The 54,431-nt window shown below is 41.6% G+C and overlaps 1 protein-coding gene across 1 annotated transcript; it reads right to left on the reverse strand.

The window, feature by feature from the left end:
* Positions 1–23,152: 23,152 nt before the first annotated feature.
* Positions 23,153–51,377, reverse strand: TMEM65 (transmembrane protein 65). The gene is made up of 7 exons (XM_009881006.1): positions 51,311–51,377; positions 31,342–31,386; positions 29,392–29,459; positions 28,031–28,085; positions 26,775–26,817; positions 25,629–25,734; positions 23,153–24,100 (listed from the first exon to the last, which is right to left on the reverse strand). The coding sequence occupies exons 1-7, from the start codon at positions 51,372–51,374 to the stop codon at positions 24,005–24,007; spliced, it is 477 nt and encodes a 158-aa protein (XP_009879308.1). The 5' UTR covers positions 51,375–51,377; the 3' UTR covers positions 23,153–24,004.
* Positions 51,378–54,431: the final 3,054 nt, after the last annotated feature.

Here is a 54,431-nt window from a genome sequence, read left to right on the forward strand (position 1 = left end):
GTCCCGTCTGCTTGCAGCACCCACCAGGCTCACTCTTTGCCCAGGTTGCAAAGACCAAGGAGCGCTGTGTGTGTGAGCAGGGAGATGGTCTTGGTGTCCTAGTCTTCTCAGAAGGAGAGGATTGAGACACTTCCCCTTCATAAACACACAGAGCAGACAGAGCTGGATGATCCTGCTGCCATCTCAGCCACCAGCACCTGCCACGCGACTTACAGACAACCCCTCCTGAGCTGCTGGGAATGGGGAAACAAGCTGCAACACGCTATCATGCAGTTATTTAACAAGAAAAGCCATTGATGTCTCAGTATATATAAATATTTTTATGCATCAAATATGTGTTTTCCCCTACCAAACCTGTAGAGAAAGAGCTGCAACAGCTAGAGCGTCCTGGCTTTGCTGGCTGTGGTATATGAAAAAAAAAAAAAGTTAAGTTAGTGTGGTGGTTTGGTGCAATCGGCTTTTCAACACTTGTTCAGCAAGCTCTGAATAATTCAGCGGTAGCTTTGCTTCCTGTGAATAACGTGCTTAGTCTTGAACTTGTGCCAGCAAAAACTTACACTGCATCATTGTGAATTTTCTGCTGCAAACAACTCTACCAGTGATGCTTACAGGTAAACGTCTAATGGGTTTTGGGTATGAATTTGCTCTACATGTGCTCCAATATAGACATATCCTTAAGAATAACACCTACTAACCATTATTTAAATGCTCACATGACACATTTGACTATAGTTTTCCATACCCCGAGTTGGTTATCTTGATTGCCTGAGATGGCTCAGGAGTCCCAGAATTTGCTGCGCCATCCTCTTCCTACTAACTCCAAGGCACCTCAATTTGGTTTTTTGACCACTGTTGAGCAACTGAGACAATGTCTTCATAACACTAGGAACACTATAAGCTATCATAGCCCAGGTACATCATTACTCCTGACTGCTAACGGTCAGCTCAGAGCCAACCACTTTATACATGAAGTTAGGATTGGTTTTCACCACATATATCCCTCTACATTTATCCATATTGACCAACGTATTTTTCTGCCCAGTCACTATGCTTCTAAAGATCCTTCTGGAATTCTTCACATTTGGTCTCATTTTTTACTGCCCACAAAAGTTTAGTGCCATTATTATTCATTCCCCTTTTCAGTCTGTTATGAATATATTGAACAATGCATTCAGCTGCCTTAGCCATGCAATTGTTCACTCCTTCCACAGGTTATTCATTCCTCCTTTCCACACAAGCTGAAAGAACTGAATTTCAGAGTATAATGAAAGACAGAAAATGCAAAGTCAAGGGGTAAAAAATATGAGTAGAAAGATTACATGAAAATGCGTACAGCTGGGAAAGTAGCCAGCTCTCCTCCCAGCCTTGTATTGTCTTCCTGGGACACAAATGGGGCTGGATCCATCCCATGTGCACCTCTGCCCATGCTGTGGTGGGACAGCACAGGGCCACCTCCCCATGAGATGGCTCTACACACACGCTCTCGTGTGTCTGCAAAGGGGACAGCAGCATTTTGGTGTCCCCCTGAAGAAGGGGCTGTGTTTGCCTTAGCGCTGAGTGGTGGCACCACAGTTGGTGCCTGCAGCAGCGCCCAGAAAGGGGATTATCTTGCTTGCCAGTAAGTGAATTATTTTGAATAAATCAATCCACATCCTAAACCCATCCAGAGCCTGGCGTCCTTACAAAATGACAGCATCTCTTCAAAACTAATTGCTCGAGGCTGATTGCTGAACACTGCCCCTTTGGCACGTCAGGTCCCAAGCATCCAGCCTGTGACTGCGTCCCGGCCGACCAGAGAGACTCTGCGTGTGCCTGTGGGAGGGCAGCCATCAGCAGCGGCACTTCTGCACCACATCCTCATGGCAGGAGGCCTGGGGCCCTCCAGCCATCCCCTCCAGGCTATGGAGGTAGATGAAGCTCTTCAACATGTGTTGTATTCCTCCTCCATGCCTTAGAAAAGCACCAGCCTCCAAACGCCTCACCTTTCCCACCTCTTGCAATCATTCATACCTCTCCCTCCCCTGTGCCCACAGTTTACCTGCTGTCACAGTTCGTCTCAATTTATTCAAGCTCCAGCACCCAAGCAGTGCATCAAGTGTCACTTTAAGTGAATGAAGTAGAGGATTTAGAAGGGAATAATAAAAAAAAAAAATAATCCAGGAGTCCAGGAGATCAGACTATGTAATTTCATGGCTGCTCCAAATCCTTAATAATAAAGCCCCAAAATACACCACATCTTAAGATCAAACATCATCATAGCCAAGGTACACTGTATTTGTAACAAATTCTCCTCAAAAATGTATTATTAATCAGCACAAATATTGCCGGTAGTGCATCTGACAAGAAACTTCAACATTTTAACTTTTCTTTTAAATGTGCATTTCTTACAGAGCAAACTCTGTCTCTGCTCCTTCTGGCACTTTTCATTTGCATCTTTTCCACTCACTCAGGTTAGAATATTGTATTACACTGATGGGATTACAATAATCTCTTTGCAGACCTAAGTCTAAATGAAACACTTCGGCATTTAAGTGGAAGAAAAGAGGTCTTCCAGTTAGAGACCCATAAAAATCAGCAGGTATCAGGCAAACGTTTCCATTTCAATGAAACTCCACTCTTCACTGGAAAACTATTCCACCTGCAGATTGGGTTAGTTCTAGTTAATAGGTAGAGATATCTGTGAACTGCTGCAAAATACAAAACCACTAAAAATGCCCACATGCAAGTGATGACTACCGTTTGGTTCTGGTTATTCGCTTGTGTGGGACAGCTGGTTTGCAGTATAACAGTAGGAAACAGCTGGGTCATACCAACAAAACCAGCCCATCGTTCTCAAAAGCATGGAAGGGACTCTCCACACTTTATTTTCAGGAGCGCTGCAGTGTCGGTTGGGTCTGTCCCCAGGGCTCGGCTGCAAAGCAGCCCTGGTGCAAATAGCGTTGTACTCCAGGAGAACCTGCTAGCCAGACCCAGGAGACCGCTCTCTCTTCCAAAGATATAACTAAAGGTTCATGTATTTTCATTTTGCCCTCCTGTTTGCTATTCATTTATTCAGATTTATAGCAAAACCTCAAAACTGATACCCAAGATTTTACAGCAGCCCTTCCTGAGGTTACAAAAATTACAAATAAAATTTAACAGCTCATCAAGCTGAAAATTCCTCATTCTTCCTTCAAATCAAATTTGTTCTTAAATCCACCCTGTCTGACAGGCAACAAACTTCATGTGCATCTCTGCCAGGTTCAACTGAGCAACATGTCTGCGTTTGGTCTTACAGTGGATGAAAAAACATTCTCTCTGCCACAGACCTCACGCTCTGAAACGATCTCTGAAAGTCTCCCTTCATCTGACTTCTTTTCCTTCTCCCAGCTGTAACCAAGTCACTGACAGAAAGGCAACAGCACACTTGCCGCATGGCTTGCTGGACACCTGGGCACAAGCTTGAACATAGGAAGTTCCATCTTAACAAGAGGAGGAACTTCTTTACTTTGAGGGTAGTGGAGCACTGGCACAGGCTGCCCAGAGAGGTTGTGGAGTACCCCACTCTGGAGATATTCAAAACCCCCCTGGATGCTGTCCTGTGCAGCCTGTTGTAGGCGACCCTGCTCTGGCAGGGGGGTTGGACTAGATGATCTCCAGAGGTCCCTTCCAACCCTGACCATTCTGTGATTCTGTGATTCTGTCTGCCTTTGCCATGAGTGCTGTGAAAGCCAGGGAGCAAAGGGTAAAAAAAAAAAAGAGTCTATCTCCCTCTTGTCTATGCAAGAGGCAGCAGGATTTCTTTCTTGATGGAGTAATCCAATCCTGCATCCCCATGGGTAGGGATCAGCATAAAGTTTCTACCACTTACCTGGAAAATCCTGCAGAACAAGCATCATTTTAAAAATTCCCAAGGTACAGGTTTACTGCAGAATCTCTGATATAGAGAATTCACACAACTTCCAGAGGGGCCCAAAAATCTTGACTGTAAAAGAAACCTGCGATCTAGGAGCCTAATGCAGCATTTGAAAAAAAAAAAAAAAAAAAAGTGTTTTCATTGTGTCATGCTCCTGTGTTGCCCAAGGTCACTCCGCAGCTCTGGGTACGACAGTTTAAGCAGAACTTGTCAGCGCAGCTGTCTGATGGCCTCCCCCACATTGCACAGGCATCATAAAGCAGCAAAAGAGTGAAAAGCAGAATTAGTCGGAAAATCAGGGATGATTTGCAATTAAATAACAGCCTTTATGTTTTCCAATAGTTTTATTCCAGCAGCTTTAACATCTCATTGTGCGCAAGATGCATTTCTTATCTAATATTTGCATAAAGCTGGTGATGTGCAACAGTTTTTATTTAAATAAAACCAAGAACACCTCCCCTCCTTTTTTTTTATTTACAATGATAAATATATTTAGAAGAAAACTCTCTTCTCCAGCTGCAGTCCCCCAGCCCACTCACACATTAATTACTCTGGTGGAGTGCCCGGAACCCAGTATTATTATTTAGCAGGTGGTATTTCAGAAGCTCCTGTTGTGACCATCTATTTCACCTACATTACAACCAGTCTTTTCCTTATGCCCACCACTAGTCAACTGCAGATCACATCCCCACTCCAGCCACTCTTTAAACTATAAATTAATACTGAAGATGGTTTAGAATAAAATTTTTCCATTTTCTTCTCTCTCCCCTCCAGATAAGAAATGCCCGTGCCCACTGCTGCCACCTCCAGATTAGACACAGCCCTGAAAATCTGACAAGTTTTTCTCTTCCAGTGGTCAATATTCTCCAGTGTTGATTAGAAAATAACCGCTTCCAGAAGGAGAATGGCCCAGAGGGCAGGGATAATGTTAAATGACTGCAATGAGATAAACTTGGCCCATAGGAAAGGAGCTATTTCATGCCAAGCCCTGCAAGCTACAGAAGGATTAGGTTGCATTTCTCACGTGCGCTCCAAGTAGCTCATTCCAGAGAGATCAGACCCTGCAGCTGTTGTAACCCCAGCCTGCTCAGAGCCAGCTGACCTGGAAAGCCAACATCTTTTGGGATACACACACACGAAAGGGGAAAATAGACAGAAATAAGCAGCAAATCAGAATCATAGAATGGTTTAGGGTGGAAGGGACCTTAAAGATCACCTAGTTCCAACCCCCCACCATGGGCAGGGACACCTCCCACTAGACCAGGTTGCTCCAAGCCCCATCCAGCCTGGCCTTGAACACCTCCAGAGATGGGGCCTCCACAACCTCTCTGAGCAGCCTGTTCCAGTGTCTCACCTCCCTCAGAGTGAAAAATTTCTTCCTGTTATCTAATCTACCTCTTCCTCTCTTCCAGTTTGAAGCCATTCCCCCTCGTCCTATCACTACATGTTCTTGTAAAAAGTACCCATCTTTCCTGTAGGCCCCCTTTAGGTACCGGAAGGACATTGTAAGGTCTCCCTGGTGCCTTCTCTTCTCCAGGTTGAACAGCCCCAACTCTTTCAGCCTGTCCTCATACGAGACGTGCTCCAGCCCTCTGATCATCTTTGTGGCCCTCCTCTGGACCTGCTCCAACAGGTCCATGTCTTTAAAAAGTAAAAGCATTTAAAAAGTAAAAAATGTCCTGCCTACTGTCAGAAGGGAGGCACAGAAGCAGACAAGCTCTCCGAGGAATCCCCCCTGGCTGTGGTACATTGCACACAAAGGTAACACCGTGCACATGGTACGCTATTTGCAGGAGCTTCTTCCCGCTTGGAAACTCAAAGGCACTTTTTCCAAATCAGGCGTCAACCACCCAAAATCCTCGCAGTGTAATTCAAAACATGTATCCGTTCTCCTCTGACAAGAACTGAGAATCCTGTAAGAGGTAAAATGTGGACTTGACCATAGCGATTTTTCCAAGCTCTAACTACCAATTTTAGTTATATACTGCTTGTTTTCTCTTATTTTTCACCAAAACCCTCTGAAAAATTGCAGTTTCATTCCAGTGAATATTTTTTTTCACAGGATTACAAAAATATATCCTACCCACAGAATGGCATCATGGCTGAGGTGGTAAGGGTCCCCTAGAGATGGCCTAGTCCAACCCCTTGCTCAAAGCAGCATCACCTACAACATGTTGCTCAGGGCTGCATCCAGGCAGGTTTTCAGTATCTCCAAGGATGGGGACTCCACAACCTCTCTGGGCAATCTGCTCCAGTGTTTGAGCACTCTCAGAATAAAATGTTAGGGTGTTTTTATGTTGGAATTTCCTGTCCTGACACTGGGAATCACTGAAAGGTGTCTGGCTCTATCTTCTTTACTCTCTCCCCGTCAAGTATTCACACATGGGTAAGGTCCCCCGAGCCTTCCCTTCTCCAGACTGAAGAATCCCAGCTCCTCTCAAGCCTTTTCTCATATGACAGATATTCCAGTTCCTGAACCATCTTTGTGGCTCTTTACTGGATTTGCTCCAGTATGTCCATGTCTCTCCTGTACTCGGGACCCCAGGTCTGGACACAGCACCCAGTTGTGTCTCAGCAGGGCTGAGCAGAGGGGAAGGATCACCTCCTTTGCCCTGCTGGAAATGCCCATCCTAATACAGCCCAGGAGGCTGGTGGCCACGTTTGCCACATGGGCACATTGCTGGCTCACGATCAAGCTGGTGTCCACCAGGACCCCAAGGGCCTTTTCTGGGATCAGCCCCATCCTGTAGCGGTGCATGGGGCTACTCCTGCCCAGGGGCAACACTTGACATACCCCTTTATTAGACTCCACGGGCGCCTGTCAGCACATTTCTCCAGCCTGTCCACGTCCCTCTGGATGGTAGCACAACCATCTGCTGTACCAGCCACTCCTCCCGGTTTCATATCATCTGCAAATGTGCTGACAGTGCACTCTGCCCAGTCATCCAGGTTCATTAATGATGAGGTTAAACAGTACTGGCCCCAGTATCGACCCCTGGGCCACCACTAGTGACTGGCCTCCAGCTCTGGGCCCAACCATTCAGGCAGTTTTCAACCCACCTCACTGTGCACTCACTCGCTAAAGGCAGGATAAACAACACCCATCACCCTTCGCATGTCTGCTGAGCCTATCACCTCTGTAGAAGGCTATCCAAATTCAGTTAGAACTATTGAGAAATTACATACATGTACCACAGGATAAATTATGTTTATTTTAAAGGTCAAGTAAAGCTGATCCTTGAATTGTGATTCAGTTTACAGCATGTACCACAGGATAAATTATGTTTTTAAAGGTCAAGTAAAGATGATCCTTGAATTGTGATTCAGTTTACATGCTCATCTAAAACAGCACACGTTCATGCTTTGCTTAAGAAGAACTAATATAACATCAGAGTGAGGTTTGTTCTATGAACAGTCAGGTGAGTAGCTATTCCTCCCCACATCTCCCTTGGAAAAGTACATTTGCTGGAGCTCCAACAGAGATGTCATCAAGATAAATGCGGTCTTCAGTGAAAGGAATATACCACAGCCATTCATATGTTGACTTAACCTTGTTGCCTCTTGACTTAAATCCATCACCTATGTTAAGATTAACGATGAAGATTAAGTACATGCTTTGAAATACGCATGTTAATGAAGGTGGCTTCATTTAAAGCCAGCTGAAAGGGAAATTTATTGACTTCTATCTGCTACTGAGCTATACAGGTATTTTTTTCCCCCGGTTCACTCAATTTCCATTTTGAAATGCAAAAAAACTGCACCTCTCTGCCAAATAAGTCATACAGTGTTTGCAAAAAAAAAAAAAAAAGCCTGAGATCGTAAGAAAAAACATGCAAAATCCAAACCTTTCAAGTAGGTTAGTCAAAGCAACAAAATACAGTCTCTCAAGCTCATCCACTAAAGCATCTCTGATTTTCACAGCAACACCCACCATCAGATCTCAAAGAGTACTGGGAAGGTGCATCCCTGTACTCCTGCTGCCTGCCTTAAGGACCACATGCCCCCACAAGGTTTTAGTATAGTTGGTCCATTTGATAAGATTCTGAGGCACCTTTTCTTCTCTTTCTTTCTTTCTTTTTCTTTCCTTCAATTTCTAAGAAGTTAGTTCTCAGTCCTCCTTTATTGCCCTACCCTCTCTCCTGCTGACTCATCACTTCTCACCCCTCCCCATCAGGCCAGTTTTTAACACCCAAATACCGTTTCTCTCACACTGCCCTGTTTGACCCATCCATCCTTTTCACTCGAAGCAAAGCCCCACAGCAGCAGGCATATCTCACGTATACCTAACATCCCTGTTCAAAAAATCTTACATCCCATTTCAACCACCGTGACTTTTCATCCTGCCTCCCCTTCCCCGCTGGCTCCACTTCCCTTTCTCTTTTTGCCAGATGTGGACTTCTGACAATTTTTTTGGCCTCCCTCCCACGACACTGAGTGTTCAGTATGAGTAGCTGGGCTTCGCACTGTGCTGCAATGACAGCTATTTTTGTGTTCAGTGCCAAGTGGATTTTGAAAAGCATCGCAGCTCCCTATTGCTGGTGTGAACCCAAAACTCTCCTGGTGCCAGACGCAGCTGGTATCAACCCTTTGCCATCACTGATTGCTGTCTGCCAGCAGCTCCCTCAATGAATAAGTTCCTCCAGCAGACTTCTTCACCCACCTGACTAGAGGCTAAACATCAGGTCAGCAAGGGGGTCTGCAGCCATGACAGGACAAGTGAGCATATCAGACAGGCAGAGGACACACCAAGACAACAAGGGTGGAAACTTCCCATGGTCTCAATGTCATGCCAGAATCTCTTATGTTCGTGACAGAAAACAACAGGTTTTCTGTGTCTTAAGGAGAAACCTTTATTATCATTTGGTCAAAATGATCCTGTGCCCACAAAATGTCCTCATCTTCTAGGTTAAAGGAACGTTCACACCTTATTCAGTGTTGTGCTGTACCTCACATACCATGAACCCTCTATCCAGAAATTCCTGCAAGGAGACACGGAACAGTATCTTCCCACACCTGAGTGATTCCAGCTTCAACAGACTGGACCCTTAGTACTTACACGTGTACTTTGATGTTAAAACCCCAAGTGAAGTGACCAATGATAAGCCTACAGCATTGCAAAGGGCTGGAATCTATGGTTAGATGCTCTTTACCTAAGTGCAGATCTTATAGGCCCTGTCAACCATGAGCTAAAGGGCTGATCTCAAGAAATCAATTGGTGTGGCCTCAGCACGGGTGTCAGCACAGCACAGGGTTGCCCCAGGTAGACATGTCTTGTGCACACAATGGGTGCTCATCCCGTGGCAGCTGCATCTTACTCTAAAGTTTAACTGAGGTTTATGCTGCAGGAAAAGGGAACTCCCCACTTCCCCAGACACCCATCATGCATCCTATACAAATACTGCCCATTACCGATAAAACGTACGCATCTCGTATGGTGGAGAACCAGACCAGCAGCCACTGGACTGAGACTCTGTCATCTTTTCAATGAATTTTACTGAAGCCTTTTCCATTTACTGGGGTGTTCTGGATACAGCCCTGCCAAATCTGCTTCAAACTGCCTAGAAGACCTGATACACCATTACCAGTATCTGTTCTCACCCAGTTTCCCAAGCTGTACAGAGAACTAGAGAGTGTAAAAGCAGCTTAGCAACAAGTCTGAGCTGCTTTTCCAAAAGTCACTTGATTTAAGACATTGAGGCAAGTCTCCAATACGGATGAGGCACTGTATTTCTTTCAGACCAAGAACATAACATCCTCCCTCTTTTTCCAGTGAAGGGCAGCAGCTTTTTTGTTGCCTGCCAACAGGAATGTCAGTCTGCCAACCCTGCACCACAACCAGAAATAATGCCTTTATTTTCAATTTAGTAGTGCCTAGTCCTGAAGGTGATAGACTTTATTATAGCTTTGAGTTTGCCCCAAATTTGGAGCATGGTCATGTTAAAATAAATTGTCCCTTCCACCACTATTATTCTTCTCTTCACGTACACCAACTGCAGAAGCCACCCATCTTCCAGACCTTATAGGCCATATATCAAAATCATCATACAGCCAAGAGTCGCCAGAGTCGGGGAAATGGATGTGGGACAGCCCTAGGAGTTATCCAAGAGACCTGCAAATGCAGATTTCACTGGGCTGGCTCACCCGAGTAATTCCACTGTACAACGGTCTCTGCTGGCTCATCTTCTGCCAGGATTCAGATGACTGGGCAGCAAACCTTCAAACCCAGCCCCACAGCCCACCGCATGATGTACCGTGAGCACAGGACCCAGTCCTGAGGAGCCAGAAAGCTGCATGCAGTTCGAGAGCCGTAAGGTGCCAACATTGGGTTTACCTCACCTCCATCCACAAGCCTAAAGTTTGGGGCATCATTTCAGCTAAGCTCCCTCTTTGGAAGCAGAGAGATACAAGCATCCTCTGGAGATGTCTGTCTGACTCTCGGAGTGGCTCGGAGGTATCTATAACTTCTAGAGAGCCACAGTTAAGTGAGACAAATCCTACCCTCCACACAGGATGACAAGCTGATGTGCCGTAGGTTCCTCCAGCAATGTTATTAAGTGACAAAACTGCCAGTTTCTATAAATTGATTCCCTGTTTCTAAGATCAGCAAAAACAGAGAGTTTCCTCTTGTGGGTTGAACATTTAATAGTTCTTTAAAATGATGCCAAAAAAAAAAATGCTAGAAAAGAAAAAGAGGCAAAGATTGTGGAGAAAACCAGCAAAAAATATTGATGGTGTCCTTTGCATGGGTGGTCAGTAACACCAAGAATAAGGACAGTTTGTCATAATTGGCATTTAGAAGACAGAAAGCAAAATATTAATGTTAATAAATAAATAAATACACTTTCCCCTCAACTACTGCTCACACTTCTGCTAGTGACAGGATCCTGTTAGAAGGATTCCAAGAGGTTAGGAGGAAATGCAAACATTTTTAATAGAAAATAAAATCTAATTGCACATGTAGAGAAAAAAAAATATTGGGAACAACCATTTAGCATTAGGAGTCGGTAGGGTCAGACATTGGGAGGTGAGAGAACATGAAGAACATTTGCTTTGTGCAGTAATGAAGTCTGAGACAGTTTTCACTGCACAGAAAGCAGTATCAGGAGGAAGGAAAAGTAATGGCAGTAAAATTTTCCTGTTCACTGTAGCTATCTTGTGGCAATCCCTGAAATACTCCATCCTGTGTTTAGAAGCACAGGAAAATGAAGCTTATTTCCTTGCAGAGAGGATAGCATTATATGGGATTAAGGGGCTGGCAGAACTGACATAGAGAAAAGAGCAGTAGGTTTCAACAGTGACTAAGAGCAGTTAAAAGAAGGGATATCTTTTCAAGCTAGGAGTATTTTTCAGCGTGCATACACACCAAACAAGAGGAGCAATTACATAGTATGACATACTGCGGAGAACTAATTTGAAGCAGCAAATTGAAAAACAGTTAAAAATGAAGGTTAGGGGAAAAAAAAAACCAAACAAACCAGTATTGAAAGCAAAATTCATCAGAAGCTGTAGACCACAGTTTGCAAAAGAACTACGGCATCACCATGCCTGCAACAGCCCAGGCACGGCACTGCCAAGTGGAGTGAGCCATTCATGGACAGCAGCATCAACAGCTAAGGGTGTTTTATTTTTTCCAGCATTTACACATGCAAAGAGAAAAAGCATGTTGAGAAAATGCAGAAACTCTCCTGCCTTTTGTCCTAATGCTCTGTGCCACCACTGTTCTCTCTGCATTTTCTTACAACCTGGAGGAAATAAGAGCAACCACCCCATCACGAACATACCAAAAGGAAGTTACCAGCAAACTTTACCCAGAATAAGATTGGATGAGGATGTGAGATAAAATATGCCAAAACCACAACGTCTACTGAGTCAAAGATTGTTCCAAACGTAGGCAAGATCAGAGGACAGAAACCCTGGTACATCAGCTGTCCCTTGTCCCGCAGCAGACTGTTTCTCTCTTAAACAGACGGTTCCTGGCAGCAGGAGCCTTCCACGCTCCGAGTCTCTGCGCTTGCCCTCTGGTTCTGCTTTCACAAGCGCGAAGAGTGGGCGCTGCCCCACGAGGAACTCTGCTCACCACGGGAATTACTGTCGACCTCACCTGAGTTCATCAGAGGTGTCAGTGTGGCAAAACTCGTGGCACTGGTGCAACATGGACACCACGTCTCCTGCATAGCCGTGCCCAGGCTTACGGACCGCACGCAGGTGTCAGAGTCCCCATCACCCCACTCACAGAGCTGGGTCAGATGATTTCCTAAATCCTTCCTAAAAGAACTACAGGAACTGAAACAGAGATTCATGACTCGACTAGACCAGATCACAAGTGTGTGTGAGTCACAGTGTATTTTGGAGACTTGTGTTTAAAGGGCTTTCACCAGAACATTTTTAACCTGATTTCCATGAACGGATGGCACAAGCCAGATTATTCTGGTGGTAGATTATATGAAAATGTCCCTTCCACAACATTCAGGGCCACCTCACCACGACATATACAAGATTACTGCCATAACAGAAAGCAACAGAAGGCTGCATGCTTAGTTCAAAGAGTAAGAAGCGAACAAAACCTATGAAACCAGTACGGTTAACCACACAGTGAACAAGTACCTAACATTGTATCTTCCATTGTGGCTGGAAGGGTCTTTTAAAGGAAGTAGCCAAACCGTAAATAAATAAAGTGCACTGATTATTGCCATCACCTAATCAAAGTGAAACACAGACTACAAATAATTACCCATTATTGCTCTTCCACGTGGCTGGCGATGAAGCCGCAACACGTAGTCCAAGGGAAATCAAAAGAGACTTCAGGGCTTTGGGCTGGTTGGTAAGGGAATCTGGCACACAAGTTATTTTTTCCTCTATCCTTCCAGTAGTGGGTAGAGACATTGGAAGAAACAGACAGAGTCTGTTAACACCTGGCCTCGTGGCTGGTGTCACTGCCACAATTTTGGGTTTTACAATAACGGGATGGTCTACACAGCACCAGACTTGCTGGAGTCAGATGGGATTCACCAGTCTCCAAGGGGGAAGAGGGTCTTTGCTCACAAGCCAGTGGGACTCATTGTCAGAGCTTTAAACTAGGCTTGAAGGGGGAAGGGGATAACATCAGGCTTGCCCGGGACAAGTTGTGGGATGACATGCCAGGTTAGAGGGATGGGGTGCTAGCGAGGGCCCTCAGCCTGCTGCTCTGAGACATGCTGGCTACACTGCAGCACACTTGAAATCTTACGGAGATGAGCCAGGGACAAGGTAATAGGAGCCAAGAGGGAAACACCTGTGAAATGCCTCAAAGGAATTAAGAGGTATTCTTCTAAGAAGGTGACATGGCCAACAGCCCAGCTGAAGTGCCTCTACACCGATGCACACATCTTGGGCAACAAGCAGGAGGGGTTGGAAGCCACTGTGCTGCTAGAAAGCTACAACCTGGTTGCCATTACTCAAACCTGGTGGGATGAATCCCACGACTGGAGTGCAGCTGTCAATGGCTACAGGCTGTTCAGAAGGTACAAGAAAAGGAGGGGATAGAGTGCAATGAGATGTTTCTGAAGAATGGCCACAAGCCGATTGAAAGCTTATAGGTAAGAATAAGAGACAGAGGCAACAAAAGGAATTTTGTGGTTGGAGTCTACTACAGGCTGCCCGATCAAGGGGAGCCAATTGACAAAGCCTTCTTACTCCAGTCACAGGAGGCATCACGCTTGAAGGCTCTCATCCTGCTGGGGGACTTCAACCACCCTGACATCTGCTGGAATAGTAGCTCAGCAAGCTGTAGACAATCCAGGAGACTCCTGGAGCGCATTGAGGACAACTTCTCAAGCCAGGTAATAGCCCTACCAGAGGGGATGCGATGCTGGACCTGTTGGTCAGCAGTGCAAGTGAGCTAATTGGTGACATCAAGACTGGAGGCAGCCTGGGCTGCGCTGAACACACACTGGTGGAGCTCACAGTCCTGAGGGATATGGGTCAGGTAAAGAGTAAAGTCAGGACCCTGAATTTTAGGAAAGCAAAACTCCAGCTGTTCAAGGAGTTAGTCAATAGGATCCCCCTGGGAAACTGCCTTCAGGGACAAGGGAGCAGAACAGAGCTGGCAGATCTTTCAGGACAATTTCCACAGAGAGCAAGAGCTCTCGATCCACAAGTATAAGAAATGAGGAAAGGAGGGCAAGAGACCAGCATGGCTGAGTTAAGACCTGCTAGTCAAACTAAAGGGCAAGAAAGTAATGCACAGGCAGTGGAAGCAGGGATGGGTATCCTGGGAAGAGTATAGGGACGCTGCCCAGTTGTGTAGGGATGGGGTCGGGAAGGCCAAGGTGCAGCAGGAGCTGAACTTGGCAAGGGGCACAAAGAATAATAAGAAGGTCTTCTACAGGTACGTCAGCCAGAAAAGGAAGGCCAAAGAAAGCACAACCCCCCTTGATGTGCAAGACTGGCAAATTGCTAACAACAGACGAGGTAAAGGCTGAGGTACTCAACAACTTTTTTGCCTCAGTCTTCACTGGCAACCTCTCTCCCCACACTTCTCAAGTGGATGGACTGCAAGGCAGGGACTGGGGGAGCCGTGTTCCTCCCACTGTAAGAGAAGATCAAGTTCGTGACCATCTGAGGAACCCGAACATACAGAACTCCTGATGAGATGCACCCCAGAGTCCTGAGAGAATTGGCCACCAAGCCACTCTCCATGATATGTGAAAAGTCCTGGCAGCCAGGTGAAGTCCCCGGTGACTTGAAAAAGGGAAACACTGCACCCATTTTTAAAAAGTGTAGAAAGGAGGACCCTGGGAACTACCAACCTGTCAGCCTCACCTCGGTGCCTGGGAAGATCATGGAACAGATCCTTAGCTATGCTAAGGCACAGGGAGGTGATTCGAGACAGCAGGCATGGCTTCACCAAAGGCAAGTCCAGACTGACCAACCTAGTGGCCTTCTATGACGGAGTGACTACATCAGCAGAAATGGGAAGAGCTATGGATGTCATCTATCTGGACTTCTTTAAGGCCTTTGACACGGTACCCCACAACATCCTTCTCTCTAAATTGGAGAGGTATAGATCCAATGGGTGGAATGTTTGGTGGACGAGGAACTGGCTGGGTCATCACATCCAGAGGATAGTGGTAAACAGCTCAACGTCCAGATGAAGATCAGCAATGAGTGGGGTCCCTCAGGGGTCCAGACTGGGACCAGTATTCTTTAATATCTTCATCAATGACATAGACAGCGGGATTGAGTGCTCCCTCATAAAGTTTGCAGATGACACCAAGCTGAGTGGTGCAGTTGACATGCCTGAGGGACAGGTCATTCAGAGAGACCTGAACAAACTTGAGAAGTGGGCCCATGCCAGCCTCATGAGGTTCAACGTGGTCAAGTGCAGGGTTCTGCATGTGGGCCGGGGCAACCCCTCGTATCAAGACAGGCTGGGGGATGAAGGGATTGACAGCAGCCCTGCCAAGAAGGGCGTGGGTGTGTTGGTTGATGAGAAGCTCAAGATGAGCCAGCAATGTGTGCTTGCGGCCCAGAAAGTCAACCACATCCTGGATTGCATAAGAAGCATGGATAGCAGGTCAAGTGTCGTAGAGACAGACACAACACTGAATATCAAGTTGCAGCAATCGTATATATTATTTTACAAGCAGTGCTCTTTTATATCCTTTTACCTGGATGCTTATCTGTGCATATACTCTACTGTTCTACTTTTGCCCAATCCGCTCTCACATCACACACCATCCAGCCAATACAACTGATGATCACGCGCTGTTCATGCTCTGGTCAAAGCCAGGATGTTTGCCAACCCTTATCTTGTTTGCTCAGATCTTCTCAGGATTATCCAGTCTCTTCAAGGGTACATGGGTATCTGCTCAGGGTCAATGTTAAACTTGTATTCTGATCCCTCGGACCAGCGGAGGTCTCCCACAGTCTACTACTGTTTATGTTACTAAGCTAACAATGCGAGGGCTATGGGTTTTTAAACTACAATATTTTAGAGAAACATAAGAAGGACATGGACCTGTTGGAGTGGGTCCAGAGGAAGGCCATGAAGATGATCAGAGCGGGGGAGCACCTCTCCTATGAAGACAGGCTGAGAGAGTTGGGGTGGTTCAGCCTGGAGAAGAGAAGGTTTCAGGAAGACCGTATTGTGGCCTTTCAGTACTTAAAGGAGGCCTACAGGAAACACGGGGACAAACTTTTTAGCAGGTCCTATTGTGATAGGGCTAGGGGTAATGGTTTTAAACTAAAAGAGGGAAGACTTAGACTAGATAGAAGGAAGAAATTTTTTACAATGAGGATGGTGAAACACTGGCACAGGTCACCCAGTGAGGTGGTAGATGCCCCATTTCTGGAAACATTCAAGGTCAGGTTGGACAGGGCTCTGAGCAACTTGATCGAGCTGAAGATGTCCCTGCTCATTGCAGGGAGGGGTGGGCTAGATGACCTTTTTTAAAGGTCCCTTCTGACTCAAACCATTCTATGATTAAGGGGGGAAAAGAAAGTGCATCCTAACAACTTTTCCCATTTTAGATTCAGAGTGAGAAAATTGACTACTTGTAAGTGTGACACCATCTTAGCAGCATTTATCCAGCTAGGAACCATATGATAATAGTTCTAAAATACGCTGAATGTTATATTATCATATAGGAAAAACCCCACACTATTGTTCTCAATAATCATTTACAATGACAAGCACAAAACAGAAACAGCAACTCTTGCTCTTTCACAGGCTGATTGCACATATGGGGAGCATCCCAATTTACTAAACTGGAAAATAAAAAGATTAAGAAATAAAACATGCAAAATCCATCATGCCTGTTCCCTATGATTCGTCTTAAATTAGAATCAAGTCAATACAGGACCTGCGCCAAAGTAGTTTTCATCAGATGGAACTCAGAAACCTTCTAGCTTTGTAACCATCAGCGAGACTTCCAGAATAAAAGATACTGGTTTGAAATTAAACACTGCTGTTGTTGGGTTTTCCAGATATTTTAATGAAATTAATGATCTGTTTGTGTTTCTTTGAAAGGAGGGTTTATTTCCTTTCTGTGTTCTCCTCTCTTGCAATTATATTCCTCAATATTTTCTTATATGCCCCCCGACGCTGGCATCAGAACCACAAGTGACCCAAGGAGACACAAGCAAACCCAGTACCGAGAGGGGACAGCTGCAGAACATTCACGAGAAATCATCATTTTTTTTGTAGGCCACAATTCTCTTAGTGATTCGTCAGTAACAGTTTGCTACATCACACCATTGGCCTTTACTTGGCCTACCTTGTATTACATCAACTTTCAGCAACATCAAACTGACAGCATTTAGCAGCACATTAGTTATAAGCATGCTATTAAGTTCCTTTTTGTTGGCCAATCTTTATTTTAACAGATTGCATTTTTCAAGGAAAGTAATTTACAACAGAGCCCTGCTGCTGCACGACACATAACATCCGCATCATTTGTCAGGGCAGCTGAAATGAAAACAAAAAAGTCATAATTTGCTACCCACACGGAGTGTCACAGAGAACGGCCATCCAGAAAGGAGGAGCTCTTTCATGCTGAAAAGTTTCTAAAGGAGTCATTTGTTTCCCTGGCACCCCTCTTCGCTACCAAACTGCTCCACTTGCTATCTAAGTAGGTTTGCTTTACAACAGTACACAGTTTCCATCCAACAAGCAGCCAGTTATTTCATGTTGAGATAAACTCTGCCATTTCACATACAAGCCATCTTGTGCAATTAGTAATTGCACTGATTAAAAGCAACAAGGTGCACGCCAAGTGGATCAAAATCTGTGCAAACTCTGGGCAAAGGATAGGGCTGAAACTCCCAAGAGGCTCCAAATACCATGGCTTGGAGAATAATAGAAGACCATAAGGGTTAACATAAACATTGTATTTTCAGTGCAGAGGCTGTATGGCCGTAACCTCCTGCCTGCAGAGCATGATCAATCCCATCCTGAACTGGACTCCAACAATGCATCAGACAAAATACATTCTCCAGTGCTGGTTGAAGTTGCCCAGCTGCAATACGGAAAGTCTACATTTAAGCACTGAAATCCCATCTCAGGAATCCCCCTAACATATATGAAAATTGAGCCTTGAGTCCTGCAAGGTATCTCCAACTGACTGAGTTCAGGAGTACCCAAACCATTCACCCGTCATCTGGGTGACCCATGGAAACATGACATGCAACTGTTTTGGCTTTCCCAGGACTTTCTAATCTGTTAAAACATAGAGCCAAGCCATTAATCTACTACAGAGATAAGGAGATGGTTATCCTAAGAGATGTTAAGGTTCCCAATGTAGGTAGACTCTTTTTTAATATCTGGATGAGGGACTGCCCTGTTCCTCAGCGTGTCAGTACAATAACCCTTGGCATAAACTAACACAATCCAACAAAATGATTTCTTTTCCCAGAGGAATCATCCCACTGTTGGCCTGCCTTTACAAGGCAACTGAGGAGGACTACAAATGAAGATGAGAGTGGCTCTCCCAGCATGACCTTTTCTTGGGATGTTTTCCTGCAAGCGATAGCTCTGGTCGCAGCTTCTCTCCCAGTCCTGCCATCCCTTAGAGGTCTTAGTGCTCTCATAGAGGAAAGCGGGTAAAAGAAAAACAATGCCTTTCAGTGTCCTAGACAAAAAGGGGCAAGAAACTAATCAGGGGAAACCATGCAGAGAAAAGCTCACTTGCAGATCCACGCCAAAGCCCATCTGAACTTTCACCAAAAGGGGGTGTTTCCCTTTTAAGACCTAACTGGCCTTTGATGTGGTCTTTGCTAACAGACAGTTGTATTGCAAAGGTAAACCACATGTAATCATTCTCCTCTTCCTATTCAAGGACTCCTGTGTTCAAAAGGGGGTATTTTACTATCATTTTTCCTTTGACAGTTACTTCTATGCAGGGATTATTGGCAGCTCAATAGCTGAGATGCGCAGAAAAGCCACGCTGGGGGATGGAACTCTCATCAGCCTCTTTCTTCCAATCTCCCAGCACGTTAAAAGCACTCTGAGGCCCAGAGAACAGCAGGGAAGGAGCATGAATGCAAATCATAGGTTTTTTTTCCTCTTTTAATAGATCCTCTATGCATCCCCATGTAGAGAAAAATGACCCGGGAGAATCCCATTCTCCTCCCTTTCCTCCTTGTTCCTACCTGGAAGTAACAGCTAAGCCATTTTCAGCAAAAACAGATAGCATCACCGCAGTGCAATCAGATCACCCTGCCAGACCCAAGCAGCAGTGCTTTGCAAAGACAAGAAGGCACTTCATATTATTGCACTACTATCCTGCTCAGCGGCAGCCTCTCCCCAACAGGAACAGCAGCTGTAGGTCCAATGCAGGAAATCTTACTCTTGGGATGCATGTTTTCTAAACAGTGAACGGTCTCATTCAGTACACTTCATAATCCGTTGCAAAATAATCTATTTACTGATAGATAATGTCAATACTTACAGGTTTGGAAGGGCTTACACCCTCTAAGCAAAAGCATAAGGCCCTTTTCATAATCAAAGATATATAAATAAGACACTCTCATAAGCACAGTATCAAGAACAGAACACAAAATCAACAAAAAATGCATCAGGTTTAAAGTTTCAAATAATTTTGGTATTTCACAGCAACTTAGTTTTTGCACACACACACAGAAGGAGCAACTCATGAGACTGTGGAGTAGCACTGATAGCTGCATCATTACTGAAGCCAGTTGCTTAGATACCTACTAAGCTGAACTCTGTTAAACCAAAACTGTTTCCTGCCTGTTCTCTCCATGCTGCTGCACGAAGCCTTATCTTGGCATCATCTACATACAGGAGAGATATTACATCAGCACTCCACTCTCCCTGTTGCTACGCAAGGTCACTGTTCTGAATTACACACCTGAGGCTCAAAGACAGCCCTGCTCAAATCTTAGTGACCACAATCTCTTGGGGGAGCAGAAGGGGGCAGCTCAGAGGTCTCTCTTGAAGGTGGGGTTTGTTTTGATGGGGGGAGGTAGTCTTCCAAAACAAAATAAAAAAAAATCCTTCCGCGTGTATCTTGGCTGGCTTTTAAATTCCAAGTTTGCCCAAAACCCTCCATCCCCCCTCACCCCAATACTATTTTGAAGCAACACTCAGGATGCCAAGGGTCCTGACGCTGAGACACAGGTAAAAGCCTTTACAGACGTTAAATAAAGACTTTAAAACAGGAGCCTGATTTTGTGTTGTGAGAGCATTAACTGCAACCTGGAGTAGCTCCAGCTATTTTCTTAATATTTTAGGTTAAAAAATTCCAGAGGCATAAGACTTAGAGCAGCATGATAATTCTTCAATACTTTATTAAGGTCTTCAGCTTATATACTGCTGCTCTGTCAGGTTGTCACTAGACCAGGTAAAACGTCAGACAGAAGAGGGAAACGTGTCAGCTAGAAGCATGATAGACTCTCTGAACAACATTAACAAAGACTTCTACTACACAATGCAATCGGAATAAAGTAACAGCCAACCCATGCAGGTTGTCAAAATAAGATGAGACCATCCTTCCATGGCAGATGTTTTACTCACAGCACCTCTTTATGCACCGACATCCACAAAAGGGACTGACCAAGGACTGAAAAAAGGGAAAAGCTCCAAAGTCCAGGAACGTTCAAAAGGCAGTTCGTGTACAAAAACTCAGATAATTCCAGCAGTTCAAGTGCAAGTGGACTTCTGACTAATATTAACCACAAACACCACCAATTTACCATGCAAACATTTTAATTGTTTAAATTGCACTCTTCCAAGCATGAAGAGACAGAAGTACCACTCCACAGTGGTGCCTCCTATGACAGTGACAAAGGACCACCTGCTTATAACTTAAATAATAAATTCCTGTTTTGTATAACTGAGGCTGAATACCCACAGGATATTATTAGCATTTCCCCTCCAGCATCTGGTCTAATAAAGAAACACAGAACAGCTTTGCTGTAGTACAAAAGTTTACAGAAAGTTCGACAATTTAATTAAAGACAATACAAAATATGTTGTCTGAATTTAAATAATTTATGTAAAAGTACATGAATGAGAAAATATTGGCGAGAAGATTTGGGTAACCATATTATCAGATGCATATTCTTTGTCCCTAGAGATAACATACAGTCAAAAATACATTTGTTACAATAAAAGACAGCATTTTAAAATAAACATAATTTCAGGTCTACCAGCCCTTTAACGCGAAAAATTCCTGTTAACACAGGACGACCTGACAGAATAAAAAAGTGGAGCAATACTGAAGTCTCTGAATAAGCCTGTAGTGTTTGTTTTTCCTTTTATCAAGGAGGGAGAAGACAACAGAAAACAGAGGACTGTTTTGTTAATGCTCCATCTTCTCGGTTAAGTGTTTTAATAAGTGTGATCAGAGCATCAGGAATTACTTTCATCCATATACCCCAGAAAAACCCACCTCCTTGTGAGGAGACAGGGTACAGATCAGGCACAGATCTTCCCTTCCCTACAAAGCAGTACCACATCCACACAAGAGTGGATCCCACAGGCAAAGCAAGCTACCCCTCCTGTACTCAGGGTGGCAGCTTGGCCCCAACAAGCACTTTCTCTCAGCCTCCAGCAGAGACACTACTCCTCTCAAATCACGAGTTATTTCTTTATGTTTGTCAAATATTGAAACCTCAGAAGTCACCTTCTCGATTACAGTATCGGACAACAGCCTGAAACACCCAAGATTTCTTACCATGTGTCACTTGCCCTCCACATTTTTGTGGTCAGTTAATTAGCTTAACAAGACGACACATGATTAATTTCTTTAAAGATATTTTAGTTCATTGATTCTCGATAAAAGCATTGGTTGCAGTACAATAGTTTGACATACAGCAACAAAATGTACTCAGTTTACATGCACAAGCTATTTAACAATAGTACACAGTCTTTCCTATTGCCATTAGAAAATGAACACTATTATGACAGCTGACACAGCCTTCCGATTGTTCTCATGAGCTCTATAAAAAGTGATGAAAACAGTGTTCCAGTTTGTACAATGGCAAAAAACAGAGGTTTGGCCACTGCTGGAAGATTCCAGTGAAGATGCCAGTATCGTAATGGGAAACAGCGTTGGAATTACTGTAAAAACAGCTACAAAAAAAGCTACGCAAAATTATTTTGATGTGTACTTCAGTTTAAAAAAAAGAACACGTGGGAAATACTTAACAGCTTTGTATAGAAACATACCAGAAACAAAAGTAAATGCAGAGGAAGAAAAGTTAAGAATTTAAGGCAAGACAAACGTGTGGATGACTACAAAATACTGATCACTGAAGTACTGTAAGCTACCAGCAATCTGTTGAGGAAAGCGCATAATTTTCTGTGTAGGATTGGGTTTTGTGGGGGGGGTTGAGGTTTTTTTTGTAATTCGAGGGGGTTTTGTTGGAGTTTTTTTTTAAAAAAAGCTTCCAACTTTGAAAATGCAAGCCAAAACTCCTCTGCATTTGTGTTCTATGCTTGACTGACATTTCTTTCAGTTTACAGTTTGGTCCAGATTCTCATGGTTTAATGTGCAAAGTGTGCTTTTCAAAAAACAGATACAACACTGTCCCCTTCATTAAAGGTTGATGTCAAAGTTTCAGTACTGCTGTTAAAGGGCTTCTAGAAACAAGAGCACAGAAGTCAGATTTATGACCAAGAGATAAGCAATGAACTCTGTAGAACATACACGTGTTACAATAAGACTTTTCCTATAGCAAATAAAAGTAATCAAGGGACTTTTTTTTAAAAAAAAACATGTCTTTCTAGGTTTCAGAAGTGCTAACAATTCCAGCAATAAAACTTTCAAAGTGCCCTGGCTGTGCCTCTCTTTTTAGTGTCTTTTCCAAATGGTATTCAACCGGGTAAGAAACCTTCTCCTCTAATCAACAGTTATCAGTTTAGTATTATGCTATTGGCAAGTCAGATCCTGAAATATTATGAATATTCAATAGTTGTAATCAATTTATTCATGATCGTATAAAAAAAGCACATTTGCATGTGACTGCACTGTCAGATCTATAATACACCAAATAAGACTGCAAAAATAAAAGGCAAAAACGGAAAAAGGCCTCACATCTCCTTTTTTGTTGTTCGGGTGTTGGTTTTTTTACTAATTGTCTCACAGCAAAAAAAAAAAAAAAAAGTAGCAAAGGCTTAGTCTTAAATACAACATTATAATCTGCAAATCAGGTCCTCTAATCCAGACGGGTGGTACACTCTGTTTCAACTGAACCACCCATTCTAAACTTGCAACGCCAGCACTCATTCCTACCCTGAAGCATTGCCTGGCCTCACCCACCCAATCAACTATTCACACCTTATTTTAAGTAGAACAATCAAAAAAAAGTTATTTGTTGTTGGTCTGAATTCTTTAATACCACACTCAAAACTCAGGAAGACAAATTTAAGGATATCTCAACTCAATTCTCAAAGTATTTTTTACAAAGGAGAAAAGAAGGCGTGAATATGGAAGTACAGAAGGTGCTAAAACACTACTAAAAAAATGGACTTGGTGAAAAGCCTACACTGCAAAAACTTATCTTGTCAAAGCATTAAAATTATCATCTCAGAAGACAATTCAGACACTTAGTCAGAATTGTGAAAAAACGCAACCTAGACTGTCGTAGATCACTGAAATACCTAATCTAAAGGCAGTGCAAAATGATGGCTGGTGAGGGGCAACCAGTCATCTTGCAGTGAGGGTCTTCAAATTACTCATCACTGATCTCCTTAATAATCTGCATTGAAGGACCTGATGAACAGCTGTGAAATTTTTGTCATGCAATTATAACTGTTAAGCAACTAATATGAAACTCAAGAGTGATACTGTCATCCATGGTGGATTATTAAAGTAATAATCTATTCAAGAACAAAGTCAAAGGGGAAAGTGGTAAACATCAGTTGCCATAAGTGAAAACACTTCAAAAATTTACAATTAAATAAAAAGTTAGATGATATCTTATAAAAAGAAGTACTGAACACAACAAAGCCACAATAAATTAGTGTTTCCATAAAACGACATGCTGAAGGTTTTGTTCCCAAGTCTATACATTTTTTTTACTGTCTGTAATTCCTAAATATTGACAGCGTAATTGAATAATTGAGGTACAGTAGTTTACATTTGTATATGTCTTGTAAAAAGGTTAATTTTTTTCTTCCAGTTTTTCTTCCTCATCACCAAAGAACAACAAAGGAAACATTCCTAAAATGCAGCCAATGGTCACTCCAATAGCTTTACCCTGGAGAAAGGGGGGAAAAAAATTAAGTTTCTCACTGATCAAGGCGTTGTTACTCATTCGCTGTGTAGTACCAACACAACCTGGAAAACAGACCTTTTGTTCTGGTTTTCAGTTGGGAGCCACATTTTTCTTAGCATGCAGACTAGAAACACAATCCATGACAGAGAGACAGATATGACAAAGTTAGAAACATGAGCTGTGATAAAAGACAATCCTGAATAAGGAGGGGAATGACCCATGAGGAGCTGCACAGGTGGTGAGGGAGGAGACAGAGATTCAAAGGATTAGTAGGATGGCCAGGAAGACAGGGAAGGAAAAACAAAACCACACACATTTTAGGTGCAATTATAAATGTATCTGGTAACGCAAATTATCAAAGTCATGAATGAGGCATTCCTTGCAAACATAATGGCTTGCAAAAGCAGAAGGGGAAGACAAAAAAAAAAAAAAAAGACTGGAAAACAATTCACAATTAACCTGGATGTAAAAGTCAAGAGGAGAGGAAAGAAGACAGGCAACATCCAAACCACATCACCAGCAGTAGGTGGATAATGTTGAGAAGCTTGAGACAGTGGGTAAAAAAGTAAAAATGCTAGCATACAGGTGAAGATGCTCAGAAGTCTTCTCACAGAAGAGTGCTGTGAATGAACTGCAGCGCAATGACAAGGTTTTGCCACACTCAGCTTCCACCAAGAAGCCTCGTATGTTGGACAGACTAAAGGGCAGCCCCCTGACAACATGCCAATTCTTCTCTGCTCAATGCTCTGATCTGTCACTGCTAAAAGCAGACTTCCCCCTCCCCTTAACTTTTCCTCAGCAGGTGTTATTTCTCTTCCCTTAAATCTGCCAAGATATTCTTCCCCATGAAGGTTCATTCTGGCAAAGCAAAAGAAATATCTATTTCTTTACTCAGTTTCTTATAATCTGTTTCTTTCATCAAAATGAACTAATGCTCTCATTGCTTAAGTGGACTGCTTCAAATGTTTAAACGTTAAGTAAGTAATAATCCTGAAAATGAATCTGCAAGAGGGGTATCCCGTAACTGTAAACCCAGGCAGTGATTATTACTCCAATGCTAAAAGTTTACCCAGGGGAAAGCTAATTTCACATCCCAGCTAATTATAGAATATTGGAAATTAATACATACTAGTACAGGTATAAGAATAGCAAGTACTTGACAAAGAAAGTCTAGGAGTAAACTGCTAATGGGTGATAACTTTCAAATAAACTAGTAGCTAGAGTAGCTACTAAACAGAGTAGCTAGAGTTCAACCCAGGTATCTGATAGCATACATAAACTCATGTTGCTAGTCACTTGTGGTTCGTTGCCTACAAAAAACCACCCAAGCCTGAAACAATTCAGTCTCATGATGCTGCCTGACATAGGCTCACAACTAAACCTTCCAGGAAATGAGCAAAATGTTGGTGGTCGTTAAGTATTTAATGGCAAAAGTGGCACAAAGGATTTACCACATAATATTTTAAACAAAAAGCTTCATGCAAACAGTTCCTACCTACAGGATACTCACCAAGTGTGCACTGAGACGTGTTTGCCACATATCAGCTTGTTTGGGTGTCAGATCAGGGATTGAGAGACCCAGTCGCGAAGCTAAAGCTTCTACATAACCTGCAAGACTGGAAGAACAAGAAAACAAGATCAAACCATTTTGGATCTGACAGTACCTTCTAACGACGATTTTGAAATGTTTGAAGCACTGAACTTAAAATGAATAGCTTTTCCTACAGCATACTGATAAAGCCACTGAGAGGTAAATATGGGAAAGTGTTCAGACTTCTGATGGTCACATTTTGCAACGTAAATTAACTAATTTTCTTACTGATTTAATACGCAATATTTCCAGAAAAACTTTATGCAGCAAGACATAAGGTATGAATGTTATTGTATTTTTGCAGAGCTTGTAAGTAACCTTTACTGGAGGAAAGGCCACACACACACAAGTTAGTAATAAGTCTTGCTATTTTCAGAAAAAAAAAATAGAGAGAAAGTAGGGAAAAAAGAGGAATAACAGACAGCTTTATTTGCAGCAATTACTGAGAAATTTTCTTTAAAAAAATAAAGTGAGCTGCATCTGTTTATATCAGAAATAGGTATGCCTAGATCTGAAGACATTTCAGATATATAGCTGTTTTATCTGAGGAGAGGGAAATGTCTTCAGATCTAGGCATAACAATCTGAGGAGGTATATTCTATCACGTATTAGGTATACTCTATCACAGCAGTATATTATATCACAAAAAATGTTTTTTTTTTTCTATTTTGTATTTCAATGAATACACTTTTTGTAGAAAAGAATTCTTAAAAGCAAGAGTTTCTTAAAAGCAAGCATTACCTATAGACTACATTGAATCAGGTCAAATGCCAATCCCAATTTTCTGACTTAAAATATATAATACTGTAATAGCAGAAGAGTTATTCTGTTTCAGAACTATGGCACTGCAGTTTTAACCTAAACAAGAACCACCTAACATTGCAACATTCTCTTAGCAAGGACAGAATACCTTTCTACAGTCATGTAGTTTACTGAAGCAAAATTCAAGAGCTAAGAAAAAAATTAAAGCAATTTCAGCAGTTTATATGTTTTAGTTCGGTAGCACCAGTAGTGTTTGCAAGAGAGGAGAAAAAAAAAATATTCTTAATACAAATTCAGACATACCCCAGTCCAGCTAAATCTGAAACAAGGTTTCCCAAAGCAGCAGCTAGAGGGATGGAAAGGGAAGAGAAAGGGAAAAGGTGGCAAAATGTTATTTTAATTACAAACAAAACCAACCGTCTTGCCTCTCCCACCCCGCCAATGACCCTCCTTTCTTCTCAGTATATACAGCATAAAAGACTAGAAGTAAGTTTCTTTTATTTTAGAGTTTTTCTTCTGACCTCATTGTAATAACAGCAGTGGACTAATAATAATAGAAAGTGCAACTGGTTTTCTCATGTAAATGAAGAAAACTTGACAAATACAAAAAGACAACACTGACACCTGGAAATCAATGTAACAACTTTTCAGATCAGAGTTAAACACGGCTATGTGCGGGTGCCAGTTTCACACAGCTTACACTGGACACCAAGCAAGGCTTTCCAGTGCCTGAGGAGGCACAGGAGCAATGGAAGCAGAAGGAGCTGTTACTCATGTAAGTGACTTTGATAAACATTTCAACATACCCATGAACTGTGTCGGTTTAGGAATAAATATCTATGATTGAATAAAATTACACACTTAAAATACAGCAGATCTTATTGAGATAAGCTTGCTTGTGAGTGTCTTGCATTGCAACGGGGCTGCAAATTTCCAAATGATTAACTTGTTCTGTCGTATACCTTTTCATTTAAGCTATCTGCGTGCTTTCCAGCAACGCTCCACCTACAGTCGGTGGATCCATGAGCAGTTTTTTTTCCTCTGACATTGCAGAGGCACCAAAGCTGCCGTGCAGAGCTTATCAGTTTTGGCCGAGTGCGGGAGCAGGGCTGCTGCTGTGCCTTCCCATGGTATCACACAGAGGCAGAGAAGCCACCAAGAGCGCCAGCCAACACAGAAAAAGGACACCAACACTGATATTCACTTAGCACTGCAAGCAAACAGCAACTTCCAAATACATATATAGGCACATACGTAAATATCAGACCATAGGGAATTTAGAGCAGTTCCATTACAGAAATGCAAATATACTTTCCTAAGCGACCCAGGAATTGAACTTTTAGATTAAAGCTGACAAAAAGCATTTCAAAAGCTATTTGAACTGAAATTCCATTTCCGCAAATGGAATATGTCCTTGCTTCAACCATAGGTTGTTTATTCATTAGGAAAGGCAGCTGCAAGACGAAAGAAGAGCTGTTTCCAGCCCTGTGGCCCACTTTCAGCCTAAAATATAGGAATGTGCCATATTAGTCTATCCATATGACATTTTTATTACTTGCCTGCCATAGTTGAAATTCCTAGGACAACTCCAATTGACAATTCTATTTGGGTTCCCTGAAAAATAAGAGTTTTCTCATTATTTGAGAGATTTTGAGTTAAAATAGATGACATTGATTCAACTGGCAAAAGTATTGCTTACTGCTTCTTTATCTTAAAATTGAAAGCATAAATGGACATTACTTCTACTAGATCTGCACAGCTCCTACCATCCTGGCATATGCATTTCCCCCAGGACAGGAGCCTACTTCTGATATTCTTTTAATATTTTATATTGTTTCCTAATGGCCACCTAATGGACAAAACCATAGTCCCTATCTCTGCATACCATTTTCCCCACTGTGATTCTTAGCTGAGCATACAGCTCTGAATGCAGACTTCTACAAATACCAAGCAAGCAACTAAAACGCAGTGTCATAGCTCCTTACATTTTCAGTTGAAGAAACATAAAATCACACTGAACTGCATGACAAAACAGCAGTGTGTGATGCAAGGATGAGAGACAAGGGGCACGAATCAAAACAGACAAATTCCAGTTATAAGAAAATGTTTTCCACTGTGAGGACAGTTCAGCACTGGAACAGGTTGTCCAGACACATTGTGCCATCTCTGGCCTTAAAGCTTTTCAAGAACCACAGGATAAAATCATGAACAACTTGGTCTGACCTTAGAGCTGACCCTGCTTTGAGCAGGAGGTTAGACTAGAGACCTTGAGAAGGTCCTGAGCAGGAGCAAGACTAGAGACCTAGTGGGTCCTAAGATCCGTTTCCACCTGAATTATCCGGCAATTAAAATCACACTGCAAATGATAATCCTACACAAGGAACAGTATCTTTTGCCTTTATCCATCTTCCTGTTCCACTAGCCCATTTCATCTTCCAAATGAACAGGAACATATCTCAAGAGTGTTACTCAGAAATGCCAGTCTACATCAGTACAAATCAGCATCAACACTATCATTGCCTGCACCGCTCAGAACAAAGGAACACATTAGTAAAAACCCTGAAGACATATTCATCAACACATAATCATATTATCATCAGTCAGTAAAAAAAAACGTATTCACTACAGGATCGTAAGTGTGTCTTGCAGCACAAATTAGGACAGGGAAAAAAAAAAGCAAGCCTCTTCTCAATTCAGTAAAATTAGTTACAATTCTGGCCTTCGGAAGAAACAACACTCCTTTGATTCTGCAAAGGCTCAATAGAGCATGGACACTTTCTTTAAAAAAAGAAAAATTAAAATATAAATTAGTGAATTGATACAGAGGGAAGGAGTCTTCCTGAAGCTCTCATTTACTCATTTACTACTTGAACAATATGAATCATGCTGATTTGATCAAGGAATTAAATAACGAACTTACCGCAGCAATCATAATTGCGTTATCCAAAAATCCAAACCCTACAAAAGGTAATGCATTGTGGAAGAACACTAAAAGAAATAAGTAACAAAGAGAAAATAAATATTTATAAGAGTTCACTAGTTCACACTAACAACTGAAATGTCGGTCTAATGCTGCCTTTAAGAGAAACAAAGACAACAGACACAAAATCCCTTTCCTACTACTTCTATTGTAGGAATTGTATTGTATCGAAAGTACTGCATCAAACTGTCAGGTTCAGTGAAACCCTTTGCTATACATCAGTGTCACTAATGGCTTGGGAAGAACCAGTTAAACCAACATATTCTTTGCAAATACTTGTACAATTTTGGATGGAGGCCACTTTTGCCTACTAGTCTGTAGGAGAAATATTTAAAACTACACAAACTTTGATACTACTTACAGTCCTTCCAACCGATGTTGCAGTATCACTGAAGACTGCCAAACTGTCTCACCAAATTCCCTGCATTCTTCTCTTGCTTGAAATACAGCCCTTTCTCTGCAAGTCCCTCTCTATTCCTGTGCAAGAGCTCCATTCTTCTTCACACATTCCAAAAAATTCATATTTTAAGAGTATTGCCTGGAGCTAGGCAATTCTTGTCAAAACTCCTTCAGCTAAATCTGCAAACGCTAAGGTGGCTTTCACTAGTGTGTCATCCAGCATTAATTATCTCACTATTCAACCCAAACTTCTGTATCTTGATTTTGTTTGGGCACTATGATGAGGACAAGTTAGATTTGAAGCTGAGAGCGCATTGCCTCCAGCTGAATCTCAAGGTGCAAACATCATAAAAATAGAGCGTAGAAAGTTAGATCTTTTCACTTTTTTAAACATTTAAAATGCATTAGCTATTTAGGGTTTTTTCCCACTTCAGATGGGAACAATAATTCCTACATTTTATAAACTTACAGAAATGCAAACATATGAAGAGGGAAGAAAGAAGAGTGCATGAACCTGACAGACATGTGAAAGGAAACTGGTTTGAGTCCCTTTCGGATTTACTTCTCTCAGACAGCATGAATCCACAACCATATAAAAAACAAAGCTGCACAAGACATCTTTCATGCTCAGGTACTAGAACGCATTTGGACTTCTGTAACTATTTTGTAAGAACACACATACCTTCTTAAAGGCACAGGTAAAAGACTAAAGCACAGAAAGTATGAAATACTCCAAATGATTATTCTTTTTCTTTTAAACCACCACAGGACCAAACCCTTAAAAACATAACTAACAAAAAAACCACACAGATATGCCCAGTATTTTCAAAATGTGTGTAACCAAACTCTGGAGCTACAAAAGGAGCTCAAATCCTTACCGAAACTGACAGAATTTTGGAATCCATGGAGTAAACAGAACCCCAGGGACCAAGAAAGAGGGAAAAAAAAAAGAAAAAAAAAAAGACGTAGATACCTAGACTGGGAAAACGTTCAATACATTTGCTCAATGAGAGAGTATAAAAATCACAAACACACACTGATTTGGAAACTAAGTCAGAATTCGAATGACCGTGGTATTATAAAGAATACCAAATCTACTTCCAATTTCTCTGCAATTTTATCCGGCTTCTCAGTCCATCTAAAATATATGTGACAAGAAGCAAGTCAATACTTTTAAGCTTAAACACAAAAACCCCCACAAGGTAGTGCAGCATCAACACTGCTTGGCTTAGAAAAACAACGTTTGCTGCTGGCTTTGAGAAGCGTGCTCTCATTTGGGCTTTCTGTCCTACTTTCACTAAATGGTGCACATTCTCCGGCTGAGGTGCTATGAAATAAAGAAGGCACGGTGATTTTGGTGTTTGCTTTGGTTTTCTGTTACTCCGTATGACAAGGATGAGGACAGACCAGCACTTGCAGGAGAAAGATGAAGCAATTCAAAGACAGACTGCACAAGTACTGAACCACATTCAACAAACATTCTTCTTTTACCATGTCTCAGTTGTCCTGGAGATGGTGGTGCAACCTCCAACTTTTCTAGAGAAGTCAAAATGAAATGAGCAGTTAGCTACTTCATCACAAATTCAGTTTATTATAATATAAAGTATTTACCAAATTACTAGCAGGCAAAGAAGCAGTTATGCTATGTAACAGATTTAAAATGTGAAGAAAAATGTTTCACTTTTACATTTTTATTATTTTTACAAAAGATAACTTGATATTAAAAGCCAAAAAGTCTTTAAAAGATATTACAAGATTAAACTAGTGTAAGTGATTATGCAAAGTAACAGCATATATTAGAAGCAGCCCAATAGCCATTTTTATTACTGAAAATTAGAAAAACCACACTAAAATTAGAAAAACCAGGACATTCAAAGGGAATTGTATTTCATTATTTGTTTTTAGAGGTCCTCTAAGCATGCAGCAGACAACCTTCTTTCCTCCAGAGACAGTCTGAAAAAAAACCCCTACCATTTCTGTTCTGACAGAATGCATCTTTTAATAGCTAGTACGAGAATAAAAGAAAAATATTATGATGACAGTAGAGACCACTGATTTCAGTAACAGCAGATCACGTTTGGTCATTTGGTGCATGTTTCAGGTATCCTGGCATCAAACCATTAAGAGCTTGGAAGGACAGGGACGTCACTCCTGAACCTGACAGAGCACTCTATAGGAATCTAAGGCTGTATATTAAAGGTGATATACAGAATGCAGCAGCAACAGCTTACCCAAGTCACAGGGGCAAGGGAAAGACAACAAGCTACTTTTTTTAGGTTTGGAGGGGTCAGGGGGGTTGTTTGTTTTTTTTTTATGTGGATTTTGAGCACAAGACCCCTTTTTAAAAGCAGGAAATAAAAGTTGCCCCAACATCTTCCAGTATTATGAAACCTGAGCTGTTGACAAGTTGTTTCCATACTTTTGATTAGGTAACTTCTATAGGCAAAGGCAAAAAATGGTAAAACACAACAGGAGCCTAAAGTATTCAACTTTTACTTGGGGCAGCCAAGTACATGAAAAGACAACGCTGCAAACACAGGCTGTGAATCATTTCAGCATATGCCTGAACTGTCCAGGCTAGAGTGAATATCCCTGCATCTAAGTCACTTCTATATTCAGAACTGTTGTAAAGGAGAAACTAAAACATTTACTTAAATTAACTTTAAAAAAAAAAAACCAACCCAAAGTTAGACCATAACACCAGTATTCAGCCAACCAGGACCCTGGCTTCCAAAATAATTTCATTAATTTAAGGTTTTAAACTATAAAAGCTTTCAAGCTTTAGCAGTTATTGAAGAGCTGCTTTTTCCCTCTACGTAACAGATAAACTACCCAAGCTCTACAAACAGCAGTTGTACTCATCACGCAAGTGGGAGATGTAAAGCGAAAATACTACAGAAATACATAAAGATTATTTTTTTTCCCCTCTAGAAAATGCCAAGGAATTCACAGATTTATACTTCGGGCTGGAGGAGGAACAAAAGAACATCCCATGGTAAACAGGGGGGAGCCCCTGCAAGAGGCAATCTTCCACAGCCACAGGCATCACTGGTGCCACACAGACAAAAAAAGTCAGACCAAAATTTTCAGCTTGCGTTCACGAAGGATAGGACTGAGGGTGGGACCCTTTTTTCCCTCAAAACAAACTTCTCCTGCACTTGCCTGCATGTGGTCTCCCTCCATCCTCACAGGTTAAGCAAAGATTTTACAGAAGCATGAAAAGAGTGAGCTATCTATATTCACCAGCACTGCCCCTTCAGCAGCTTTTCTCAGAGACAGCAAATTCATACAACAGTGGGGAAAATCAGAGCCACTTTGCTTCAAAGAAATTAACTGAAGCCACTCTCTCCAAAAGCTCTAGATGCCCTGAGGGCGGCCAGCCCACCTAAGCCAGCACCATCACATTCCTGATGAAGTTTTCCTAACCTCTTCTTACTCCGTCCTGCTGTCTGCCAGGGAGAGAATGAAAAGCCAAAATCACAAAGACAAGCACAGGAGGTCACTGGGAGAGTGCTGCCCTCCATGGCTTTCTGGTCCAACGGGAAGCTATCACACAGACCAGCTGGTTCCTTGGCTTCATGTGACACTGCCACTGAAACCATCCCTCCTGAAGTACCATCTATTCTTCAAGTCTAGTTCTCCATATACAAGGATTTCACGATAAAAAGCTGTAACAGCAAACATAAGCTTCCAGGAAAGACTCTGTTCACCTCCGAGGAAGACATCTTTTCATAGTTTGCCCTGAATACAATATCCAGTTAGTTTAGATAATTCTCAAGTGAAGCATTTTGGGTACCAATACATAAGACTATCTGGTTTATCACACAATACTACAAAGCTCTAGAACATCAGTCTTGCGGATTTAACTATAACTGATGTTTGAGTTTGATAGCACATAGCAGTCTACATAATTACACTCTATTCAGTGTAGCTAGAAAGCTATTAAAAGCTAAAAAACAGTGCATAATTGATTTTAGAAAGTTATTACCAAACGGAGGAATTGAGGACAAGCTTTTGGTAGGAGAAAAAAAACCCAGCCCTTTACATCTATGAATAATGGGAGTTTCAAGTCATTAACTAAAAGGGACATAAACTGCCTCCTTTAGAGTATAAATCAAGGACTATCTTGGGATGGTTTTAAAAGGAGGGAAGCTGGGGGACACTACTTTGGGGGCAGAGGAGACAGGAAACAACAAGGGATCAAATGTAAGTGAAAATTCCTTCATCATTGACAACTTGCTTTGGTACTGTGGGATTCCTGCTAAATAGCCATTTTATGAAGCAGGGCACCTAAGGTGCTTCAACAACACTAGGGTAGTCAAATGCTAAAAGAGAGGTTCCTAAGGACAGCACGGTGGCACTGTGCCCTGGAGACAAACTGCTCTTGTCTGGCCATGGGGAACTCTGGTGTAGGTACCAGTGTCTTCCTGCCATATCCATAAGAACTTTCTTTTATAAAAGAGTCTTGCTAAACTGATCTGGAAGTGTGCCTGACACACAGCTTCCTTCATCATTGAGATAAAAATTAATCTGGGGAAAAAAAGAATCTGGGATCACGTGTATTAATGAGAGAGGGACAGAAGTCTGACAGAAGAAGTTCATATAACTAGTGCAGGTCAACCCTGCTCACGCTCCGGAGAAAGAAGCTCCAATCCCGACACCCTCTCTGCCTGAACCAGGGACACAGGTCTCTAGCCTGGAGAGGCCATCTAGTCCCATCCTGCTCAAAGCAGGGCCAAATCAGACCAGGGTGCTCAGGCCCTTGTCACACAGTACCTTCAGGACCAGGCTCAAGGAAAAAGCTGTCCCCCGTGGAGCAGCAAAGCAAGCCGTTAGGCACAAAGCAGCATTCGCTGAGGGCTGAAGTACCCTCCGCCACTGTGAGGTACAGAGCACTGCCCGCTACGGGGAAGGGGGCTGGACCAGCTCAGCTGTACTCGCAGAGGCCAAGGCTTAGTTTAAAGCCAGGACATTGGGAAGAAGAAGAAAAAAAAAAATTAAAGCAGAAAGAATTAAATAACCACTGTGGCATGAAAGCAAGTAACTTTTTTAGAGAATCACTTCCAATACCACCTCTTTAAAGCATAACATACTTTAAAACTCTGCAAGATATGAAGGCACCAGGGGAACACATCTCTCGGAGAGCTAAAAAAATTCTTTAAAGCAATTTTTTAAAACTCTAGATGGCAAAATGTATTTCAGAATAAGGTATTTATTCACAGGAAGCTGTTCTGATTATTTATATTTTCAAGGCTCAGCAAAAAAACAAGAAAAAAAAATCTTCAGAGAGTACAGCAAAAGAAACACGCCCTTAGCTTGCTTTACCAGAGGGAAAACAAAAATCCAAGTTGCAAAACCCCTGTTCAGGAATTGAATTCAGTCAGAATCCAGCAGTTCAGAGTTTAAATGTGCAGGGAAAAAACCTGAAGTATGCAGTATTGCATTTCACGACAGCTATTCACCAGCTCGTCCTGTCCCATAGTGCTGAATAAGACACCAGATTTCATCTAATCATGGAAGGAATAAAATCAAATGGCAGAGTAAGGAATACTGCTATTTTCTAACTGACATTCATTATCATAACTGAAGTTATAAACCAAGGTTCAAGTGCAATACAGGTCACAAGCCCTGAATTAGCAAAGTCTGGGGAGCAGAAAAAAAAAAAACAACATTAACTGCCTCTTAAATCTGTTTTTGATCTTTTTTGAATTTACAGTATCACCTTTTTGCTATCTAAACATTTACTTTTTTTTTTCTTTAAATAGATAGAACCCATAAGGGAATATAAAACTGTCAACATAAATAATACCATTATCCACAACTTGGCCCAAATCCAGCAAGTTAAATTTAACTCTGCCAATTGAAGCCAATTTAAACCAAGACAGTACTTGCAATTTAGTTTTAAAATTATTATTCTTAGCTGACAAAAAACCCACAACTGACTAACAGGTAATGGGGCTGCATTTATTCAGATGGTTAAAAAAAAAAACAAACAAACAAACAAAAACCTGAAAGTTGTCATCACTGGTTTTTGAATTATCATTTTTTTAAGAACTGGCACACAAGGGAACTTGCAAGCCTAAAGGCATGCATGATGATGTTTTATTCAAATTGCCACTGCCATAAAATTTTATAGCTAAATCTGCTACTGTCACCCAGGGGCAGGAAACACATAGCAGTGATAACAAGTACTATGGCCAGGGCTACCCCAGGAAGACACATGCTATAGCTGAGTTAAATCTAAGACAAGAATACAAGCATTGTTTTATAGATTTTTAAATAGCGACCAAATCGTTAAGATTAACGATTTAACAATGAATATCAAGAAGGTAAGGAGGAGGAATATGAAAAGTATTGATAATCTAGATCCATTATAACCTCACTGTAGGCTCTGAAGGTTAGTGTCTCATCTGGAAGCGAGGGAGGGTTTTATCCCAAATTCATCATTCTGTTTCATCCAAAAAGCCTGTCCAGGTCACTTCAGCAAATCACTCAGTTACACACCACGGAGGCAGCAAGGGCTTCACTTGCACAGCACACGAAATCAAACCAATTGTTGCATCTATTAAAGAGAGGTACTCCTTTACACATGTGTTCATAAAAGGATCTTTATCCCCAAAATTCGGGATTGGAGCCTAGAAATGAGATATATGTTATTACTTTGTTCAGTATCTAGAGGAACCTTAAGAGTAAAGTCTGACTATGATGTATGAGTTCGTTCATGAAATAAGCTCAAAATGCGCATCCCTATGTTCCTTTGTTCCTCCTCTGTTTTCCTCAACGTTTTAACAGAAACTGCAAAAATCTGAGTACATAAAGCAAAACACAAAGTTGAAAAAACATGGTCCATTGATCTTCAACTGGGTTCCCTTAATATTCCAGATGGGAAAAAACAATCCAGGAATTGACAGCAAAGAAAAAAATCTGCATCATTTATTATAACTCACAAATGGTTTCCTGTTACTACAGCAATTAAGGCATGAAAGGATGCTGACTCGTGCAGTGCTAAATATAATCTTGGCTGCTAGCCTGTTCAGTCACATGCACACAAGCAGAGAAAGCTGAGCAAAGCACTAGTAGGAGATGAATAGACAGAGAACATGATAAAATAATTTCTCAGTAGAGAAATTGAAAAGACAACTATGTCCAACCCCTGAAAAGACAACTATGTCCAAACAAATATTCAGCATAAATACAAACAGGACACTATGAGCATTAAAGATTTTTTTTTTTTTAATACTCTCTGTAACACTGTAGAAAATTACACAGTGATCACGTTCCATCTCCTGCACTGAAAATCCTTGAAATACCAGAAGTGATCATCATCTTTATTTGAAACTATTGTTATAGCTACTGCACCAAGTACTGAACAAGCTTTTCAGGAGTGCCGTTTGCTCCCCGGCATCAGCCAACCAATTCCCTTCAGAACAAAATCCAGGAGTGATTTCAGGGATAGTTCACTCCTGGGATCCCATCCTAGCAGGTGGGTAGCCCAGACATATGGGACCTGGTGCAAATCCAGGGCTAAGTGCCACATACAATGTATGCAGCCAGCCTGCTCCAAAGCAAAAAAAAAAAAAAACCCAACCAAACAAAAATACCCAAACCAAAACACACTTATGATCCTGATCATAACTGCTCTGCACCACCTCACCTAGTGGTCAGTAGTTATTCCCAAGAACAGACACATTTAGCAACAGAAACGAACATTATTTCTCACCAGATGCAGGATAGTCTAGGTTTAAATATTAGAGAACTTAATTTCAACTTTATCTGCAGTGCTTACTGGATGTTCATCATCAAATTTTGTGATTATACAATATACTTATCCCTTCCAAAAACGTGATTCATTTCCTTTTAGAGATGTTTAACAAAACACAGAGACCTAATGTGGAAAACCTGTCTGGAAATCTAGGAGAAAGCATAAAATCCAAACAGGTATCCAGAGACTCAAATCACTGTCTTTATCATTAAGATGCTTTTTTTCCTGATCTAATCCAATTTTCTATCAGTGCCTTATAAACTTAATGGTCAGCAGTGGGATTTGCAGTCATTTGCTTAACAAGGTCTCAAACAGAGCTGAAAAAAATTAGAAATTAGATGCTTGCCTCAAGATTCAAGGGGGTTAATCAGCTAAAATAATGGCAATGCAGAAAGGACTTGCAGTTTGGAACAGAGATGCAGGCTAAGGTTAGAAATATGGAATTTGAGCTGTCTCCTTCAGAGAGAAATTGAAAATGTCAGAAAAGCAGCTGATGTGTTTGTATAAAAATGCCAGAAACAAGGTAACATTGATGGGAGAGTGAACAGGAACAATGACATGGTATTCTGATCTGTGCATTCCAGAAGTGAATGTTTATATGTTATTTAACAAAAAAAAAAAAAACAAAAAAAAACAAATAGGAAGGTACTTGAGTGTTGCCAAGAAATAAACTGGCTGTAACAACTCACTGACCAGAGCGAGCCATCAGCAGAGTCAAAATTCTCTGCCTCAAAAAACCAAAGAAATACTTATCATCCCAAACAGAGGTGGGCTTTTCTTTCCTTCCTCACCCTCTCCATTTCAGCGCTTGGGGACTGCAATGAGTTCCCAGGACATGGAGGAAGAAGACCTCCCAAAGGCATAGCAAACTCTTCTGTCATACAGTGAAAGAAGTCAAATCCAGTTGGTGGCCGGTCACAAGTGGTGTTCCCCAGGGCTTGGTACTGGGGCCGGTTCTCTTTAATATCTTTATCAATTCTCTGGACGAGGGGATTGAGTGCACCATCAGTAAGTTTGCAGACAACACCAAGCTGGACGGGAGTGTTGATCTGCTTGAGGATAGGAAGGCTTTACAGAGGGATCTGGACAGGCTGGATCCATGGGCCGAGGCCAATGATAGGAGGTTCAACAATGCCAAGTGCCGGGTCCTGATCTTGGGTCACAACAACCCCACACAGTGCTACAGGCTTGGGGAAGAGTGGCTTGAAGGCTGCCCAGTAGAAAGGGACCTGGGGATGTTGGGGGACAGCCAGCAGGGTTGTTTAGCCTGGAGAAAAGGACGCTGAGGGGAGACCTTATCGCTCTCTACAACTACCTGAAAGGAGGTTGTAGAGAGGTGGGGGTCGGTCTCTTCTCCCAAGTAACAAGCGATAAGACAAGAGGAAAAGGACTCAAGATGTTCCAGGGGAGGTTTAGATTGGATATTAGGAAAAACTTCTTCACTGAAAGGGTTGTCAAACATTGGAACAGACTGCCCAGGGAAGTTGTGGAGTCACCATCCGTGGAGGTATTTAAAAGATGTGTAGATGTGGCACGTAGGGACAATGTTTAGTGGTGGACTTGGCAGTGTTAGGTTAACAGTTGGACTTGGTGATCTTAAAGGTCTTTTCCAACATAAATGACTATGATTCTATGACATTTGGATCAACACATCTTCCCCTGGGATCATTAACACCCTCTCCACTAACTATGGGAAAAGACCAGATAAGTACTTCAGACTAACAGTAGAGTGGAATTAATCTCATCCAAATATACTCATCCAACTGTTTCAGTAAAATAAGATGTTGCCACTTGTCTGTCAACACTGATTTTTCTTGGGCCTCCCTGGTCTGAGGTAAGTGTCTAATCAATCACTTCACCGGTTTGCAGCTGAGCAGAGCAGCAGCTCAGCACCAGAGTTGCGTTGGGAACAAGTGAGACCACAGTATCTTTGTATTATCAGGGCGTAAGATTAGGTTTTTGACTGTCCTCCATAGCAGGTTCATGTAAGAGGATAAGCAAAGCAATTCTGTGGGACACCACAAAAGATTTGTTAACATGAATTGTCAGAGCTCTGCACATAACCAGAGATCTGATCTAGTAGAAGGCTTTCATCACCTTTAAATAGAGCAGTGTTAGGCATCACTGATGCCTACATACAAGTACTCACAAAACATCTACATACACAATTATAATATCCTTTATTTAATGATGTTCTGCTCCAGGCCCTGTTCTTAAAAAGAACCCTGAGAGGGTAGAGGGATGAGTTTGTTTATTCCCACCCCTCCTCTCCCTTATGACCTTCCCCCACCTGTGCAAAACCACACCTGTTTCCCCAATAAAGAATGGAGAGGAAAAAAAGGTAATTTATGAAGAACAGGGAGCAGGGCTGGCTTTCAAGCCCAGGCACACAATCCCGTGCTTGCAGCCAGCAGCACATCCCCTTAGAGAACAAAGGTGAGTGACGATAGCCTGTGCAGCACCCAGGGAAACTGGGATGCTCCCTCCTCTGCTGCCCTAGCACAAAACAGAGCGTTTTAATAACACGGGGGGCTCTCCCTCATAGCAGATGTAGTGGGCTAGGTCCACGCTATAGTCACTGGCTTTTTATACTGTCATTCCCAGGCACAGAATGCAAGATTTTGCCTTTTGCAGTACCCAAGAGTCTTGAAATGAGAAAAAAAGTGACTTTGTTAATATCAAGAGAGGTGCTTGCTGTTAAGAGCAAATCCAAGGCTGGCAACAGCAGTGCTTCCCACAGTCCTTGGTACCAGCAGCACCAGCACCTGTACTCAGTCAGACAGCAACCACCCTGCCAACAGCCAACACCACGTGCAGTTACAGCAATGCAGTAACACCAGGAGGACAACTGGTAAATTTGATGGATTTGGTGGGATTCTTTTTTTTTTTTTCCCCCTCCCTTTAAGAGAAATCTACTTTTATCTTTACTGAAAGCTGAAGACAAACTGCTATTAAATCATGTAACACTAAGCATCAGCCTTTTCTCAAGCAGTAAGTTGCATTCCCTGCCTAAGGATGACCTTGAAAGCAAGTAAGACTGCAGAAATAAGCTGCTCTCTGAAATAATTTTAAATGCATATAGAGTTTATTGCTTTTCATCTGTCTCAGAATCAAGACAGCTACCCAGAATGAGGCAGAGCAGACAGATAAACTGAACGATGTTCAAACATTTCATTACAGACCCACATTAAGTGTAATTACACTCCTCCTAATTTTTCACTGCATTGAGGCAATAAAGACAAAAGTATGAGCTACCCTAAAGTCCTTAAGAAACTATTCATACCTGTCAGCAAAAAAGAGTACCATCAGAAACCACTGAGAATTTAAGTTCCAGCCATAAATTATACCCAGATAATCTGTATCTCTCTATATAAATGCCTAATGAATACAGAACACAGCAGCAATGAAACTATTCTTAACTCTTAGCCTACTGCTAGAGGTAGGCAGTAGATTGGCTGGTTGGGGACCTTTCTTCTTCCCTTCCCCCCGTAACTTTGCAAAGCCTCTCGCTGCATTTGTGAAACTAGTCATTCAACATCTGACTCTCGGCACAGTCAACGCCAAGCTGCAGTGTCAGCTATCTTTGGCAAACGGCTGAAGGAAAGAATGTTATATGATATAATGTAAAAATAGATAAAATACACTTTACATGGAACTTGACCTCAAAATGTTCTCTTTTGGCTTTTATGTTATAAGAATATGGAATATCTGCTAGGTTGTTATGCAGCTGCATTATTTACTAATTTATTCTGCACATGATTTTAAGTTCTACTAAAAAATTCACTGTTAATGAAAATGATCCAAAATTACTAACATTGTTGATTTTGTAAATAGGGTCATATAAACAAGGAGAAGCAGATGACAAAGACTGCTGGGCTCTACTCTTCCTCTAAGTGAACAGTTCTAACTAAAGTTCACTTTTAACTCTTTCAACCAATTGCCTTTATTCTGCAAAACAAAAAAGGGAAAATTCTTCTCCCAGTCAGAGTTTCTGCAGCCTTTGGTGAGCACAAGCCCTCCCTCGGGAGGATTAACTAGCTCAGTCGCAAGTGCATCTCTGCAGCTTCCAACTACACAGAGCTAACACAAGCTTCAGCCCACGTCACACCACTGCAAGTCACAGCTGTGCAGACGCTCCCTCAAAAGCTACTTCAGGATCTCTGCTCCATGGAGTACTACACACCTGGCCCATTTATTTAATCCCAATGTTGGTTAATCTTCCTGGGAAACTACCCAATGACAGTTCATGAGAGACTGGGTTCCGTCACTTAGCAGTCTTTGTTTTCAGCTTTGCACGTTTTCCCTTTTCCATTGCTAGGTTTACTTGTTCCTTTGTCACAATTTCAGCTGTGAAAATTGCAGACTCCTGTGAGCACCGAAATTACATGCTCCACCTCCAGTTCTGCTAATCAGTTTGAGAATTAAATTACAAACACAAACCCACCGCTGAATCCATGGCTTTCTGCACACATAAGCCTGTTTTATTTTCTACATGGGAGGAAATACAGAATTTAGTCTATTTAACACTTTTCCCCTTGGCAGTGGAAAGTATGCTGTGCCACTGGTGCATCGGTGACATACCTGTAATGCCAGTATTTCGCAGACACCTTAGTGAAATTTGTGTTCCTACAATTTTTTTTTTTTTTTTTTTTTTTTTTTTTTTTTTTACACTGATCAATGGGAGCTGATCTCAGTGTGCCTCCAGTGTCCTCACCTCCCTCATTCTCATCTGCTCCTCCAAAATTTGGGCAATGTATACGCAGCCTCTTCTCCAGCAGCGAGGAAGGGGATAGATGCAGGCTGAGGATGCCTTTTGCAGTGCTGTAGACTGGGGGACAGCCACTGATGCCAGGAGGAATAATCCCGGATAGAGAGCCAGAGGAAGGGAGAAGAGGGAGAGCTCCCTGCCTAGTCACAACAGGCAAGAACTTTGAAGTCAAGAACGCTCCCAAAGATAATTGCAAGTACTTGACAATACTAAAAGCATAACCTGGGAGATCGAAACAGTACGGCTCACTAGTGCAAGTCACCGTATGTGCTGTTAGTGACACAGGGATCCCAGAACAGACTCCTGCCTGAGGCACAAAAGCCCTTATGGCACTTCCCATGAGAAAACAGTGAAGGCAGAACCTTAGGTCAAATACAAAACCACACCTTGAATTGATCTAAAGTCATGATGCTGCTACAAGGGGTGATTCAATACTTTTCCTCCCATTCCTGAATTCCCTCCTGATCCTACATTTGGGACTTATTCTTTATTCTAGCACTTGTGATCAGCCAGGTGTACAGCCAGGCCCAGAGAAGAACTGCAGTGCTATCATTGGAAAACAGGAATGGCACTGCACACCCAGAGGTGTTTAGGGCAGGGGGACAGAACAGGACACTCCCTTTGCATAACTGGGGTGAAACAAACAGTAAATCCACACCCATATGGATAAGTCACATCTACTACGTATCAGCTCATCCAGAGCTCATCTGTGCTTGCTTTTATCCCACAGTGGGGAAGCCATCTGATGTTTTTTTCCTCCACGGCTGGGAAAGAATAATTAAAGCAAGCTTTTTTTTTTGTTAACTGAGGTTTTACACAAGGTCAGACATAAATCACAGTAAAACTCAGTCATATTAGTGTCCAACTGCAAAAACTGAAATAAGCAGCATCTGGAAACAAGGCCGATAGGATAGGTTCTTAGCATCGAACCCAGAGAAGTAAACCACCAGTGAAAACATTACAAATCCACAGACTTTTTTTCTTTCTGAGAAACCAGATCAAATAAATAAGTAAACAGCAAGTCACATATATTTCCCACTGGAACCAGCGATCTTCAACACAGGCCACTTGTGCTGAATCAGAACCACAAACACACCTTTGTTACGCTCCTTCTGTTCAGGGAGAGGGACACAGAATGACAAGAAGCCTGTCCGACATTTTCAAGAGGAAAAGGTCACCAGGCTGACTATTTATAGCACCACTGCCACTTTTGCAGCTACTTATTTACTTTGCTTACTTTACTCCATTAAATAATATAAAATAGGTAATAGGTAAATGGGGGAAGGGGGGGGGGCAGGAGGGGAGAGTATTTCAAGCTGCTGTCCCATCTCTTTTATTTATTAGGCAAGATAGCTGTAGATCCAGCTGGCAATTCTTACATATCTTCATCTTGAAGAAAACAGTAAATTTCACATTTGTGACATCACATCTTTACTTGTGCTTTGTAAAAATCAGCCCCTTGTCAGGACTTAATGAAGCAAAGAAACAGCTGGATTGAAAGGCTATTTGCAATCCAAAAATACAAGCTGATGGTATTTAGAAGAGCAGCTGGCTGAAGAAATCAGTTTGTTCCATGCACATTTCTCTCCAGTCTTCCATGAAACTCAATAAAGCCAATAAACCACAATTTCTGCCCATTCAGATTGCCATGAAAGATGGGATAATATCCTAATGGAGACTGATGATTCACACTCTTAGTGTTAAGATGAGTTATAGCAAACTGGCCAGCAATACGGGATGGATCACTGCATAGAGTCAAAAGCTAGCAAGAGCAAATAACTGAAAGTCATAAACAAAAAAGTTATTTTAGCAGTACAATAACCAGAAACTGATGATGTCCAAAAGAAAAATGCAGTAGGTCAAAATGCAACAATTACCTGTTGGTTCACAATAAGCATTTGGACCTGAAGAAAATACCAGAGCTTTGTTGCAACACAACTGTACACACATCATCACACCATGAAGGTGACCGACCTCTCTCTGCCCGTGACAAGAATCACATACCGTATCCTCTGGCTCCTCCTAACCCTGCCTGAAGGCTTCCCAGAAAGTTTTAGAAAGAACTGGTGGTGTCCAGCTGACAGGTCCCAGACTATCTCCGAGAAGTGAGTTTTGGGAACCAAAGTCCGGGCCACCAGTGAGACGCACATCTCTGGCTCCTCTCAGTTCAAGTTGGCCTCACTGTAGAAGCCTTTTGCTTTCAAATTTTCTCATTCTTTTTGAAACGAAGAAGATTTTTCAAGGCTTCTTCCTTCCCCCAGGTCACGCAGGAGCCTTTCACCAGGATCATTGCCAAGCAGTAAGGCAAGTTTTAATTCTGGAAATGCCTATGCTCTTATATGACATCCTAAAAGCTACAAAGTATTTAGAAAGCATGTTGAGGAAAGGTTTTATCCCTGGGTACAAGCAGTAGGAGAGAATAAAACAAAGCACCTGCTCCTTATGTCTGCTTTAAGCCCACAGGAGAGTTGATACAGAATATGCCCCATCTCCAAACATATAATATTGCACTCTTCAGATACATTCCTATTTGCTCTTTTTATTGTCTAGAGAGAAACGTGTAAGTTTAAAAAAAAATGACCTGTTGGAATTTGCCAAAAGCTAAAGCATGTCAGTTTGTCAAAATTGAAAAAACCCTCAAAGAATACCCAAAAAGCAATGAACATGATGAACCCATCACACACAAATGGAAACTGGCAAATGATGCAGCAAAAAAAAAAAAAAAAGGTATAGCAAGTATCAGTAAATATTATGGCTGCTAGGATGGATACTTTATTAATAATTAATATTCAAATATCTAAGAAACCAAAGTAAATGAACATTGGACAAAACAGCTATGATTTCACGTCCCGTAGTTTTGAATGAAACATGCAGTCTGATGGGTTAAAAACAGTATTTTGTAGGCTTTGCCTTAAAAAGCTCCCTGTGCTGCAGAGGAAGCAAGGGTTTCATTTCAGGCATGGGTTAGTCACATCCCAAAAATTCCAAGGGGCAGGTTGAATGTTAAAGGAAGTTCTCACACACAGCAACAAAATGGAAACAAGAACATGTGCCTTCAGGTTTTTGAAATAACACTGTGTTAATTTAAGGAGAAAGAAAGAGGGGAGGGGGCACAAAACAGCTCACATGCTCAAGTCCAGCTTTCTCCAACTGAGACACTTTACCAGAAAAAAAAATCCAAACAAAACCAGCACCAGAGAGGTCCAAGACAGCTTCCTTAAATACTTTGTTTGCATGATATACTTATCTCATTTTTCCACTTTTTGTTTTTAGAAAAGATTTTCTCCTGGAGACACCAGCTGCCTCTGTAGTTCCATATTTGGACTGATTAAATAATAAATAAGGCTGACTAAAGCTCAGAGTTTTCAGTTGAATGAGTAAGCTTTAAATAATTTCTTTCTTAGAGAAACTGGTAGACTTCATTTTCCTTTAATTTCAATTACACTCCGAAACAGTATCTCTGTATTCACGAAATAAACATGATTCACTTCATTCATGCCTATTATGTGGAGATCTAAGTGCTTCTAATCTATCACTCTGAAAGGTTTAGGTTGCATTATAAGCAAAAGTTGCATTTGAAGTGATCTTTCCTAAAAAGAACTAAATCAAAAGCATCCCTGAAACCAGATAAGACAGCTAAAAGGACAATCTTTCTTCTATAATCTGTATTATTTTACAGAAGAGACACACAGTTAAAGAACAATGGTTCAAGGTTTAGATTATATTTTTTTTTTAAATTCATTATTTAAAAAACGTTCGTGCATGACAACTATTTTGCACACATCACATGCTTAAACATGCAAAAGATGGAAAACAAATTTTAACTGGAACAATCTTTATTTTATCTTTTCTAAAACATTACTTGCAGGAAAGGGCAAAGGCAACTAACTAAATAATGATATTTTGAAACAGTAATATTATTTCTGCATTATGTTTGGACCACGTAATTCAATGCACAACACTTTCCTAGGAAAAGGCATAAGGTAGATGATGCTGAGCTTCTTCAAGTAAATGAAGCTGTTTCACAGCCTGAAATCTCCGGTCGATATTAGCTCAGGAGAGTTTCCACCAGACCAGGACCTGAAACACTTCTTCAGTCACATTAAGAATAAGTCCACCAAGTACTACAGGGATCACTGAAATTCTTGAGACTGAAGGCTTTATATTAACATAAACAAACAAAACCCACATACTTTTATTTCTTGTAGCAATACATGCCAACCGCACCAAAACAAGCAAGCGGAAAGTCCGTCAAACCAGCAGCCTGCTGGCCTTATGCAATGCCACATCTTAGCAAACACACTTTTTTGTTTGTTGTTGTTTATTTTTTTTACTGTACCAAAAGTACTGGTCGTCTCTGGTGACACTACCTCCTTCGCTGGCTGCTCAAGTGGTATCAGTGGTTTAGGGTATCTGGAGGCTACAACGAATTTTCAAAAGCAAAACAGCAATAAATCATTACTTAAAATCTTCCAATCAACACTGGAGTATCCACCAGCAAGGAAAGAACTTTTATAACCACTAACATGACGGGATTTCTCTAGTCTTGCACCGATTCCACTTGAATGTTTGCAGGCTCTCCTCTGCAAAAACACACGGCAAAGTTTCTGCATTTAAGCAGAGAACTCAGACTAGAACCCGCTTTAAGTCATATGAGCAAGTAAAATTTCAGAATATTTAAGAAAACCAAACCACAAGAGCAAAACCTTCTAATACTTAAGTAATACAGGCATGGTCCTGTCCCAAAGTATCATCTATACTAGTACAAATAGAATAAGCCTCACAAAAGGAGTTTAAAGCAGAAAAAGAATATTACCAAATTTATTCAAAGTTAAAATTTTATGAAAATTTTTCTATATAGTTAACATTTCCGTATTGAGATGACAACATGATGAAAAATTCAACTTCCCCAAACTACCTAAATTTGCAGTTTTGTTGTAACTTCCAAAAGGAAGTCCAAATAAATCATAGATATACAGTTGAAATAAAGCTTAAACATGAAGGAGCATTGCAATAAAGACATGCAATGTCTGATTGACTAATGCAGCACACTAAGTGCTAGAATGAACAACAGAAATGGAGATTTTCTACGGCCCAAGAGTACATTTTGGATGTGAGGTTTTGTTCATGCATTTTTTTGCTTTGGAGTTCTGGGATTTGGTTGCTTCAGTTTTTTGGGTTTTTTTAAACTATACTTTCACTTTTGAAAGCTTTCTTGGGGAATGGGACATACCTCTCAATAGGACTTCAGAAGTATTAAATCTCTTAACTAAGGCATGCCCATGCGGCATCCATGCACTTTCTCAGCATAACGGGCATCTGTATTCTTGAGACAGGATGTAAGAAAAGATAATCTAAAAAAAATAATTAACTAAATTTCATAACCACTGAGAATCCAATCTAGAGATAAAAATGGGGTGGAACTCCCACCTCTACCAGTTACTCGACAGAGTGGCTGCAGGGTTCACTTGATCAACCAGCCTTATCCCTTCGTCACAACATCTACATAACCACTGTGAGCTGTCAGCAGAGCGAGAATCCAGCTCTCCCCGGCCAGGCTCTATCCCAGCTCCCTTAAGAGGGCAGAAGGCAGAGCCCTGCTCTTCAGCAGCGAGGCCTGGGAAAGCCACAGCGGGTTTATGCATCAAGTATTCCAGATATAGAAGCCCATGACAGCTAAGGGACTGAATACAGCTTATGATTTCTCCCTCTCTTCACCAAGGCTTAAGAAAAACAGTGTCAGAGAAACCAGAAAAAGATGTAACTCATATTCTAGACTTCTCTATTTTTTTTTTTCCCCTCCTGGCAAAATGGCATCAATTTCAAGTAAACGGCTAGGATTTAATATTAGCTTCAACTGACGCTTAGAGCAAGAAGTCTTTTATAATAGTTTACTTTATCACAGGTAATAAAATACTTATGCACATAGATAACCACCATTTGAAAATAGAACAGTTCCATCTATAGACTTTAAAGGAAGTGATCAGCAGAGTCTGTATAGCATTCTTCCTTCTGCACTCCGCCTTCATGTGAGGGGTCAATGATTTTGGACAAAAAAAAAAAAAAATCAGATGCAAAAAGAGTAATAGTACATGCTTCCATCACAAACATAATATTCCTTTCATCACTCGTTACTTTGACTCAGCAGTGAGATTAGCAATAGTCCTGGTGTATGCTATGGTGGTCTAAGAACACAAAGGCACTGCACACAGGCAGGCTGGTAAGAGTTTGTCATTTTACCAGCTTGACAGGGTACTTCAAACTTGCAAATCAGACACTTGCCAGCAGCATGCCAGAAGACCTTCTCCTAGAGTAGCAATCAAACACTAGAGTTAAAAAAACAATTTCTTGACTTAGGTGACAGCAAGGGAGAGGTAGATGATCTTTCTCCACACAGCTCAGAGTTCACCTGGTGCACGTTGGGCCTGTAGAGGAGAGAGGGAGAGAGCGCCATCCCCACCAGGTACAGTCTACCTGCCAAAGCACACCAGCTCCCCCTTCTCCCTGCTCAGCGGGCTGGGTGTCCTCCCAAGAAACCTCACGCTTCCACTGTGAAATCACTCTTTAAACAAGACAATTCCAGGAGGATCAAATCACACTTTGTTGCATTAACACAGATTAAGTTCTACCAAAAAGAGGTACTAAAACCTCAGGTGGTTTCTAAAGGTATTACAGTATCTATGGTATCTAAACCATCACAGCAGATAAACTGGTTGGTTTGTATTAGCAGGAAGTGTCTGACTCATGCAACAAAAAGAACCTTTTTCACAGGAGATCATGTTTGTCCTTGATGATATTTGCAGTCCTACGAACTAACTTCTCTTTTTAAAGATGTGGAAGTAGGCATATCTAGGCTCTAACACTCCCTAAGCTAGTCCAGTAAACTGAAGAGTTCATAAATTCAACACCAGATCATAAACCAGAGATATTTCTTCTGACACCAAAGTAAGATTTAACCCAACAACTGCTAAAAGCTTGCAAGCTCCCACAAGAAGATCTTGCCCCAGCTGTCAGCCCCATTGAATGCATGGATGCGGTGTCCTTTACCCACAGCACTACCTTTTTTTTAAAAAAAAAAAAAAACAAAGACAAGATGCAGTAACTTGGAATTATGAACACTTTTCTATCACAATGCACCAGCTTGGGCAGATTATTTATTAAAATGTACAGTACGACATTCCAGTGCCTTCAAAGAGAATCTAGCTAGAGACTGCATTCTGCAAGACCTGCAAATTAAAACAACAAAACCAGCTGTCAAGACTCCACTGCTACTGTTTTTTTGCATGTTTTCCAGTTAATATACAACCTCAACAGGAAGAGAAACAAGCAATTATACTTCAGAAGGCCTTTTATTCAGTGATCATGTCACAAAAGCCTTCCATTTAAAATATAAAATGCAACTAGGTCCTTTTAAGGAATTGTGTTCAATGTACATACATTATATATTTAAAATATATATTTTATATATACACAAAAATATATAGTGTGTATATATACACATATAAGTATAAAATATATATTGTATATATATTTTATGTATCCGTGCACAAAGATGGGAAAACAGGAATTATTTTCCCGTCTTTGCAACAAAATATGGGAACGTTATGAATTCTCTCACTACCAAACTTGAGATTTCTTAGAGGCCATTGTGTTAGTATTGTTAATGGAAAATGGTTACATCTGGGTTCAAGAATATTTTACCCCAGCATAGATAAGAACAACAGCACCCTTAGAAGAAATAAAGATGCAGCAAACACGCTAAGTTTAATATTTCTTATCGAAGCAAGTCAAACCCTTTAATCTTTTTCCTCCTTGTTACTGGGCTTGCTGCACTGCTTAGAAGTGCTTTCATGAATCCTTTTGCATCATAAGCTGGAAACCAAAGGTAAAAAACCCGAATATAAGCACCTTAAGAAAGAAGTTACATCTTCTTTCTAATACCAGTCTTTTATAAAGGCAAATTGCTATAGAAGGTCAGAGACATTAAATTATACTCCACATTGCCAGTAAGGTTTTTACACTTTCATCTCCCCCATACTAGAAATGAGCAACACGGAGGAGGATTTGACTGTCTGTTGCCAACAACACTAAGCCTTGATTATGGGGCACCACTTCCACGAACAGGAAAGCAGAACTATTACACTTAAAATGAATTGGGCTATTTGCTACTTCGGTGTTTCTGTAACTACGGGGAAGAAAAATACAATATTTCTATTCAAGTCCACATGTATCATCTCCATCTGGCCTGGCTGACATGCTTACAAGAAACACAAGTTGAATTTTAAAAACTTTGTTTCAAACCTCTTCCTGGGAAAACATGAGACTGCACTTCCAAGATCAGAAAGGGAAGGAAAAAAAAAAAAAAGAAAAAGACTTTAATGAAGAAGGAAAAGGGGGAGAAAGTCTTGCAGCTGTCTTCAAAGGAGCAACTTAGTGATACTTTGACTAAATTTTAAGATAGTTAGCAAGGTACAGATCATGGTCTAAATCATAACAGTTCTCAGAATATCTTCTGAGAACAATTCCATCAAGATTCAGTTTTATAGCCTTCCCCCCAGCTTCTCCTGTGCAAAACCCATCTAATTTAAACTCAAGCTTGCAGCTTCACAGACATCCTTCATCACAAGCTCACAGAGCTCTGTCTTCTGACTGATGCACTAAAACAAACAGAAGAATCTCAGTGTTTATTAATAAGCTAAACTGTTTAAACTGAGTGCTAGTGCTCAGCATCTGGGAGCTCTAAGAATCCAGACATAAACACTCAGGTAAGACAGGCGACAATGTGATGGCAGGACACTTTCCAAGCTATCCCGTCACAGACCTCTCCCCACCTACAGCTTTTGTGACTATAGCACAAACAGATGTGTTAAGTTTCAAAAATGCTTCAGAGACTCACCTAACTTACAGGTCAATAGCTATGACTCACCTACCTGAGGACCGTCCTTCAGCGTAGCAGCCGCAGCAAAGGATGGGTTTCCCTGCAGCCTCTGCCATTAGCGGAGGCCACAGATAGTGTGTCCTGTCATATTTCGCGCTAGGGCAATTAGTTGATGGAACTGCATCCTTCTGGTGGTAGGCCTGGGAATGGGCTGAGGAACAGGCCCCATTTGGTTCTTGATGTGCCCAGGTCTCCCCATATTGCTGACAGCTTCCCCTAGCTGATATGGGGTCTGTTAGGGCACAGAAGAGGTAGTGAAGGAAGAAGGTCAAAACTTAACCCAATAAGGACTGTGTTAAGAAGGGTACGGATTAAGACCTCCCGTTCCATGTAGAAGTATGAAAAGATCACAGGCACAAACAAGCTTAAGCACAGTGGCAAAACTGCACAGGCATTTCACGATTGAGGAGAGACTGATTTTCCAGACTCAAACAGGATACAGGAATTTACTCAGCAAGTAGACAAATGAATTTGAAGGTTGTATTTAGATCATTTTCATTGGAAATCAACATAAGATTAAAACTAGCAACCTCATCTAAAGAATCAGCTACTGGGACCTACAGCATGCTGCCACCAAATGAGAAGAACGAGAAGAAACCCAACATCTCTAAAACCATTTTGTCTTGATTGAACTCATCAGTTGTAAAAATCAAAAGTGACACTAATAGATTGGAGAAAGTACTTGGAAAGCGGGGCACAAATGCCTCTCACCCCCCATCTGCTACACACAATCAGAACCTGCATACCTAGTTAGATCGTTCCTACATTTCAACAGCAGGGAAGAGCAAACATGCAAAACATTATCTAACCTTAATAAAGCATGTGAAGTATATAATATCAACATCTATCCCAGAAATCATATCGTTTTCTTTCCAGTGCAGCCCTTCTATTCACTTTGTCTTCTCCTGGCACTCTATGGTATTCAGGCATGATACACATCCGACACACCTCAAGAGCCTGGCTCTGCATTCACTGCCTGCCTTCATGTACAATCTGGATTCTGCCAGTGTTAACCCTCTACAGAAAACAGCTATGGGCAATCCATCCCAGGGACTTCTGGCATTACCATTCCCTTCCTCAGCCCAGAGCAGCTCCACACGTGTACACCAGAGGATACAGTGCTATGGTGTGTGCATCTAATGAATGCAGAGCACCTATTTTACTGGTGATGAATGATTTCTGTGCCACATTTCCTCTCTCGTTCACATTATTTTAGTTCTCTAGAATATCAGGGAACGTACAATGAGGCACACACTATGTTTTTAAGATTGTTTCTGTCTACTTTTTATTCAACAGACTTACTAGAAGCCCTTCGTCGTTACAGTTTTCCTTTTTCCACAACATATGAAGAAATATAAATTCTTAGAGTTAAAAGCTGACAACTGTTATCATGCTGCAGTCTGGCAGAAAAAAAAAAAGTGAATGGAACTGGCTAAAGGAAAAGGTTATTTTTTAAAAGTCTTATCAAGTTATTGGTTGAGCAGATCAAGATTCTGACTCCAAGGACCAAGGTCTGATGGCGTTACAACACTTTGTGCAGCCCTTATCTCTGAGACTACAAAGCCCACAAGTGAGGTTTTGTTGAAACGATCTCTCTGGTGAGATTAATGCTCGCAGTTTCGGGCACAAGTGAACTGCCACTTCCACTACTTAAATAAATTTGCAGTTTACTAATAAGCAGTAAAGCCTCTAAACTCAAACTAATGCTTTTTTACTCTGTCTTCTAAATCTTGAATCATTAGAAAGTCATAGTATTTTACAGAAACAGACTTTCACACTATACCTAACAACAACTGAGCAACAAGATATTAAATAGGACCATCTGTTGAATTATCTCTGTATAAACCTTGAGACATTATACAGAAATGCATTTTAAAGCCTCATTTTTATACCCACATCATCATCCTCCAGGTACGCAGATGCACTGCGAGCAGCCCAGTTTCAACTGAGCAATAACCGCCGAGATGGAAACTCACACAGAAACCTCATAGCAAGAGCCGTTCAGAAGCTGAGAAGGATTTATTTAGGAAGAGTATTAGTTGTTAGTATTCAAAAGTTAGCATCAACTTACTGCTCAAAGCACACCTCCCACTATGTAGGAAAACAAATACAACCAATTCACATTCTGCAAAACAGCAGCACTGCTCTAACATAAACGTTTAAGCGAACTACTCTGGCTCTGACTAGAAACACTAGTGTTTATATCCAAGTGTGCTACAAACAAAACCAAAGAAGTACCTGAAAAGGTTCCATCTCTTCATGATAGCAGCATTCCCATAGCTGACCCCTGGACCTGTTCTCTGCCCACCACAAGGTTTCTTCCAGACATGTACAGAAGAGCCACAAGGCACAGAAATGCCCTTTCCAAGGGCACAGTACTAACAAAGTCACAAAGAGGCCTAGATCAAATGCACACTGATCTCTTAAGTACCTGCTATCATCTTCATTGCAATAGGGACTGTGAATTATAGCTAAGCATCAGAACCAGAAGTACCGAGGTTGTAATTAAGAGGATTTGGTTTTGTCAGGTTTTGATTTGTTTAAGGAAGAGTGTCAAGTTGGCAGGAACAGTTGGATCAGACAAAAAAAAAAAATCACTGTGAATTACTTTAATTGGTGTTGCACAGTGCTATATTCAGAGATACATCTATAAACCTCCCTAGCACATACACACCTTCCCGCAATAGAACTGACACTTCCAAGAAGCCATGCCGGCAATCAGGCGGCTTTCTGTGCAGGGAAGTGTAATTCATGAATGAGTTCCCAGAGTAAGAGCAGCCCAGAGTCTCCTCAGAGGTCTGAAATCCATTTACTGCTGCACTAGCGTCAGGAGGATTTGAGGAGAGGCACTTTTCTACTCCCACTCCGAAAAATGGCCACCCGCGCCTCTCCGAAACTCCTCGTGAGACGACAAACACACCGAGGATTAGGCGCGGTGGGTCGTATTAAGTTCCGAAGATGCTGCAGATGCCTCTGGAAACTAAATTTCAGGCTGTGTGCCTCGCTTACACCCGATGACGCCAAAACACACTGGCACCCGCCTCTCCGTGCCTGCCTCGACCTGCTGGAGTCTCCTACTCGCTCGGCCGCCCCAAGGAGCCGCTCGGGCGCAG

Source organism: Charadrius vociferus, unplaced genomic scaffold (assembly GCF_000708025.1).
Source record: "Charadrius vociferus isolate BGI_N301 unplaced genomic scaffold, ASM70802v2 scaffold2, whole genome shotgun sequence".
Taxonomy (NCBI): Eukaryota; Metazoa; Chordata; class Aves; order Charadriiformes; family Charadriidae; genus Charadrius; species Charadrius vociferus.

Excerpts from the sequence above, each read along its gene's own strand:
- TMEM65 (XM_009881006.1), bottom strand. The coding sequence starts at position 51,374 with ATGGCAGAGGCTGCAGGGAAACCCATCCTTTGCTGCGGCTGCTACGCT. Across the intron at positions 26,818-28,030 it reads AGGAATTTCAACTATGGCAG|CTGCTGCTTTGGGAAACCTT; the intron begins GCAAGTAATAAA and ends CCATCCCTCTAG. Across the intron at positions 25,735-26,774 it reads TCAGATTTAGCTGGACTGGG|TCTTGCAGGTTATGTAGAAG; the intron begins GTATGTCTGAAT and ends TTGTTCTTCCAG.